Source organism: Zootoca vivipara, chromosome 3 (genome assembly GCF_965207765.1).
Source record: "Zootoca vivipara chromosome 3, rZooViv2.hap1.1, whole genome shotgun sequence".
NCBI lineage: Eukaryota > Metazoa > Chordata > Lepidosauria > Squamata > Lacertidae > Zootoca > Zootoca vivipara.
The window spans coordinates 1,452,247-1,524,335 of NC_142586.1; positions in this window are offsets into that span (position 1 = coordinate 1,452,247).

Here is a 72,089-nt window from a genome sequence, read left to right on the forward strand (position 1 = left end):
AAGCTAGATTGGCTTCATAGAGCCCAGGATTTTATTAATTTATATAAACTTCCTAAAACTTTCACTATAAAGAAAAAAAGGAGGGGGAAGGAACCTGTTCATACTTTACAGTAGGATAATGAAAATGGAACTAGAAAAGAAGTTTGAGCAAAGAGTTTTGACAACATAAGTGTACCGGCTGGGGTGACATCTTTATAAGAAGTTAACACTTGGAGTCACTTCATTAAAAAAAAAATCTCAATAGATAATTACCCTTCAACAAGGGACATGATTTTTTCAGTGAACTACTGACCAGCCACATGAGGCTACCTGATATTACTTGAGAGGAGAAGTTTGTGTACTCACCTAATTGAATCAGGGAATGGCCGAGAGCCAGGAAGGGGCAGAGTCTCTATTCTTATATAAGCTCTCAGTCTGAGCCAGAACCCTTGACTCTCCAAACTGCTGTCCATGGCAGCCAGCTATAAGGTTTGTATCTGCAGAACTGGACATGTGAATTATGGAGACTGAATGAACCCACTCTCTATTCAACACCATGTTCCCAGCCTAGCTGGATTGTTGCTTTCTGCAAATGTCTTCCATTGATGTACCTGGAAAGGAAATGGTACAGTTAATATCAGGTAAGAAGGTAGAGAGGTGGAAGCATAGAATCATAGAGTTGGAATGGACTCTGAGAAGCATCCATGACAGCAGGGCCTCCGGCGCCCCCTGCCCTGTTTCCCAGCGTGGCGGGTGGGTGGGCAGGCGCTGCGTATAGCGCAGCTGCCGCAGGCGCTGCTGCGTGATGGGCGGGCAGAGCTGCGCGACGGGCCGGCGGGCGGGTGGGTGCAGCTTCACAGCACCCCCCTGGTGGGCCGGCGCCCTGCGCCACGCAGCCTGGCCATAGGGCCGGCCCTGCATGACAGATGGCCATCCAGCCCCTGCTTGAAAACCTCCAGGGGAGAAGAGTCCACAACCCCCCGAGGGAGTCTATTCCACTGTCAAACGGTTTTTAGCATCAGAAAGTTTTTCGTGGCATTTTGTTGGAATCTCCTTTCTTGTAAATTGAATCCATTGGTTTGAGTCCTACCCGCCAGAGCAGGAGAAAACAAGCTTGTTTCCTCTTCCATGTGATATCCTCGAGATTTTTGAAGATGGCTATCATATCTCCTCTTGGTCTCATCTTTTCCTGGCTAAACATATCCAACCCTCAACCATTCCTCATAAGGCTTGGGTTCCAGACCCTTGATCAACTTTCCAGGTGTGGTCTGACCAAGGCAGAATAGAACGGATTTATTGCTTCCCTTGACCAAGACACTATACTTCTGCTGATAGAGTGATACAGCTCTACCTCTTCCTCCCCACACCCGCAGATGCCACAGCACAACTTAAAAGACATCTCTCTCTCTCTCTTTAAAAAAGTGGAAGTGTGGTGATTGTGTTGCTACTCCCTCTTTTCTCAAAATGTTGAGAAGTAGAAGCAGCATGAGAAAAACATGGTACATGGACTGTATGCTGATGATGTCATGTAGATGTTTTGTAAAAAGTGTGTGAATGATTCAAGAGTATTTCAGAGCAAACACATTTTCTGGGAACATCCTGCCCTTCTAACCCCAGAGCTCACTTTATGACATTTGGAGGAATTCTGCAGTAATTTAGCTCTCCTCCCTCAATGTATAAATGTGTAACAAGGTCATGTACAGTATTAATGAAAATTAGAGCTAAAGCTTAATGTCACCCGTTTAAATGGGAAATGTCTCGATAAGTATAGAGATAATTTGTGTTCTTTACAGCTAACATTAGTAAGATCTGAGTGCTAAGTTCCACCCCACATGGTGGTAGAGTTCAGCAAGGTACTAATCAGAACTTTTAAAACTGATTAACCAGCTTTCACGACTTTGATCTCTAAAATGCTGGAATTAGCCTTAATTAGAGGCGGGTGAGTACTGGCTAAATGGTAGCTGAATTAAAGGTGGAAACAGGTTGTTTTTTTGAACTCTTTTCTTCTCACTAATACTATTTCTTGCTCATGTTTCGATATATAATTTTCTACAATGAATTAGCAATGAGTCAGGTCAAAACAGAATGACACAATTTTTACAAATGTGTCTCAACTGCAGAAAAGTAACTACCGTGTTTCTCCAAAAATAAGACACCGTCTTATATTTATTTTTCCTCAAAAAAACCACATGGTGGCTTATTTTCAGGGGATGTCTTTTTTATTATTATTAAGTATGGTACAGTTTAACCTACAAGGTTAAACTGCCTATCACTATGGCTTATTTTTGGTGTATGGCTTATTTTTGGGGGGTATGGCTTATTTTCGGAGAAACACGTATCTAGCTACAACCTTTTCAAAATGTATGTCTCCCTCAACTATTCCAGTCTGGGTTCAGACCCAGGTTTGGGCCTGAATCTTTGGTTGCCCTCCTGGGTGATCTCTATCAGGAGTGGGATGAGGGGAGTGTGACCCTGTTGCTCTTACAAGGTAAATGGCATTTCCTTGCATCACATACACATATATTGTTTTCCAAATGCCCACCCACCATATTTTAAAGTATATGAACAAGTAAATCAAGAAGATCTTATATGAAAATTAGGAAATTTACTTGTTTTTATAGTAAATGAGCAATGGCAATAGGAAGAGGAGGAGACGACCTCTAATTGGCAACTAGAATAATAAAACACATTTTAGGATGAAGAAAAATGAAAGAAAGAGCATAGTCACATGATGCATAATAAACCTATTGAACTCATCACTATAGGATGTTGTCATGTAAACAAAGCTTAGATGGCTTTCAGATGTAGAACATTAATAGAAATGACCAGATGCTTGAGGTGGTAGGTGATTTTGTCTATCTGGGTTCCACCATAACCAGCAACCTCTATTTTGACACTGGAGTGGGCAAGCATTTTGGCAAGGCAGCTACAGGAATGGCTTGCCTATCCAAAAGGCTCTGGGAGATTGTGATGCTAATGGCCAATACCAAGATGAAGGTCTACCAGGAATGTATGCCGAGCCTGCTGCTTTATGGTAGTGGGTCATGGGTAACTTATACCTACTAGGCGGGAAGCCGATTTGTCTCAAACCCTTGGTGAGTTAGAGACTTGCCCTGCATGTGAAGACAGACTCCAGAGGATTGAGTGGATGAGACCAATAGTGGATCCAATGGTCAAGAAGGTGGTTTTTGCATGTGCTGTAGAGGGAAGTGGGGGACAGATGAGGCTCATCAACCTGACAAGGTAGCCCATCTAAGAGAAGGAAAATTATGATCCGAAACTCCCACTGCCTTGCAAGATATTGTCGGGAAAAGAAAAGGCTCAGGAGTAAACCCTACACCAGGCTTTCCCCACCTCAGCCCCCCATATGTTTTGAGACTACAATTCCTATCATCCCTGACCACTGGGTCATGCTAGCTAGGGATCATGGGAGTTGTAGGCCAAAAACATCTGGAGGGCTGAGTTTGAGGAAGCCTGCCCTTCACAAATCCAGAGGAGAGTCTCTATGGTGGTTGGATAGTGCCTTATACGCATCCTTCTGGCAACTCCTGCAGTCAAGCTGGTGCCAAACTTATTGCACTGCTTTCCTTTGGACCACCTCAGTGAGGCTGGGGGGGGGCGGTGTTTTGTTGTCTGGGCATCCCAGGACCTCCATACATACTGCCCAGGCTTCTGCTCCAGTGAAGTCACTTTGGTGCTGCAATCACATTGGTTTGACTTCATCCCTGGAGGTGACCTCCATCATCTCTCAAGACAGATGGATGCTAAGAAGTGAATGGTATAAAAGAGAGTGAAAAAACATTTAACAAGAGCAAATGGCAACAGAATATACCAGGTTCACAACAAACAGAGTTTTCCTGCACATCAAATTATGAGCACCTGAGTTTCAGCACTACATTTGATAGCATCTTGGTGACTGACGGTAGAAAGACTTTAGCTATCAGGTGTCACAAAATCCAAAAGGTTTTAGGAACCATGCGAAGCAGCAACATTTAACAGTTTAGCAAGGTGGGGGGGGGACTCTCAGTGAAAGTTTTCCTGCTGTTAATGAGACAGAGGTGACTGTAAACAATACAATGCCTTATAGCTATTTTCTAACAAGAATCAAAGCTGTAATTAAATATAAAGCACTGTCAATGATCAAGCCTTTAAAGTAACTTATCATGGCTTCACTTTCTGTATCAAATAAGCTTCACATAAGAAAGGCATGAACTTAACTGAAAAGAGAACCATAAGAAAGCTATGATGAAGACCTACTTTACACTGTGTGTGTCACACAGATCATGTAACTTCAACAATCAAAGTATTGTTACCAGATCTTGGGTCTGATCATCGCACAAACATGGATGTTAATTCGAGCAGATTTGTCCCCATTAATTTCTGTCAAACGCAGCCTTTCCTCCACGGTAGACTTATGACAATGGATTGGGGTTTTGCCTTGTCTCAACAAAGGAATCCTCTGCAGTTTACCCAACACACCTGATTACCTGTATTGTGTTTTATCAGCTTTTTGGCCAGTATAGCAGACAGGAGGATACAGGTAGCATATCTCTGGGTCCAAGTGTACTTGTTTCCTTGTCTCTCTCTGTCTGCTTTCCTCCTCCTCCTCCTCTTCTGTGCAGGTCATGGCAGCTGAGGGAGCTGGGTTTCTGCTCCGTTCAACATTACATTGCATGATGTGTGCATCTGAGGCTGGATCAGATAGTGAGCTGATGACCACAGCATCTTTGTCTCAATCTGCAATGATACATTGATGGCTGTGCCAGTACAAGCAGACCCAACCCATGCGCAGAAGTGCCTGCTAGCTTACCCAGTCCTGAGTCTCGGGACTCCATGTGCCAACACCAGTCTTCAAAAGGGAAGCTCATGTCACATCTTACCTTATGCCTAGCCATGAGCCTTAGCGCACCTTGCAACCTGATATATTTCTGGGCATCATAGCAACTTTTGGAATAAAGCCTTTGGCAATAATCATGCAAAGAGTCTGAGTGTTGTATCTACTAGTGGGAGCCAGGACATGAAATCTTGGCAGCTTCCACTTGGTGTACTCCAGGCATCCCCAAACTGCGGCCCTCCAGATGTTTTGGCCTACAACTCCCATGATCCCTAGCTAACAGGACCAGTAGTCAGGGAAGATGGGAATTGTAGTCCAAAACATCTGGAGGGCCAAAGTTTGGGGATGCCTGGTGTACTCAGTAGGTGAGCTGGGTGAGCTAGCAGTGAGCAGGTGGGCTGTCTGATGCTTGCCCTGAGCCATGCCAACCCTGATAGACCGTAGCTAATAAATTTGTGGTCTCTGCTTAAACCATACATCATGGTGTGTAGTCCACCTCCACTATGCGTCTGCCTCCACTGTCAGTGGCAGTATGCTTCAAACCATAGTAGGGGACGGATGCTTCCCCTACATCTGGTTGGCCACTGCGATAACTGGATGCTGGACTGGATGGGCCCAACTGCTCCTCAGTGATATGGCAATTACATGTGTCCATACCTGCCAAGTTGCTGTCAGAGAAATAAGGGACCGGGCCGGAAATAGCAGACCGGAAGTAGTGCTGCCGTCATTTTGGAACTGGGCGGAGCATGCTCAGAAGTGACTTTTGATGCTGCTCCGCTCAGTTCCAAAATGGCCACCGCACCAGAATAAACCGGGGAAAAAACAAAAAAATCAGTTTTTTCAGTTAGGAACAGCTGGGAAAACTGGGACTTCCCGGGGAAAATGGGAGACTTGGCAGCTATGCATGTGTCACACAACAGACCAAGTTGTGAATAAGTGTGCATAGGAATAACAATACTTTGATATTTTGCAATAGGCACCACCCTATGTGAGGCATTTCCTCACATGTGGAAGGGAAGAGGCAGTGCCTTCTTCCAAGGTGCTGCCTACCATCAAAAGTTTATCTAAATTCTGGTCCTGAAAGCAATTCTTTACATCTAATGCTGAGTGAGTTTTGGACACTGTTTCAGTTGATGGATTTTTTTAGCCAACTCAACAATATACTGGAGTCCTTTTAAAACCCTCAATTCAAACACTCTAGAGCTTTGGAAAGTAGAACAGTTATATCCCCTGACTTCAAAAAAACAAAACAAAACATCGTAACTTTCACACACCCGTGTGTTTTTTCCATTTTTTTTCCCATCTGTAAGCCACCCTGAGTCACTTCTGGGGAAAGGCGGGGGAAAGATGAATATGTAATAATAACTCTTTCCATTTAACTGAAGACCACATTAAGTTAGGATAGCTTTTGGGTTGCACTTTTAAAGTTGGCTAATTGTTGCCCAAGTGGCCAGGACCACTGTGTTGTGTAGGACTCCACAGAACAAGAGAGCTCTCCATGGAGGACATTACGCGACATGCAAATTGCATTCTATTTTGATTGATAGATTAGCCCCATTGCAGTGTATGGAGCAATGTGCTAAATGTTACATATGCCCTTAGTGAGTAATTTCAGGAAATTATTAAAACAGGCTTCTTTTAAAGGATCTGGTATTGTAAGTCAAAGAGATGCCTAGCAGACCCAATGCTGATTAGTGTGGGTGACCACAGTATACTGGAATCTTTGATAGTCCTTGGCTTTTCCTTGGTTTCCCTGAGGCCCTTTGGACCAAGCAAATTCAGATAGCTGATACACCCTTGGCGTTCTGGGAAACTCAGTGACATTTAAAGGCTGCTGGGGCCCATTCTGCTAATATCTAAACTAATTAAAATCAAATCATAATTGTAGAAGCTTGTTCACTGGAATTCTAATAAGCCTTGGAGCTGTACATGCCGAATGTTGCTGCACTAACGGCAGTTATCAGTATGTGAGAGCACCATTTCGCCAGAGAGAGAATTGTTCCTGGCATTTTCCCTCCCACTTGTTCTTACAACCATCTTTCTTATATAACAAATGTTGCTGCTAATGTGAGGTGAAGTCTCGGATTTCATGATGTCAAGGCAGAAATGTAATAAGACTTCTGTGGACAGGAAAGCTTGCCAATGAAGCCCCATTCAGAGAAGACAATAAAATCTCACGGTGGCAGCAAGCCGCTTTGTAAGGTTCGTTATGGAAGACTCTTATCACTTTGAAGGAAACGACTGTGGATGACTTAAAAGGCAATCCCATACATTTCCCACCAACTTCTAGGATGGATAAGCAATAAGCAGGGGCAGAGGCCAGAGAGGGGCAAAGAATAACATTAAAAAGTGGTTGAAATCTGCCACCAGGTAAGGAGAAAAGGCCTAATAAGAAGACAGACAGCTCCACAGTGAAGGTATTTTTGAATTGAAAAAGTGGATAAATAAAGACTCCTCACTCCATCCAGCATCACAGTGATGCAGAGAGTAGGGCTCTAGGCTCTGCTTGTTTGCACACACAGTGAAGTATTTTTGTGACCATTTCATTGAGAACCCAACAAGACCTGTTTGTTTTTGTTTTATAAAGCATACAAGTATTTTACTGGACTGTTGCTGGTTTTCTCAAAGGCCTTTGGAATGATGCAGAATAAACATACAGCCACATTCAGACATTGGATTTTGACACACAGTCAAGGATTCACCCATGGTATTCCAGCTGGTTTTCACTATCAAAGTGTGAGCCATTGCTCTGAATATTTCTTTATTGACCTATAATCCACATGTTTAGTAGATGACCTTCATAGCCATTTTCGAAATAGCCATTTACAAATATCAGGTATATCTTGATTGTGTTTTATAGTCACATCTCCTGCCAGAATGCAAGCCAAAAGGAGAAAATGGCATATTTTTAGAGGCTAGGAATGTAGTGGCTTCCAGCGGTTCTGTTTCTTTAATGTAGCTGCAGCTCCACCATTGTTCTAGATGATGTACAGCTCTGACAGAGTCAAACCTAGTATTTCTACTTTGTTCTGCAATACCGTTCACCTGACTGGTTAACTGTACTGGATGACTAGCTTAGGACACTATCCCACTTTTTCAAATAGACACACTTCTGTGGATAGAAATGCTATTGAAATAATGACTCTTGCTAACATCACATTTTTGAATTTATCTTTATTAGTCTGTATTTTAATTCCGTTCAGTGCATCCTCATTAAGCAACTGTTTGCTCCCTTGGGCATTTTTGAACTACCTTTCCATCTAAGCATTGCTTTTCAAGGTTGTAAAACTGAAAGCCTATTTGAATTTTTATATAGAATCTGCTAGTTCCTTCTTCCTCCCCTGTAGAACTTCAGGCATTTCTGAGCATGGACAGATACCTGCTTTTCCTGTATATAGTCTATTATCCTGAACCACACCGATAAATATTCCTGTGAGGAATTAAATAACACATATCTGAATGGATTTCCTATAAGCCAAATGTCTTTCTTCTTTCTTTCAGAAAACAGATTTTCTGCACTTCTGTTTTTATTGTAACTTATTGCTTGTGAAACATCATCTGGGTACTGAAGTGGATATGTTCAGACCAGGAGATGGCTAAACCAGGGAGGAGGATTAAAATGTTGATCGTGGTCTTCAAATATTTAAATGGACTCCATAAAGCAAAAAGACAAAAATTGCTTTCACGCCATGGAAGTACAGGTTAAAGGAAGCAATGGGCATCAACATGAGCACAAACACTGAAAATTGCCTTTTCCTACCAGCCATTTCTCAGCTCCATCTCTCTCACACATGCTGTCTCAGTAGCTTTCCCTCCGTTGGATACACAACACATTTATCCAAATGAATTTGGGACTGGAAGGGCTGGCCAGAGGGAATCATGTGCCTTGTTTTCCCTGAGGGAAAGACACTGACCTCCTGCCCTGAATCACCTGGGAAGGTCAGAAGACTTGGGGAACTGCCTTGGGGACTTTTCAAGGAGACCAAAGCATTTAGTTCTGCCTCCTACAAAGCGAGTGAGGAGTCAAACTCAGAAGGGGAAGTAGGTTCCATTTTTAAAGAAATGATTTAGTTTTTAGAGGTTCTAAAATTCAAATGTACCTGATGTGATTGTGATGAACTTACTTCAGCAACATTGAATGTGATAGCTTAGAGGTGTATGATCTGCCCATTAAAAAGGCAGCTGTGAAAATGTGCCAGACACATAGGCAACATCCTTCACATCCTGATCACACTGAATTCCTCACAATTTCAAAACATTCTGGAGTCCATTCTGCAAAGGGAAAGACTGATCCCGCCTCTCTCACATTCCCTGTAATTAACAGAGACTTCAGGGGAAGACAGTCAACTAACCTCACAAGTGAATTTATTGCCTACTTGTGAGACATAATTTCATTGAGTACTATATAAACAAATGGGCATAATTTCTCAATTCCCCCCTAGACTAGATGCTTGTTGGTTTACAGCAGCTATAGATCACCCTTCAACAAAAACTTTTCCAGTCATGTTACTACATAAAAAAATACAAATTGAAAGTTCAGTGACAAAAACATAAAGGTAAAGGGACCCCTGACCATTAGGTCCAGTCGTGACCGACTCGGGGGTTGCACCCTCATATCGCATTATTGGCTTCCAGGTCATGTGGCCAGCATGACAAAGCCGCTTCTGGCAAACCAGAGCAGCACATGGAAACACCATTTACCTTCCTGCTGTAGCAGTTCCTATTTATCTACTTGCATTTTGACGTGCTTTCGAACTGCTAGGTTGGCAGGAGCTGGGACCAAGCAATGGGAGCTCACCCCGTCACAGGGATTCAAACCACCGACCTTCTGATCGGCAAGCCCTAGGCTCAGTGGTTTAACCCACAGCGCCACCTGGGTCCCACAAAAACATAAAAAGCAACAATTAAAAACCCAGTCTTAAACTCAAGTATTAGATAATAAAACAACTAGGATTAAAAAAATTAAAAGTTAGCACAAATTTTAAAGGACTGAGGAAACAAAAATGGTCCTCACTTGATAGCCAAAAGGCAATAAGAAGTCACCAGCCAGCCAGGCAGGCAGGTATCTCTGGGGAAGGCATTCCACCCCCAGAGTGCTGTCACTGAAAAGGATGTTCACCAGCCGCCCACTGCACTGCACCTCACGCCACCTTCTCTTGTGGTCCTTCAAGAGATAAGACTGTCTTCTTCAAAAATCAACTTCTTGAAAAATTGGCTTCATCAAAGTTGAAGCAAAGGTCTTTTGAAAAAAAGAAAAAGTTACAATAATTTCTTAAATAAAGGGGACAAAACCCCCTTCAGGAAAATCTGGAGCCAGTTCTGAAATACTCCTTTAAAGTCTGTGTTGTTGTAGTTTACAAATCTTGCAAAAGAACTTTCTTAAAATCCAATCAATGGCATTGAAATCAAATCAAATTGCAGTAAAGCAAAATCACATATTAAAGCAGCCTTCCCCAAGCTAGTGCCCTCCAGACACTGGTGCCCAGTCAGCATGGCCTAAACGCCTGAAGGGCACCAGGTTGAGGGAGCCTTGATTAAACCATGCTGCTGTAATATATAAAAAGGTGGCTTGATGGATATCTTTTTTTACTATTATTACTGGTCAGTTACCCTACAAAACATTTAAGAATTGATAGTTGGTCTGACACTGCTGCTTCCTCTGTGATTTTTGGATCCACTTCTGCTTAAGTCAGTTTGTAAAGCAAATAATGATCAACCAGGATGCTTATGTGCATTATAAAAACCTTTCTTTTGTATTAACCTAGTAAGCATTCATATTAATATCATCATTAGGCGGGCAGGTGTGGGGGACCCCCTGGTCCTGAATGGGGTAACTGTGCCCCTGAAGGACCAGGTGCACAGCCTGGGAGTCATTTTGGACCCACAGCTGTCCATGGAGGCACAGGTTAATTTTGTGTCCAGGGCAGCTATCTATCAGCTCCATCTGGTACGCAGGCTGAGACCCCACCTGCCCGCCGACTGTCTCGCCAGAGTGGTGCATGATCTAGTTATCTCCCGCTTGGACTACTGCAATGCGCTCCACGTGGGGCTACCTTTGAAGGTGACCCGGAAACTACAACTAATCCAGAATGCGGCAGCTAGACTGGTGACTGGGAGCGGCCACCAAGACCACATAACACCGGTCTTGAAAGATCTACATTGGCTCCCAGTACGTTTCCAAGCACAATTCAAAGTGTTGGTGCTGACCTTTAAAACCCTAAATGGCCCTGGTCCAGTATACCTGAAGGAGCGTCTCCACCTCCATCATTCTGCCTGGACACTGAGGTCCAGCACCCAGGGCCTTCTGGCGGTTCCCTCATTGCGAGAAGCCAAGTTGCAGGGAACTAGGCAGAGGGCCTTCTCGGTGGTGGTGCCTGCCCTGTGGAACGCCCTCCCAACAGATGTCAAAGAGGAAAACAACTTCCAGACTTTTGGAAGACATCTGAAGGCAGCCCTGTTCAGGGAGGCTTTTAATGTTTAATAGATTACTGTGTTTTATTTCTCTGTTGGAAGCCGCCCAGAGTGGCTGCGGAAACCCAGCCAGATGGGCGGGGTATAAATAATAAATTATTATTATTATTATTAGGCTCCATGTTGTTTCCTCATATGTGAAAACAATTTTACAATCGATAAAGCGTACACAATGAAAGAATGCAAGGATGCCATCTGTGTGCTTGCTCTGCCCAGAGAGCCCCGGGCTTGTCCAAATGAGTTCTTAATCCTTCTCCACAATGGTGGAGACTCAGTACCCCACCCAGTTGCCTCAGCCTCGCAAGTTGCTGGCTGCTGCTGCAAGAGAGACATCCTGCGACCAACATCCTGCCTCAGGCTCAGTGAAGGAAGCATCTTGCTAAGGGCAGCAAAGACGGATGTCTTTCACTGTGAATGCAACACAGAAAGTGGGAGAGAGACCATTTTTAACAATAATGATAATACTAATAATAATTATGAACATTCTAGCACATGTAGATTTTAACAATAAGAGCAATGCAGCTGTGGAAAATGTCAAAGCTGGATTAGGAGCCACGTTTGAAAATGTCCCCCCCCCCCCATAAATTTAACTTCTTTATTATTTAAGCTTGAAGGCTAAGGCGGTTAAGCTTGTTGAGATGTACTACTGTATTTACTTTATAGAAGCAAGTATTTTAAATTAGTGCTGGGATGGATCTATCTGCAAATTTGAGTAAATTTGCTAACCAGTTTAAATACAAATGCATCATTGCAAGTAGCAGAATCTGAATGATCAGGCTGCCAGTCTCCAGAAAGAAGATATATTTTAAAATGTAAGATTTTTTGTGTTTGCTCCTATCTTGTTCATAAAGCTTATTCAGCCGATTACGTCTGTGGTGTTATTAATGCAGCACTAACCTGGAGACTTCAGTCATGTTCTATTACAGGAGAGTTCAATAAACACCCCTCCCCTTTGCTAAATCTCTCTCTCTCCCTCCCTCTCCCCCACCCCCTGCCCTAGGAGTAAAACATGGCCCTAGCACATGTCTAGATATGCAGAACTCTTCCTTGAAGGAGTAAAGTTTTGTCTTGCTGTGACAGATTACACGGTTCTGCAGAGGCTGTATAGGTGACTGGCCCAGCCATGGAAGGATTGGTCACTAGTGACTAGTATTAACAATTTCTGAAATCCGGGTACCAACAGCTATACAAACTTGATCTGCTCTGACAGCTACCAGGTATGCTTCAAACTGTTGTGCTAATTGTATCAAATGCACCGGGGACAATGGGACATGCGATATCATTGTATTTGTGTCACCGGTGAGAATTGCATTTCATTTGGTAAGAGTGTGACATACATGTTAATAATAAAGAAGAGATATAGGTTAGAAGGGGGAATTCTTCGGATAGCAGCTTGATTATGCTTTATGGTCAAATGGCCAAAAGAAAAAAAGGCAAGGGCTATAACTGAAATTACAATAGACCCTGGCCCACAGAAAAAAGCTAATAATGTCTTCCTTTGAGGAAGACGGGGTCTATTCGGGAAGATAAGGAATTGGGAATTAATAGTGGATAAAAGATATATAGTACAGTGGTGCCTCGCTAGATGAATTTAATTCGTTCCACAGGTCAGTTCGTATAACGAAAAATTCGTCTAGCGAATCCCATAGGAATGCATTTTGGGAGGAAAATATGTTTTTGGCCCATAGGAATGCATTAATTGAATTTCAATGCATTCCTATGGGAAACTGTGATTCGCTAGATGAATTTTTTGTAAAACGAATTTGTCTAGCGAGGCAACCTCCGCACGAAAAATCTTTTCGTTAAGCGAAAAAGTCGTCTTACAGGGCATTCGTCTAGCGAGGCACCACTGTAAATTAAATGGTTCAAAAATGCATGGATGTCCTTGGAGAGAAAAATTTAGGCAAGGGAAGAAAAGAAATGTTGATTATGCTAGAAATAAGATATAGTATGGAAATGAGTATACTAGAATTATTATTTATTAAGATGAATTGTTAAAAAGGGACGGTTGGGTGGTTCACCCCCTTCTGTCAGTCTCCCGCGTGTTGGGAGCCCTCGGTGGCAGGGGGGTTTCTGTGGCGGGGGAGATGGGGAGGGGGGAAGGATTCAATTGGAAAAGGGACCACCCCCTTCTGCCCCCTTTTCCCCTAAGGTCTCTTCGTGGCAGGGGGAGCCCTGGGGGGGAGGTGGAGGGGGCTGGAAAGGATAATAATGGATAAATTAACAAAAATAAGGATAGTATGTTAATATAAGGATGAAAAGATTAGAAAAGAATGGGGAAAATAATAAGAAAATTGCTAAATAAGATTTTAAAATGAAAATCAGAAGGGGGGGGGGAGGTAGGGGAAGCCCACAAGCAATGTTTATGAAAAATGAATTGTTGTATAATTTTTAGTGTTGTATTTGAAGTTAGTGTTTTTGAATTGTTTATGTAGTGTTTTGTTTGTTGTTAAGGACAAAATTAACAACAAATTAAGGACAGCAAATTAAGGACAGCATCTTAAAAAGCAGAGACATCACTTTGCCGACAAAGGTCCGTATAGTTAAAGCTATGGTTTTCCCAGTAGTGATGTATGGAAGTGAGAGCTGGACCATAAAGAAGGCTGATCGTCGAAGAATTGATGCTTTTGAATTATGGTGCTGGAGGAGACTCTTGAGAGTCCCATGGACTGCTAGAAGATCAAACCTATCCATTCTTAAGGAAATCAGCCCTGAGTGCTCCCTGGAAGGACAGATCGTGAAGCTGAGGCTCCAATACTTTGGCCACCTCATGAGAAGAGAAGAATCCTTGGAAAAGACCCTGATGTTGGGAAAGATGGAGGGCACAAGGAGAAGGGGACGACAGAGGACGAGATGGTTGGACAGTGTTCTCGAAGCTACGAACATGAGTTTGACCAAACTGCGGGAGGCAGTGCAAGACAGGAGTGCCTGGCGTGCTATGGTCCATGGGGTCACGAAGAGTCGGACACGACTAAACGACTAAACAACAACAAAGGACAAAATTAATAAAAATCATGTATGTTCAAGAAGCCTTTTAAGTTGAGGTCTTCCCCAGTCTGCATCAATATTGGAATTGTTTTAAAAATGTTTTGTATTGTTTTGTCACTTGTTGTTTGCTGCCTTGAGCTCCTTTGGGACGAAGTGCAGGATATAAATTTAGGAATAAACAAAGAAAAGAAAAGAATGTCAATCCACGGTATGTTGCTGGCTTACAAACCATGCCTTCCGTTAATTATGATTTGGCTCTATTTCCAAACCTAACAGACTTGCTTGTGCATTGTTTGGCCACAACACGCCAGATACCCATCAGGCATGAGGCAAGAGCAATATGTGAGACAGCAGGATTTAAACAAACTATAGCTTAACTTTATGTGTGAATGCAGCCAGGGTTGCACATGCACAGTTGGCCATAATTTTAGATTCTGTCAGTTCGTCTTTCCCTTCATTTTCATTATCTGTGTTCATGTGCACATTTGCTAAAGCACTGCCCCCCAAATAGCCTGATGCCATAATGCATGCCATTATAGGATAATGTGCTAGAAGGCTCTATTGTGGGCCATGGTTTAATTAAGAAATGGAGAAAATGTAATTTCAGAATAAAAAAAAAATATTTTCACTTTCCATGACCCATAAGACTGCATGTATGGGATTGTGGCATGTGTTTTGGGAATGGGCCCATGTGGCAAGCTTGTACTGCCCGCACCCCCCCCCCCAGATCCTTAATTCCTGCAACTGTGTCGTTCATTTTGCAGAGTGGAGTGTTGCAATTGTAGGTTGGAATGCTGTAACTAGATCAACATTTGACAGCAAACTGTGATATTTTAATGGCAAAATGTTTAAGGATATGGATATTTTTTTAAAATGAAAGTGCAGATGATAATAAGGCAGAAGGAGGTAATCTACTAAATGTTGCTTGATTCTTTATTCCTGAGCCATGTGCTCACTTATAAATAACATACATTTCATTCTAACATGTGAACCACCTGGCTCCCTAAACCATCACTGCAGAATAGAAGTGTTTTTACTATTTTTTATGATAGGTGCTATCAAAAAACCATAAGCACAGAAACTGTTGTCAATATGGGAATTGGTATCTAATTGCCTTTCTGTGCCTACTTTAAAATAAGAAAATGCCACAATCCTTCTGGAAGCAATAAAAGGTGTTAATAAAAACGGGGTTGTGCTACATATTTATTGCTAATCATATCATGCAATGATATGCATAAAAAAGCACTTGAATTGACGGTTCTAAATTTCATAAAACGTCCTCTTACTTTTGAACATGAATTTAGCACCTACTATTTACATTTGTGTGGCAATGTTCCCCCCCCCCCACGGTGGAAATAAAGGACACATGAGACATCAATTAAGGTTAATGGGCAGAAAAGGCCACAACCTTATTGGTTACAGATGTTGAGTGGTATTGGCTTAGGCATTGGCTATATCTAACCCCAACCCGTGTGTTGGTTGTCCGGGAAGGGTTAACCACCAGCCAAGGAGCCCAGTGATGCACATTGATGTGGAACTCCCCTTGGGGTCACCGATAGGGGCGTGCCTTGGGCCCTAGCCTCCCTAGGCTTCGACCAGGGCCATGCCCCCGGGAATCCTTTAACGGAATGCCCCTCCATTTTTCGGGGCAGGTGATGGCACTACCTCCCCTCCTCCTGACTTCAACATTAATATTCCAATGCCTAACTGCCAAACCAATAGTTGTGACGCATTGCTATGAGGTAGGCGAAAAACCAAGTGGCTGGTGCCAATTTGCCAACTGGGAAAAATTCCTACCAGGCCCCTCAATGGCGACCAACCGAGGTCCATACCAAGGTCAAGAGAGAAGACCTAAAGGATGGGTGGGCGGGGGAAACTGATGCAGCTGGTGAGCGGGACAAAGAGAGGGATTTCCTGCCTGTGCCCCTGCTTAAAAATTGCAGGACACGCCTCCAGGCCGGCCGGATTGGCCATCCTGCAGGCAGGGCAGGCGAGAAATCCACCTATCGCTCAGGGGCTGGGTCGTGCCATGCCCGCAACCCCACCTCCTCTTCAGGGCGGAAGTGGCTTTATTGGATGGAGAGTGATGGGTGTGGTAAATGTAAAAAGGTAAAGGCCAGTCAAATTTGACTATGGGGTGCGGCACTCACCTCCGCTTTCAGGCCGAGGAAGCTGGTGTTTATACACAGACAGATTTTCCAGCTCATGTGGCCAGCATGACAACCATCTCTGGCACAATGGGACCCTGTGACGAGTGCCAGCACACACGGAAACCCCATTTACCACCCCACCGCAGTGGTACCTATTTATCTACTCACGCTGTTATGCTTTTGAACTGCTAGGTTGACAGGAGCTGGGACAGAGCAACAAGAGCTCACCCCGTCACATGGATTTGAACTGCCGACCTGGAAATTGGCAAGCCCAAGAGGCTCGGTGGTTTAGACCACAGCGCTACCCGCGCCCCCTGGAGAGTGATAGAGACTACTTGGAGAAATTGAACAATATCTAGTATCTGAATAGGATATGTGAGACGTAATCAGTTGATCTCACCTATTCTCATCAGATACTAGGTAACATTTGATTTCAACTTTTAATCATTGGGTCTAATAAGTTCCTATTTTGACCCTGGAAAGTCCAGCCTTAGTCTTGAGAGCATTTGGTAGAGTGACAGATGCTAGGATCTACCGGTATGATAAGGGCAGCAACACTTGTTTTTCTAGAGAACCTGCCTGTTTCCCTCTGTTGGAGGACACAGCTGTGAGTGAGCCACACAGTGGAGGGTATTGTCCTGTCTCCAGCTCTGAAGCAGGATTTAGCTGCTGCTCCAGGCATCCTCTATATGAGGAATGGGAGAGCATCTTCTTGACCTTTGTTCCAGGCAGCAAAATGTCTTGGGCCAACCTTGCTAGTGAAGCAGAGTTAGTTGGATTTGATCAAAGTAAGTATCATAGATTTTAGTGGGGGAAAGTATCATAAACAGTGGCTTGAGCATTGTCCGTGGTCCTTCCATACCATATATCTCAATCTATTTTCCTGTGCTTTGCAGCATCAGGATTTTGTTGTTGTTTAGTTGTTTAGTCGTGTCCGACTCTTCGTGACCCCATGGACCAGAGCATGCCAGACACTCCTGTCTTCCACTGCCTCCCGCAGTTTGGTCAAGCTCATGTTCATAGCTTCAAGAACACTGTCCAACCATCTCATCCTCTGTCATCCCCTTCTCCTTGTGCCCTCAATCTTTCCCAGCATCAGGGTCTTTTCCAGGGAGTCTTCTCTTCTCATGAGGTGGCCAAAGTATTGGAGCCTCAGCTTCAGGATCTGTCCTTCCAGTGAGCACTCAGGGCTGATTTCCTTCAGAATGGATAGGTTTGATCTTCTTGCAGTCCATGGGACTTTACAGTCCATGGGATTTTACTTGATTTACTTTACAGTCCATGGGATTTTACTTGATGTGAATTACCTGTTGTGCAGGGGAACCTTAATGAAGGACTGTTGCCTCTGAGGAAAGATGATCCATGCCCAATGAGATGTTTGAACAATCCCTCAGAAGGTGGAGGTTCACTGGAGGTTTCTAAGGCGAAGTTGGATGGTTGCCTGTCCTGGATGCTTTAATTAAGACTCCTGCATTGCAGGGGGTTGGACTAGATGCCCATCTGGGACCCCTCCAACTCTACAGTTCTATGATTCTGTGCATGGATGTGTGTCAGACACAATCTCCCATGCACAACATTTTAAACTCATTTTGAAAAACTTCACAATTTTGCATTTGGCAAATTCAAGTTGTGTTCCTTTGGTATTCATGAGGACACACTGCAACTACTGTAGTGAAATGATTAGTTAAAAAGCCAAGCAGTGTTAGAGGTAGTCACTTTGTAAGAGCAGGGCATCTATGGCAACATAAAACCTGGTCATATAAAATGCTGCCAAAAAAGAAATGCTGGTTCTTTAAAGCATTTCCATACTGCGAGCCTGTTATAGCTGCAAATAGATTAAAGGCATGTTTAAAGGTATACTTTTAAATGAGTACAAATAACTGTTTTACGTGAGTTGCCTGGGGTACATCTGTAGCCCCCTAAATGATCAAAAGCAATAGCTGCAGGCAAGGTCCAAAACCACCTGCTTATACAAAGGATGTATATGAAGCAGCTGATATTCTACATTTACATTGATCTTCTGTTAAACACAGTAATGGAATCAGTATCCAAATGAGGTTAAAAATAATATTTGGTCTCCCTTAAAGATGGCAGAGCAGAGAATTCAGGACTGATATATTATTTCATGTACATCCCACTTTCTTTGCACACTGTTTTGGATTCCCGCCCTCTAATTTACAACTGCTTCCCCCCCACCATCCCTTTCTAGTTATGGATGATTTCATCTTCTAGATAAGGGGGCATAAAAAGGGGTCAGATATTTCAAGGACATACATGGACACTCCTGCTTAGGCCTCCAGAACCCTTCTGATCATTTCACAATAGTGTGCCCTGAGTACAGGGAGTGGGGGTGGGGCAAATCCTCATTATCTGGTGACACGGAAATCCTGTGCCTTCTGTTGTGATATGAGATGTGCCTTATTGGGTTAATTCCCCAGCTCCCAAAAAGAACAGGAGCCTTTTCTCAGCGGAACCCCAGTCCCTCCTTTGCATGTTCAGACCCAGAGACCTCCCCCCTAATTAAATTCACACTTGACTCAAATTTTAGTTTTGTTTTTGGCAGAATTTAGGCCACAACTTTATTGATTACAGAAAGTGGGTGGTTGCATAGGCTCTGGTTTGACTAACTCCCTGCACCCTTGCAGGTAGCGCTGACCCAGGGACCAGCATAGGTCAACTAAGGGTGAATACCTGGATAGGCAAAAAGCCTGGAAATCCAACTCAGTGGTGTAACATTGGAAAACGTTGATCACTTCTCCTACCTAGGCAGTTACCTTTCCACAAGGGCCAACATTGATGCCAAAATCCAGCATCGGCTGAGCTCTGCGAGTGCGGCTTTCTCCCGATTGAAGTGCAGAGTGTTTGAGGACCGGGACATTCTCAGGGAAACCAAAGTCCTTGTTTACAAAGCTGTGGTACTACCAACCTTACTATATGCTTGTGAAACATGGACCACTTATAAACGCCATCTTCAACTCCTCGAAAGATTCCATCAACGGTGTCTCCGAAAAATTGCACACATCACTTGGGAAGACAGGCGAACTAATATCAGTGTACTGGAAGAAGCAAAGATCACCAGTGTTGAAGCAATGATTCTTCAACATCAACTTCGTTGGACTGGTCATGTTGTGCGGATGCCTGATGATCGTCTTCCAAAGCAACTACTCTATTCCAAACTTGTATACCTGAAGGAGCGTCTCCACCCCCATCATTTAGCCCGGACACTGAGATCCAGCGCCGAGGGCCTTCTGGCGGTTCCCTCACTGCGAGAAGCAAAGCTACAGGGAACCAGGCAGAGGGCCTTTTCGGTAGTGGCGCCCGCCCTGTGGAACACCCTCCCATCGGAGGTCAAGGAGATAAACAACTACCTGACATTTAGAAAACACCTAAAGGCAGCCCTTTTAAGGGAATTTTTAAATCTGTGATATTTTAATGTATTTTGCTATTTGTTGGAATCCACCCAGAGTGGTGGGGAAACCCAGCCAGATGGGCAGGGTATAAATAAATAAATAAAAATGGAAAGTGTAATGCTAGTGGTCAACAAAAGAGGTTTAAGACTGTCTCAAGGCAAATCTTTTAAAAAACGTAGTATAAACCCTGACAACTGGGAAACACTGGCCTGCGAGTGCTTCAGTTGGAGAACAGCCTTTACCAAAGGTGTCATGGTGTTGAAGAATCTAGATCTCAGGACACAAGGGAGAAACGTGCTAAGAGGAAGGCATGCTTGGCAAATCCACACCGTGATCAACTCCTGCCTGGAAACCAATGTCCCCACTGTGGAAGGACGTGTGGATCCAGAATTGGCCTCCACAGTCACTTACGGACCCATTGTTAAAACCGTGTTTATGGAAGACAATCTTACTTTGCTACATGTGATCGCCAAAGATAAAGAAGGCGAAAAGCTGGGAACAGACTATGTCCGCCACCCAGATGTCCCCCTGGACTCAGGCACGGGCCCTCTCAACACGTCGCTGCAACAGCTGCGACCAAAAAAAAAATGAGTCCAGGAAGAGCTGCCTTCAACTCTTCAAAGTTCTCCTACATGCGGGTCCGCAGTCTCAAGCTGGGAGCTTCCGGCAAATCATTCTCGCCCTGCTGCACCCCCATTGTTGCAGGCGTGCTTTCCACAGACACCTTCGCACACACCATTGAGAGAAGCTCCTCCCAATGCATTCATTGTCTGGACACCCAGGAGATGCTCATGTGGTCGGGGAGCCCAAGCCTGCGTCCGAATCCAGACTCCGCCGCCCTCCTGCTGGCCCAGTGGACAATGCTGTGCCCGACTATCCAGACGTGTAGGGTAGGCGGACCTAGGAATGAACGAAACATCATTGGATCCTGCAAAAGCTGGCCTGAAGGCCAGAGACCCTTTCTTCTGCCTCCCCAAAGCTGTTGCACCATCAGATAATTGACAGGCTGCTTGCAGATGCACACGGAGTGCTTTCCAAATAAGCAGACTTCTTTTTAAAAATGCCCCCGGATAGGGAACTGTGAGAAAGCAAAATTGATAATTTTGTCTGCCCCTCTACCGGATCCTGGCCATGAGGAAGCTTCAAATCCTCAACTACTTTTCTCCCAACAACTGCCACATGCCTCTTCCTTCACATTGCCTCATCTGCATATATTCATTATACATTCAGCAAGTTAAAGCTTTTCCAGGATTGTGGGCCATGTGGGGAACCCCACCCCCACCCCCGCAGCCACAAATGGCACATGGCAGGAAAAGGCTCACCACTTTGTAGACTGATCTGGAGTGAAGCCAAAACTAGTTTTTATCATTACCCCTAGTGGGGTTGGGTTTTGGAGGGGATGTTCATTTGTGAACAGTGCAGGGAAACACATCTTTCCCTCTCTTTTTACACATCTACAGATTGTGCTCCTTCACTTAAAGTCTGAAGCAAGTCTGCACAACTTATTAAATGTTCCATAATGTTCACGCAGAGGCAGGCAGCTCCATATTCATCTATAGACAGGACACTCCGGCTGTTTCTCTCTCTCTCTCTCTCTCTCTCTCTCTCTCTCTCTCTCTCTCTCTCTCTCGCACACACAATCTTACACACCTGCTAAAAAGCCTTTTGGTTCACTTAGAGCATAGAACTCCTGGAAAAATCCTAAAGGAGAAACCTGAAACAGAAATTGATCATTTTTTCTTCTCCCCTGCGACCACGTACACAATAGAAACCTTTTAGAGTGACCTTATTGTCAAAGAAATTTACCCTTTTATAGGAAAAAAAATGACATTCTTGTGTTCCTCATTTATTCCTCGTTCGTAACTTCCAGGGCAAAAAAAGTTCTTACATTTGAAATAGATAGAAGGTATTTCTTATAAAATGATAGGAAGTTCCCACAATTATGTCTGTTGCTCATAGGCAGAAAAAAATGTTTACAATGTCTGGGGAAGGGAAAAAAAATCCACAGTCAACCTCAGGGTTTGAAAGCCCTTTTAAAGATGTCATCTTTCTCTCCAAGGTGCTGAGCCAAAGTCGATAAAAGACCTCTCTTTGAGGCTAAAATGCAAAAAGTCAAAACAGTTTTTTCATTCCAGTTTAGAGAGCTTTTCATTGTGTTTGCCTATTGCCCCTTATTTCAATGTCTTTTGTTCCTCTATACGCTGTCAGCATGGAGGCATTATATTAATGAAAAGAAAATTGCTGGAAGCATAATACCCATGAGCTTTTGGAGAAAAAAAATTAAATGACAATATTCATAAAAATATACACATGATCTCTTTTTGGGACAGGACAATCTAATAATTCTCCAGCTTAGAACTCTGATCCCTGGGGATTTAGGACAACTTCATTCCTCACTTCCCTCCCATTGGCCAAACACAAACAGGGAAATGGGCAAGCTAAGAAACAGTGGGCATTTCTCAGCTCCACACTGCGCTCGCTGGGGCCTCTTTCCACCTTGTTTTTGGCTCCAAATATTTAGTGCCTATGGTCTGCTCTCCCTTCCATTCCAGCTGCAGAAACATTGGCAGTTTGCTCTGTAGAGTTCTAACCAAACTTTCCATCTTGGATCTCTTGCTTCAGTGATTAAGAGAACTCCCTACCAGGAGCAACAGGCTGGTGAGTTTTATTGCTGTGGAATAATTTGCCCGCTTGCTTATAGAGGACTTGAAAATGTGGTCTAGCAGATCAACATCTGAGATATGAGCTCAAATTTCTGTTCAGTAGCAAACCAGCGACTCAGCTTCAGTTCCCTGCAAGGAAGATAAAAATATTAATGACCCCACTGAAAAATGAAAAATGCTCCGTTAGCAACATGCAGGCCAATTTTAAAAAGAACAGTGTTTATAAAGGATCTAAGAAACATTCACCTTGTTACATTAGATATTTTATGTTTGATCCTTCTTAGCTGGTGTAAACTGGCACCCTTTAACTAAAGTAAGTTTCCACAGTTCCAGTCTATAGGGCCCAATCTCTGTGGCTGAGCACCTGCACTGCATGCAGAAGGACCCACTTTCAATCCTTGGCATGTCCAGGGACATCTGGGAGAGACCCTTGTCTCAAAGCAGGGAGAGCTGCTGCCAATCAGTGTCAACCATATTACTGTTATATTTATTTATATACCGCCTTTCTCCCAGAATAGGGCTTAAGGCAAATTACAGATAAAATAGAAAAACAATCCTGAGCTAAATGGGCTGGTGGTCTGACTTGGACTGCTAAACAATTATTCCATAGCAATACCTGGGTGTGGTTGCTCTAGGATGGTTCAGAAAGCTGAGCAAACAAGAGTGGGGGTTTGGAGTTGAGGACCCTTGTCCTTTCCAATTCTGATTCTATTGCTAAATACCTCATTTGCTTATGTGGTTATATATAAAGGAAGCCCCATTAAGTTTTCGACGAGACTTACTCCCAGGTAAGCATATATGGCATTTCAGCCTTAATTATCTAAAGCTTTGAGTTATGGGCCACACTCCTTTTATATGGAGCAGGAGGAAGAAGCAAATAAACCCAAAATATTACCTTTGTGCTTTATAGATATAAAACCTGAGGTGCTTCAAGAAAGTATGGCATGATCAGACATCCCATTGAATACTAAATTTCTGCAGTCAGTGGATCAGACAATACCCTCCTTAAAACAAATAATAACGAAGGAACAGAAGGTGGTCTTGAAGGGATCATGTAGTTTCCTGCAAAAGGCTGCTCTATCCAATATATCTGTCTGCCACCTGCCTTTTGTAGTATAGAATATGGGAGACTAAAGTAAATGCCTCTTGTCAACACCTGGAAGTAAAAAGGCCCCCTGCAGCTTTTGATTGGCAGGGCTCACCTTTAACAAGAGCTCCCTCACAAGACAACAGGACAGAGACAGGCAAGCAGAGTTCAGAAGGCAACTAAACAGCACCCATATACTTCCCAAGACAGATTTTATATATATATATATATATATATATATATATATACACACACACACACACACACACACACACACACACACACACACACACACCCTCTCAAATGTACCATCTCCGCAGCTTCTAATTTTCAATTTATTGATGCCTTTAATAAGTGAGAAAGCAAAAGCATGACAACGAGAAAATTCTAAAAGGGGTTTCCGCACCAATCGACTATTTCACATTAGCTTGTTAAAATTATAAAGGGCAACATGAAAAGCTATCATCCTACTGTGTTGTGCAAACATCCAAAGGGTCTTTGAGATCTTGGTAACATAGAAATACTTATGAAAAATGTGTCATCTAAGGTTGTGTACAGTGCCACTACATTATCTGTAAGGACACCAAAACACAACAGAGAAACAATGGTTGTTGTCCATTTATTAATCACCTCCTATACAACCATCTTAACATGATGTACAATAAATACAATGACCAGTAAAGCCATTTTTTTTAAAAAAAACTGTGAATAAAGAAACTGTGAATACATTTAAAACAAAACTGACACCATACATACAAATTAGGTGCTCATGGCTTAGACCCATTTATCTAGCTGAGAAATACAGATTATTGTGAGTTATCTGAACCTTAACATTGAAAGCATCATGATTTTGGAAGTTTGAGACAAACAGACCAGAACAAAACAAAAAAGTGTTCATATCTACATTTTCCAAACCTTCAGCCAAGGGCTAACAATGTTTTGCTGTCCCGTCAAAATACAGTTACTTTCCTTGTTTTCCTTTTAATGCCTTTTCTTGGACGGCAAGGCATTGTTTATGAGATGCACTTAAAAGCAGTTGCTGGAAATTAACGCAGAGCTGCATTTACAGCTAATTAACCTATTCTCAAAGAAAGCAACTGGGAAATGGCTGATTAATGTTTAAGGCTCGAGATGCGTACACGTACGCTCACTCACAAAATGCAGGCAAAACTTCATCACGGAGCCCAGGAGACCCGTGTGTGACACAATCTAGAGTCTGAGTGCAGCTTGCTCTCCACAGGAACTAATTTTGAAGCACCAGAATGCTGTGGATTGTCTGTGAAAACACTGTAGAAGAAACTCAACACAGAACAGAAGGCACGCTTTCCTTCGGAAGAATGCTGGTAAAATTTTAATGAAGTAACATGTTGCCATGGGAATTTGTTGCTATTCATTAATTCATTGTGCTTCAGCCTCTATAGTTTTGCTGAAGTTGAGTGACAAATTGTCAAGAAGCAGTTTTTGGAGACTTAAAGTTTTCTCATTGATAGGCTAACTTTCCCGCAAATTGTATAGAGGATGCTGTTTGGGGGCATAAATACTGAAATCACATAGTGCATGTGTGTACATACATACACAATTGTGCGTGTAAGTCATGAGGGGGAAACCATAAATGCATTTATTTTGCCTTATCTGACTGTCCCAACAATAGTCTATTAATCTGTCATTTCTTGCCCAGGTAGTATGAGTGTGGTTGGGTGGAGACCGGAAACAGGAAGTACATAATAATATTTTATTTTTATTTTTTATTTATAAAAGCATTTCTAACCCACTTAGCATTTACAAGTTCCAGGATACAAAAATGCAAAATACAAACAATTAAGATAGTATCATAAAAGCAGCAAGACAATTAAAAAACAGGAATTCAGCAATAACAGGGCACAATCTTATGGGTCAGAGAAAGCCAGGGCAAAAAGGTCTGTTTTTGCAGACCCTCTGAGTGTCCCTATTTTCCAGGGACGTCCCTGATTTAAAGAAGCCGTCCCAGTTTCTGATTTGATCCTGGAATGTCCCGCGTTTCCTTAGGACGCCCCTATTTTCATTGGAGAAATGTTGGAGGCTGTGGAGTTATCCAATGCCCGAGCCATCTGAAGGCAATCCTGTATAGGGAAGTTTTTTTAATGTTTAATGTTTATATATATATATATATATATATATATATATATATATATATATATGTCTGTCTGTCTGTCTGTCTGTCTGTCTGTCTCTCTCTCTCTCTCTCTCTCTCTCTCTCTCTCTCTCTCTCTCTCTGTGTGTGTGTGTGTGTGTGTGTGTGTGTTGGAAACCACCCAGAATGGCTGGGACAACCCAGTAAGATGTGTGGGGTATAAATAGTCACATTATCATTATGGAATGGGACGTCCCTATTTTCATCAGAGATATGCTGGAGGGAATGTTTTTGCAATAGGTCCAAAGCAATTGAGAGATGCTGCGTCACATATAGTAAAGAGAGGGACAATGCCTGTTTGCAGGTCACCATCCTCTGATATTCTGTAGGGAGTGGTGCCATGAGTAAGGATTTCTGCAGATGGTCTAAATCAGGCATCCCCAAACTGCGGCCCTCCAGATGTTACAACTCCCATGATCCATACCTAACAGGACCAGTGGTCAGGGATGATGGGAATTGTAGTCCAAAACATCTGGAGGGCCAAAGTTTGGGGATGCCTGGTCTAAATGATCTTACAGGTCCATGCAGGGCCAGGCAGTCCTCCAGGCAACCTGGTCCCAACTTGTTTGGGGTTTTTAGGCTAGTAACAAGAACCTTGAAAATGGTAATAGCTCCTTGGCAGCCAGTGCAGTTCCCTCAGTGTGTCTTGTGTGTGTCCAAGTGCTCTGGCTAAAAGCAAGAACAACCATTCCAAACCTCCTTCTGTTGCTTCAGGAAGCCCCCACATTAGTGAGAGGAAAACAAAGCATAAACCAGAGACTAGTGTTTCGTCCTTCAGTAATCTAAAATGCATTCACAGTTCTCAGTCTCCATCTGTCTGAGCACAGCACAGCATTCAATACATTGACCTGAATACTAGTTTCTTCTACTGATCACCTGGGGGAGGAAGCTGCTGCACATGCTCTGCTTGTGAGCTTTCCATTGGGGCATTTGACTGGTCACTGTGGGAAACAGGATATTGGACTGGCTCACTGGGCTTTCTTCTGAGACAGCAGGGCTCTGACCACTGTGCATGTGTGCCAAGAGGCTCACTTTGTTTGTTTCAAGAATGTCTGTATACTGGAATTTCTAAGTGATATACAAAAAGGGATATAAGAGGCATAAAATCTGTTGAGCTTAAAATCAGTGGGGGGAGTATTTAAATATCAGCTGCAACAACAACAAGAAGTCTTTCCCAATTTCTGGAAGCTCAACAGAGAGAGTGACCTGACGGATCTCACCTTGGATGGAGTTCCACAGAACTGGGCCCACAAAACAGAATGTGCACCAGGGCTGTATCTGAAATCCCCCTCCTCTTAATTTCCTGCAAGGTTTTGGAATTCTGCATTATTATCAATAATAATAGTGTTCTCGAAGCTACGAACATGAGTCTGACCAAACTGCGGGAGGCAGTGGAAGACAGGAATGCCTGGCGTGCTATGGTCCATGGGGTCACGAAGAGTCGGACATGACTAAACAACAACAACTATTATTATTATTGTCACGGGGTTTCTGGTGACTACTCTCGAGTAACGACGCTCCTCAGGTTACTTTTCCATAACGTGTTTATTGGTGCTGATATGTACAGTGAAGCAGGTGCAGAAACATGTCTCCTCAGTCCGATGCAGAATCCGGAAGTGCCCCTCGGCGTGAACGCCCCCAACATAAAAGGCGCGAGACACTGAATCTCTTTCCTTTTCTCCTCCTTCGTAATTCCAGAACCGGCGGAAAGGGTCTGCGTTCCATCTTTTCCCTCTCCCACTGTTCCCCTTCTCTCTCCTCCCGTCTGTGGAGGCTGGGCTCTTTCATCCTGCCTGAGTCCGGGCACTCTCTCTCCGTGTCCTGACTTCCCTCCCCGGAGTCTGTGTTTCCTTCGTTACTCTGTGAGGAGCTACTCTTGATGATGGGGGGGGGGGTACTCTGTACTCCCTCCCCCTTACAATTATCAAAGCCTGCTATGTACCTCACATGTGTGAAGGGACAAAGTCTTCAAGGCCGTGCCTGATTCCCATGTTGCAAAGCTGTTTCATGACCTGAAGAAAGCAATGGACAAAGAAATCTACAGATGAGGCATCCTATGAGCCTGCCTATGCACAAATGTATAGACTGATGCAGCAGTGCAAAAAACCAAAAGGTGATCTTCGTATGATTTTAAGGAGTATCCTTTCAATATTATTTTGCATAGTGTTTTACATGTGTGTCAATAAAACACTGCACAAAAACAGATATTGATGCAATCAGATGCACAATCACACAAAGACTGATTTTTTGCCAGGTGTTTACAATGCAGTGGTGCATATCAGTAATACAGAGGAAGGAAAGATGCCTATGAAAAGGAAATCCATCATGCTGTGGCAAGCTGAGAATGCTCCACTTCTGGAAGTAATATTAGAAATGTTCCTGTGGAACAATAAAGCAGTGAACTGGGGGAAGTCCTCTCATCCCCAATGGGCACAATAGACCAAGACAGAGAATTCCTAGAGGGGAAAATTACATGGAGGAGCAAAGGGAGAATGATGAGTATACTATCTAGAATGGAGAGCTCTATTACTAAATGAGGTGTCACTCAATTTTAAGCCATAATCCCAATAAATGGTATTGTTTTTGCTTTGAAATGGGTGGCTATTGGAACTGGGTGGGGTTGCACACTATTATGAGCTGGTCTAGAATTTAGGAGACATTGGGCCGGGTTCATTATGGGGTGCAGATGTCACTTCCAGACTCCTCTAATTCTGAGTTGGCCCCATCACTGTTTGCCATCCAACTTATTCTGCATCTCTAGTGAGTGAAAGAGCAGAAGGCACAAAGAGAAATATTCAGTGGCATGCAGACAGTGGACTAGGGGGACTAGCCTAGTCCCCTAAATGTTCCCAGTAAATTGGATTATTAAAGTATTAAAACCTGGTGCTTAGCTCGAGGAGGGAGGCGCAAGGCACACAGACAATGTTGGTGCCTCCCTGCCACCCTCACAAGCTGGCGCCTCTAAGCCTAACTGTTCCCCTACGAGAAATTTCACCACACACCACTGGAAATATTTGAGGTGTGTGTTCTTCACCTGCTTCTCTTCCTAGATCAGCTCCTCTGCTTTTTCCCTGCCCAGGCTTGGCCCAACCCATTCTGCTGCCTGAGGTGAAGGGCAGAATGGCACCTCTCCCCATTCCACATACAGAAGAAGCCAGCTGGACCACGAGTTGAAAGTTGATTCAGCCCTGGTGATGGGACAGTGTCATCCGGCACACCTGAGATAGCAGGTTAGTTGGGGTTGGGAAGGACATAGCATTCAGCATACGCAGTTCTGTCCTCCAAATGGCAACAAATTAATCCTGAGTGAACAGGTATGCCTTCACTTGGCACCCAGATCACCACAGTGTTGTGCTTGATGAGACAGGGAGGGAATTCCACAAACAGTACGGAGAAAGCTCTTTCCTGTGTCACGACCAAATGACCAAATGAACCTCCCTTAAAAGTGGAGGGCAAAGAAGATTTTCCCCATCCTGCCTGCTGATCTTGCAAGGGCAGTTTGCCACAAAAAGAGGCCCTCCTTTCAGTTCCAAGCCTATGAATTGCTCACACATTGTCTATCCGAAATGATTCTCCAAACTTTAATTTTCATCTAACTTTAAAAGCAAAAAATTCATCTGATCCACAGCAATTTTTCATCTGATCCAAAGCAAAAACAAGAAAAACCAAAACCCTGGAAAATTTGTTCCTTTAAATGCATTTGCTGGATTTTTTTCTCCCCCTACTTAAATCATTTTACTGTTGGCTGTTCTTAGCCTCTTGCAAGCTCACTGCAATTGAACTCTGAAGGGCAGGAGGAATTTGGCTAAAGGAAGCTCTTATTCAGCCTTACACCCCCCCCCCCCCTACTCTAATGTACTGATAAAACATCAAAACACATTTAAAAAAGAAAAGTGTCACATTCTTATGTGCTGTTAAATACTTTATGTTGGAAAAATGTGGGGGGGGGTGTAGATTTGTGTGTGGAGGAGAAAGGTTGTGAGCTCAGCTCTAATAATGAAAACCCGGTTTAAACATGTGTTCAGATGCAACAAGCTTCTGTTGTTTAGGTGGGTGGGAAGGCAGAGGAGATTGAACTTATTCAGTGGTGATGGGAATGCACTCTTCACATGTTCAGAGATACTATCCTCATACTCAAGGGCTTAATCCCGATACCAAAAACTGACTCCTAGGCTGCATGCTGGTGAAGTCTTGACACAAATACCCCTAGCCCAGCACACAACTGCACAAGAGTTTCCATATTTTAATCTGTGACAGCCTCATTTCTTTGTTGTGTGTGTGTGTGTGTGTGTGTGTGTGTGTGTGTGTGTGTGTCAGCAAACGATGTGAGGAAACAACCTTGAATGCTCAAAACACACCACCAGTATGTATTGGAGGCCTCTTGGGCAAGACTACAGTCATACCTCGGTTTAAGTACGCCTCGGTTGGAGTATTTTCAGTTTAAGTACTCCGCGGACCCGTCTGGAACGGATTAATCCACTTTCCATTACTTTCAATGGGAAAGTTCGCTTCAGGTTAAGTTCGCTTCAGGTTAAGTACAGACTTCCGGAACCAATTGTGTTTGTAAACCGAGGTACCACTGTACCTCCTCTCTGTAAGACAGGCTCCAGGAGGGTCTTGCTAGTGGGCCCTTTGCTTGGGTGTAGCCCCTCATCAGCTGCCCAACCATGAAGACCCCTGACCCCAGGCCTGCCAGCAACTTGTGACTTGATTTCTTTTCATACAGAGTGTCTTGTGCCAGGACCAGTAAATTGTAATGAAGCTTCCCCCCCTCCCTCCCTCTCTCTCTCTCTCTGTGTGTGTGTGTGTGTGTACAAGTGTGGAGGTGAACATAGTTGCAAATGTTAACAAATAAAATAAAATAATCCAGGCTGCTGGAATCCATCCATCTTCTGCGTAGCCTGGTTCCCCACTCACAAGCTGCTGACATTATTTTTCTGTGATTGGCTGACACTTTTGTGCCTTGAGTGTTCCTCTCGCTCTAGGGTTAGTAGGATAATTGACAAACCACAGGGACCGGATCCCTGGATTAGGTTGGCCGGACTGTCAAAACAGCCATGACAAACTCTCACGTCAACTTCTACAGCAAGTCAAGTCTATGAGGGAAAAATACACCTTGGCAGGTCCGGGAGGAAAGTCTTTAGCTGAAATCTTTTCCCACCACAGTGAATGCTTCAGCTGGGAGGGGTAGGGGAGAAAAAGGCATGTTTCTGTTTAATTCATAGAAAACCCTGCTCCCTGAAGTCACCATTAATTAGCGTATTTATATAAACATTTGGAGGGTCTCATTTGTGTGCAGCACAATATGTGACACATGTCATTTCTCTTTCTTATTAGAGGAGTGACATTTTACAGTATATTCCGGGTGCAGACCTATGTGAGAGCATAATGCCAATCATAGATAAAGTTGCTTATGCTTGCCCCCCCACCCACCCTGTATGGTTTGCCTGTACTGTATCTGTCTTGTATATTGCTGTGAGGGTTTTTTGTGGGGTGGAGTGGGGAGGCTGTATGTCTAAGTCCCTTCTAATTCCCAGATCCAGCAAGCGTTACAACGTTACAATCAGGGCTGTCTTAAGTATATTTGGCACCCTGGCGCCGTGGTGCGACGGATCCCTCTGGCGCCCCCGCCCCGTTTTCCAGCGAGGGCGGCTGGAGCTGCGCGGCCAGGCCGGCAAGCGGGCGGGCGGAGCTGCCAGGGGTGCAGCTCCGCGGCGGATGGGCGGGTGCAGCTCCGCAGCGGGCGGGGGGGGTGCCCTGGTGCCCTGCGCCACCCAGCCTGGCCGTAGGGCCGGCCCTGGTTACAATCTACCAGCTTCTTGGCTGTGGCCCTAAGCAAGGGGTCCTTCATATAAGAAATGAAATTGTTCTGTGCCACAGGGCAAATGGGTAGCCCCCCCCTCACCTGACTGGTAGTGAGAAAGACAATAACTAGAGTTGTAGGTGAGAAGTAGAGAGGGAGAGCCATGCTTGATTTCTGCTTGAATCCAAGGCTATAATTTTTCTTTGGTATGTAATTTTTGCAACAGAAATTCTTGAAGTTCTATATTTTAATGTGCTGGAGCAGGCACTGAAAAAAAAAAGGATTTGCATGTTACCAGTGTGAAAAACCAAATCTAGTAGTGGCATCATCACCAACATGCCCCCCCCCAATTCATGGAACAGTATTGTAGCTTTTTTAAAAGGGGGGGCACAGGTGGTTTGTTTGTTTGCTTTTGCAAAGTGACGGAGCACCTGAGAGATGTTTTTATAACCTTCCCTAAAGCACAAAGGGAAGGACTAGACTGAGAACCAGCCATCCATATGCATGTGAGAAAGGGGCAAAGTGCATATTGTAAGCAAATAAAGATGATCCTGTGTCCTTTACAGAGGACAGTCGTCTACTTGAAGGAGTCCTCTCTCTGAAGGGCAACTGTTTAAAGGGAGAGAACCATGAGCATGTGGGGCCGGGGCCTCGTAGCTGCTCTTAGAAGTCAGCTCCTGGCCAGCAGATTGAACAGACACACACAGGGCATCTGTTCGCAGTCTTCCCCACAATGGTGAGTTGCATAGTATTGCTGTTTAAATTAGAGACATTCTTTCTAAATTTGCATCCAAACATATATTTCACTCTGTACTCTCTTGCCATTCTTTTGAGTAACACAGTTCCTCTTTTTGGGGGGAGGGGAGGGGATAGCTCAGTGGCATCCTATTGCAAATACATTTTTTTAAAAAAATGTAATTGAAAGGAGACTTCAGGATGATGCAGATCTGAGTGGAAAAAGTACTGGAAGAACTTAATCTTTCCCCTACCTGCTTTGAGGGAGCAATTCTGAGCAAAAATTACCTGGCAACAGAAAAGTTAAGCACTTTTCTCCTCCCTCTGCCTTATTCCCTCCACTCATAATTGCCGCCTCCTAAGGTTCCTTGTCATTTCTTTTCATTTTCTTCTTAAATGTTAATGACTCACTTAAATTTATCCCCAGTCTACCGTGTTTCTCATATTTTAAGACATGTCTTATATTCATTTTTACTCAAGAAAATAAGCCTATGGCTTATTTTCGGGGGTGTCTTATTTTTTGCCGAGCCCCGACTGAGCGGGAACCAGCAAAGGCAGCAGCCCACCGCCGACTTGGAGCTCGAGCCGGCAAAGGCAGCAGCCCGCCGCCAGCTTGGAGCTCGATGCAAAGCCGTTTGCTCTCCATGCACTGAGCAGTGGCCCTCTCCCTATCTTCCTTCCACCTCAGTCTCTTTAACTTCTCTTTGTTTCCTTCTCGATTTTCCCCCCTCTTCCCGCTCCCGTCCTTCCCTCCCGGCAGCGAACTCAGGCCGCCGCCAGAGCTAGAAAAGGGTGTGTGTGCGCCTTCCCCGCCACGCGGAACTACATCCCCCATCAGCCCCCGGGCCTCCCTCTTCCTGAGTGTCAGTTTCACGCTGCAGCCAGGGAATTTAAAACAAAAGAGACTTCTCTCGCTCTTCCTCCGCCCCTCTCCTGCTGTTGCCGCGATCGACTCGTCCTGCTCCTTGCCGGGACTCAGGCGCTCCCTTCACTGTGCTTTTTGCTGGCTTCTTCGCACACTCACGCGCGCGCGGGGGTGACTTGGGGGCTTTTCCATCCCGCCGGATTTCCCCCCCGCTCCTGCTTTTTTTTTTTTTTGCTGTCGGCTCCCCCCCTCCCCCCGACTAGCTCTCTCTTTCTTTCTCTCCATCTCCACACCCACTTCGGCGGCCAGGCGGGGTCTGCGCGACAGCACAGCAAGAGCATTTTAAAAAGAAAAAGGGGAAAGAGAAGGGGATCTTTGTGTGCCCAAGAGCCACACTGGGCAGAAGGGATCAGGTTACAGCCAAGGAACAGAGCCAAGGAACCTTTGCCGGCTCCCGCGCGCTTTGCCGAGCTCCAACGGAGCGGGAACCAGCAAAGGCAGCAGCCCACCGCCGGCTTGGAGCTCGGCAAAGCGCGCACTGCTGCCTTTGCCGGCTCGAGCTCCAAGCCGGCGGCGGGCTGCTGCCTTTGCTGGTTCCCGCTCAGTCGGGGCTCGGCAAAGTGTGCGCTGCTCCCCTTGCCGGGTCCCGCTGGGTCGGGACTTGGCGCGGAGTGCCCTGCCATACCAGCATGTCTTATTTTGGGGGGATGCCTTATATTTTTTTGCCTTCTGAAAATCGTGCCATGGCTTATTTTATAGGGACGTCTTAAAATATGAGAAACACGGTACTTTTTGCATGTGTAAAACTGGGGTGCTGATACTCATATTCAATAAAAAATGCTATGGGTGCCAGCACAATATGGCTGCCATGGGTGGGGGGAAAAAGTAACCCTGTACAGGTGAGTAAAGGTACCCCTGACTGTTAGGTCCAGTCACAGACGACTCTGGTGTTGTGGCACTCATCTCGCTCTATAGGCTGAGGGAGCCGGCGTTTGTCATGTGGCCAGCATGACTAAGTCGCTTCTGGCGAACAAGAGCAGCACACGGAAACGCTGTTTACCTTCCTGCTGGAGCGGTATCTATTTATCTACTTGCACTTTGACATGCTTTTGAACCTTGGTGGGCAGGTGCTGGGACAGAGCAACGGGAGCTCACCCCTTGGCAGGGATTTAAACTGCCGACCTTCTGATCGGCAAGCCCTAGGCTCTGTGGTTTAACCCACAGCGCCACCCATGTCACAAAAAATGATTGTCCCCGTGTTAGCTTTTGAACCTGGGTTCATGCCATGGGTAAAGAAGCTGCTGCCACAGCTGTTATTTAAAAAATCTGTCATTATCCTGAGTATACTGCTTATGCATAAATAAATATCCTTTATCAAATATAATTAGCATCTAGAATATATTAATATTTTCAAGCACTTTGGAGGTTTAGATTTGCATTTGCAGTCCTTTTTGCTTACTGCTTTCCTTAATTTTCACTCATTTAAATGTCAAACAATAGCCTTCATTTGCTTCACTTTGTGACATTTTTAGCATTTCTTCTAGATTTTCAGAAATTCACTCATCCTGGATCTTTGAAACGACAGCTTGAGTGACATCTATTTATACAAATGTAAGAAGGAAGTGTTCCCTGTATGAACACTTATATTAAAGAAAATTAAAATGCAAATGCCAAAGAGAGTTATTTACTTAGTTCTGCCAGCTAGCACATGGGAGAGGCTCACATAGGACTGAAGAAATCTAATTATTACTTTTTAATATAAAAAAATATTGAAGATTGTTCTTTGTGCCTCACTTGGGTTTTGGAATATGATCAAAAAGCTTTTAGAATAATCAGTGTTTCCATCTCCGTCTTCCTTTTTAATGAAAAGTTGGAAGAAAACAAATCCATGAATCTTTTACTTCATGTTAACATCTGCATAGTGTTGTAGAAGGTATGTCTAAATAAAAAAAGCATCACAGGATTCAATTCTGGTTGAGAAAACTGAGGTTTTGGGCTGCTGCATATCTGTCATAAAATATTTTATCCCCAGCATTTTGGAAGATCATGTTCACTATGGTGAAAAAACTATTTAATGTTTGAGAAAGTGATTATCCATTTTCAGAAATAAATCGTGTCCTCGCTTAAAGAGGGCATGTGTTGCGGTGAGACCTGGCAACCAAACCCTTGTGTTATGGGTGGGAAGGATTGGACAGTCACAACATCCTATTGGTAGGTCCCTTGATGCTGGGTTCAATCAGGCCAATGGGACACGAGCTTAACAGTTCAAGGAACCTGTATATGCCCAGAGCTTCCTCTTTTGGTGTGTGCGTCGGAACACCAACAACATGTCCACTGTGAGCCAAGAGAGTGAGTGATCTTTCAACGATTACAGTGATCTGTTTCCATTACTCCCTTCTTTTCCTTAATGAGATGATCAGGCACTCCCATTTCTTTAGTCGTTTACCTTCCCATTAATTCCCATCCTTGCCTTGCCTTTCCCTCCCCCCCCCCCCGGGGCTTCGGCCCCTTGAGCCTTTGAAGCAGCTGCACTTAACTGGCCAGACCACCTCGCACAGTGGCTTGCTCCTTCTCCGGCTGTGTCTGCAAGGTCAGGTCTTCTAAATTCCTGAAGCTGTTTGCCTTAAATACGGAGAAGTCCCTCTCATAGCAGCTGCTTTAAGTTTTGTTCAGGGGTCTGTGGGGAATTTCGCCGGGCTGGGAAACTCCGCCCCCCCCCCACCTTGCTGGTGAACGTGACCACCATTTTGGTTCCTTCTCCTGTAGAGGTCGTCGCCTGAAATAGCGGGAGCACCCTCTTAGTTTTGGCGGGAGCGTCATTTTAACTCTGTGGTGCACATCGCAATTTATCTGGTATTTTCCTGACTTCATCCGCTTGATTGTAAATTAGGATGCCTATTAAGAGGAATCCTAGTCCTGCTCTCCCTTCCAAAAGGGCGATCAGAGGCCCTTCTCAAGCTCTGTGTTCAGCATCTTCCCCAGCTGTTCCCCAGCATACAATGGACTGTCTGGGTGCAATTATGACTGACATTGGATCAAATCCTACAACAATGGCGAGATTTAAAACGGAGCTGGAATCTTTGGCGCAGCAGTTTGGAAGGCAGCCTATATCTCAACCTGGCCCTTCCACGTCCTCCACTGTTTTTGAGGCACACGTCCCTTCCAATATGAGCAAAAGGAGTGAGGCTTTTGATTCCTCTGGTGCCATATTTTCTCAATTCCAACAATCCAGGATCCCAGTCCCAGCCAGTCCCAGGGGCCGGCCTAGGACCATGGATGCCATGATGCAGCAGGCTTTCCAGTCTGGACTGCCCCATTTTCAGTCAGCACCCCTGGGGCTTGGGACTTCAGGGGCTCAGCTTGTTCGAATGCATTGATGGCGCACGGGTCAAAGACGTTAAAGTTTCGACCAACACTGTTAGGGATATCATCCCTGGTGCGCATTTGCCTTCTAGACTTTGCAATAGGATACTCAATGGATGCTATGCCAAGATTTTTAAAGTCCTTCCCCCTAACGAATGCCCAGACAGGGATAAGGCCAGCTCCAGTAAAGAAGAAAAGACATTTGAGAGGTGGCTGGATGCCTTTCAAGTATTTGCTGGGGTTCTGTGGCTTATCCCAAAATAAGTTTGCATCTGTGGATTTATTTATCCCTGGTGCGTAAAGGCTTTACGTTGCCCGGTGAGGCAGCAGCCATAAACTACGATGAGAATGTTCATTGTCGGGCCGCCAAGATCCCTTCCGCTCGATGGGATCGAAAAGATCTTGACATGTGGACTACAGTACTTATGTTTCTTCACATTTTGAGAGCAAGTCCACCCAGCACCACAAATCCAAGCAAGAGACTAAGAAGCCAGCAAGGTGTCTTATTTACTGGGTCTTGCCAGCGCCAGGGTTGTAGATGTCCCCATGTTTGTGACAAGTGTTCTGGGAGTCATCCTGCCACATCTTGTCAGATTAAGCGGCCCTTTCGTGGGGTGAGGAGGGGCTCTCAGCAAGAGCAAAAAGCAGCCTCTCCTCAAGCAGCCCGAGATGTTAAGTGAGGTCTTAATGACCCTAGCACGTACTCCCATTAAGTTGCCTGCCTTGAGGGTGTGGTTTAGCAGGTACCCTGACCCAGTTGCTGCATCATATTTATGGCTTGGATTTTCTGAAAGCTTCATATCCCAGTGGCGTGCCTGCCCAAGGGCTTTGAAAGTAGAAAAATCAGAAATCAGTTAGAGAAATGCCTGAGGTTGCAAGGCATAAGATCAGGAAAGAATTGTCACTGGGTAGGATTGCTGGTCCATTTGACAGCCTTCCTTACCCTGATTTGCACCTTTCCCCTCTGGGCGTGGTGCCTAAAAAGGCCCCTGGTGAATTTCGCCTAATTCATAATTTATCTTATCCTCAGGGTTCATCAGTCAATGATGCTATCCTTTCTGGGCCACGTGGCCAGCAGGACTAAACTGCTTCTGGTGCAACAAAACACCATGACAGAAACCAGAGCGCACCGAAACGCTGTTTACTTCCCCGCCGCAGTGTACCTATTTATCTACTTGCACTGGCATGCTTTTGAACTGTTTGGTTGGCAGAAGCTGGAACAGAGCAACGGGAGCTCACTCCGTTGTGAGGATTTGAACCTCCGACCTTCCGATCAGCAAGCCCAAGAGGCTCAGTGGTTTAGACTACAGTGCCACCCGTGTCCCCTGGGGAGAGGTGATCCTCCAGGGACCCTGGGCCCAAGCTATGAATGGCCTTACAGATTAACATTAGCAGTTTGAATTGGACCTAGAAAGGACTTGGAGCTGGTCTTACACTGTAATGAGTTGCACAGCAATATTCTTAACAGCCCTGGGTGTTGTCCTGGTTGTTGCTGAGCAGCAGGAGCTCCAGTGGACCTAGCTAGCACTCTGCAGGGATTGAGTGGGCACTCTGGGGCACTCTCCATAGTCCTTTGCAATGCACAGTGGTTCCATCACACCCTCTGTCTTTCTGTACTACACTCTGTACTACACATGCACTCATGTAGTAGTAACATACTTAGGGGAAAATAATAAGAACAGCCTTGACTCTCATTCCAGTGCCTTTGGGTTCTTCTTCTTCTAATAATAATAATAATAAAACCTGATTTCCAGAAAATGTGTTTTAAAGAAGACAGACCACTTTTATCCAAACAGGTCAAGAGAGGACAGAAGTCTTCTGACACACACACAAAGAGGTTGTAGCGTTTAGTGAGGGTATAACCTTACCTGATGAATTCCGATTACATCCTCATTTGACTCACTTAAATGGCCACAGAATGTCTCTTAACACCCAGTGAACTAAACACACGGAAGGAGAACTTAATATAAAAGCTATTATCATATTCATTTCTTTTACACTTCTGAGAACATTGCTTATGGCACCTTACAAATTCCTGTGAATTTCCTTTTTAGTACCTTCGATAGAGGGTGTGAAAGAGAATATGATCAAAATTGATGCTAAAACATCTCCATAGGCAAAGAAAAAAAAAAGAGGGGGGGGAGCCTGCCTGGAAAATCAGGCCTTAAGGAGAAGTAGCAGAACAGCTTTTTAGCCTCAGCTTTTGCAGCAGAGTGTCTTTGTAAGTATTTTATGCGGAAAGGAGTATAGAATATAACCTTAGCTCATTTCATTAACATGCCGAAGTATCTGGCTAATTTTATTCAGATGAAAGCTTACAGTTATAAAGGCCCAATCTAATAACTGATTAGATACAGTGGCGGAGGAACCCTCTCCGGCACCCAGGGCAGGACGGTGAGGGGCGGGGTGAACCGCCCGGTGACGCATGCGCGACGTCCGTATGGACTGCAATGTGCGGCATCCTGTGCGGAGTGCACATGTGCAGCAGCCTGTACGGTCGCCATGCGAGAGGCAGCCCATATGGACGCCGTGCAAGAGCAAGCAGCCCGTATGGACGCTGTGTGAATGCATGCAAGGCACAGCTCTACAGCTGGGGGGAGGCGTGGCCATCTTGTCACCCCCACCAAGAGTGGCACCCAGGTCAATCTGCCCCCTCCGCCCCTGATTAGATACTCACTTAAGAAACAACAACTGTCTTTTTATTCATTTATTGGCAAAATGCCCATTGAGCACTAGGTGGAAATCTGGATGTAAAATAGATTGCATCTCATGGGTGGGTGAGCATTGGTTGTTTCCCACCTCTGGTGCATTCTTGACCTGCGGCTCCCATTCAGGGCATCCTTGGGTTGCTTGTCATGCAAATAAGGCTAATAGGATTGGTGAACTGGTGTTGACGTGGTCCTGGCTCTTGTTTATTGACATGTCTGGATATTTGCACGTTGAGGTCCCCAAGACACCCTCAAATAAATTCACACTTCACACAGAATTTTTGTTGAAGGTTTTTGGCATAATTTTGGCCACAACTTTATTAAAATACAAAATGTGAGTGGTTGCTTAAGCATTGGTTGTGACTATCTGTCCCTGCCCAGGGACAGAACTGACATCCGTAAGCCTGCAAAGTCAGTAAGGGAAAACATTTTTGGGGAGAGAATAGAGCTGGGTGCCAGCCCCTCACCTCTCCCCAAATGCTCCCAGGGGCTCTTGCATGGCCCTAGCCCCTTGATGGGTTCAGACAAGAGCATGGCGAGCCCCTGGATTCCTTTAATGGAATACCCTTGCAGCAGCAGCATTGGAGGGGCAGGCACAGCCAATCCATACCCCCTCCACCAACCAATTTTTTAAACCAATGCCTAACTGCAACCTTACAAGTTGTGACGATTTGCTACGCAATAGGCAAAAACCAAATGGCACCAGCCAATCATCCAAATGGACAAAATTCTTACCAGGCCCCTGCCCCCAAAGCAGACGACCCCATAACAGGCATAGCAAGGTCAAACGCAAAAAAAACCCTAAAATTAGGAAGGGTGGGTGGGTGATATGATGCACACAGCGAAAAGAGGAAGCTCAACACTGCGCAGGGAATGTATAACATCAAGGCTGTCAATCAAAATTGGCAACATCATAATCTCCCCAACGACCAAGAGGAGCCCCATCACATCCATGGCCATCCAAACGAACCTGCCCAGCAACAGAGAGGTGTCTTGCTAAACCCCACTGCAACACATGCTCTCCATGAAGGAGAACACGCTTAGCCACACAGCCTACAATGGAACATAAGCTGCCTTATGTGTACCCGGAGCAGTTTTGCGTCTTGCAAAGTTTTAGCTACATTGACTGTCAGTGACTCTCTAGGGTTTTAAATAGGGGTTTGCCCAGCTCTATTCGTAGATGCCAGGGACTAAATATTGGCATGTGCTGTACCACTGAGCTATGACCCTTTCCCATCATGCATCACATTATTATCACATCACTTCCCTCTTCTGAAGTAGTAAGTGCATGGCCATTAAAAAGAGTAACAAAACAATATGAAGGTGGGTTTGAAACTGCATGGTATCTTTGCATTTTAAATGTTCACTTCATATGCAAGGAAATGAATTTCTTTGCTCCCTGAAAATTTACATTTTGTGTTGAAAACAGCTCATCTTATCGTCATTAATTACATATGTTTACAATGTGCATATGTTTTTTTGCTGTCCTAGTGCTGTTGGTTGCAGCGTATTTAAAAGACAGATGAAAGAAAAATGCAAGCAAACAGAGTTCCCCCCCAATGCTTTGATGTCTCTAATGCTCCATCAACTAGCTTATTAAACCTTACACTCTTCGTACTCTAAGCAAAAGCTTGAGTGCTTTACAAGGTGTCTAAAAATATACTGTGATCCTTAAAAATATGATCATATTTATCGGACAAGACAATAAATAATAGATGGTGCTCAAGACCTCTTTTATATTTTATTCACCTCTGCATATAAGTTTAATCAGGGAAGCAGCAGCCTATGGAGTTGGCAGCTGAGCAAAAATAAATAAATAGCCAAGTGGAAGATGTCCCTTTATTCTGCCTGCATCACAAGTCAGTTAACACAATATCATTCAACTAATATTTGGCTACAGTTCAGTTTTGAATCAGTAATGTTCAAATGAAGAGGGAGATTAATTTCTTTCTTTTTAACATAAATTTGATAAGGATTCAATATTTTGTAAGGGGGGTGGTTAGCCAAGAAGAAGCTTTTGGTGTGCAAATATTTGGCCTAGAAGGAGTGCAAGAGCTGGTACTCGTGTGCATTCCCATTGATTACTGAATTTTATATTTATTAAATTTTATATTTATTAAACTTATTAAAATTTGAATGCTACCTTTTTGGAGCCAAAAAGGATCTACAGAATAACTAACGACAATGAAATAGACAAAAGAGCAAATTAATACATAATACACAACAAATGATCAGCCAGCAGTTAACTAATGGTAGTGGTTCAGTAGGTCAGAGTGTAATCCCTTTAACAAAGTGTCCCTAATTCTCAAACCCCAGAGCATATTAAATTAAGATATGAGGAAATCAGCCCTGAGTGCTCACTGGAAGGACAGATCCTGAAGCTGAGGCTCCAATACTTTGGCCACTTCATGAGAAGGGAAGACTCCCTGGAAAATACCCTGATGTTGGGAAAGATGGAGGGCACAAGGAGAAGGGGACGACTGAGGACGAGATGGTTGGACAGTGTTCTCGAAGCCACCAACATGAGTCTGACCAAACTGCGGGAGGCAGTGGAAGACAGGAGTGCCTGGCATGCTCTGGTCCATGGAGTCACAAAGAATCGGACACAACTAAACAACAACAACAACAAATGATCATCTGAAGACCACCATAGAGAGCACCGATGGGGATTAAGGGGTCATCCACACTACTTTTTTGTTCTGTGCTTTCTCAGCACAGGTTCGAGAGCTTTATCGTTTGTTCCTCTTATTGTTGAGTGTATCACCTCAGCTCAAACATAATGCTTTTCCTTGGAGACAGTTCATACATTTGGCCGAGGTTCATACACATGGCAGTCAATATGAGGCTGTTGCTGAATACGGCTGTCCTATATTGTGTCCCCCTTGTAATGTTTAATGAGAGTCACCCCCACATTTCCCTGTGCTTTCTTGCCGCAATCAATGACAGCTAACAATGTGAAGCATGGGTGGAGTAAATCAGACAAAATGTTTCAGAGAAAGGAGAGAGAATTTGACATGGGACCTGCCGTTCTTGGTGGCAGCTGCATTTCACCCTATGGGAGACTTCCAATGTTGAGAAGACAAGTGATGAGAGAATAAGTGTTTGTACCTGCAAGTATGAACCAGCCCTGAGGCATAGTTTTGTCTTCAGCGATTTGATCTATGATGCTAGGAGGAATCACTGTGCCATCTACCAGGAAGGAATGGTGATAGAGTAGCCAGATACCATCAATGATCATAGGCAAAATTGTTGAAAACAAATCTAGAACAGAAATTTCATAGAAAAGGGATGGCGGTTGTTAACTACTATGGAAAATCCATACTCAAAGAATACCACGATACTCAATTGAGAAAGATGGGCCTTTAAAAGGAAGAGGTTTTGTTAATGAGGATGCATGTTTGTCCTTCAACCCTCCATCTCTTTAATGTGTTAATAAGATTCTTGGTTCTATACTATGATCACCAGAAATCAATTGCTCTTTTCCAATAAAAGTAGAACGAACCATAGCATGTTGAAAGAGTGAAATATGAAGTATAAGTTGCAGTTTCTTGTTAGCACTGAAGGTATGACCATACTAATCATTATTCTGCTTTGATACACACACCCCGTTCTAACAAATTATTAAAGAGAAAATTATACTTGTGAAAATTACTAATCGTAGACTTTTATATTCCAGATTCACCAAATTTTTCAACAGATGTTTATAAACACATAGCCTGGCTTATGTAAATGTAATGAACTCTGGTCCATCACATGCATGTAGATCACTTGATAATGTGTTGCTTGATAACTGGTAAGTGGAATGTGCAAATAGACTCCCTTAGGAAATGTTGCATTTGAAACAGCATTGGCTAATTTTAAATTAGTTAGGTGTGTAATGGCTGATTCACATTTTATGATGCTATACACATGTGAACCAGCTCTTAACCAATAGTTTTGGTGTGTGTTCTATGGACCTAGGAGTTGAAAGCATAGAAGTGCAATAGATGCATGTTTCATCCTTTTAAAATGAAGCAATTAGAAATATTGGCAACCCACAACTCTAAGAGCCCCCCCCCAACCCAAATATCTAATATAAGAACAGTACTATAGGCTTGTTAATAGATGTTGTCCTGTTCTATAGAGCATGAATTAACTGTACTCTATAATTAGATAATACTGTATATTTTAATACAGGAAAGCACACAGAGCTTGAGATAAGTGCTTTCAACATCCATATAAATAAATAAAGTGTCTAAATATTTCAGTTATTTCTGTCACTGGTTTCCCACATACAACATATTGCCCTCATAGCTAAATGTAGGCCTAAGGAGAAAGAAAGAAAGGACAGTACTACTTCCTCTATCACTGTTTCCCTTTCTTAGGATTGTTTCCCTTGTTCAGGGCCATAGCTGTTCTCTTAGGAGCTGCAACTATATCTGAAGAAACATAGAAATGACCCAATAAAATTCATTCTGGATAGCATAGCAATAATATCTACATTCGCCTGGGCAAGCGGGTTGAGATGTTTCTTTTTGACACATGCCAATCTCGCAACAGAAATTGTGGTAGCTATGCTGACCAGCCAATCTATCACCCCAAGATTTCTCTGGAGTTTGGGTTGCCACAGAAATGCTATGAGGCACTATTCTTCTGGGCCTGAGCACAAGATGTGTCTTTACATGTATGGCAGTGTGATATGCTAAGGTATAAGGGTAAATACATCTTCAAACTGATTTCAGCTCAGTTACATTGCACATCCGGTTCCACATAATTTCTGCTGCCGATTTTCTCCTCCTGCCCCCAATAAGGTAAAGGGACCCTGACCATTAGGTCCAGTCATGACCGACCCTGGGGTTGCGGCGCTCATCTCACATTATTGGCTGAGGGAGCCAGCATACAGCTTCCGGGTCATGCGGCCAGCATGACAAAGCCGCTTCTGGTGAACCAGAGCAGCACACGGAAACGCCATTTACCTTCCCGCTGTAGCGGTCCCTATTTATCTACTTGCACTTTGACGTGCTTTCGAACTGCTAGGTTGGCAAGAGCTGGGGCCGAGCAACGGGAGCTCACCCCGTCGCGGGGATTCAAACCGCCAACCTTCTGAACGGCAAGCCCTAGGCTCTGTGGTTTAACCCACAGCGCCACCCACGTCCCTCCTGCCCCCAATACTAGTCCTCAAATATATAACCAAGATGTTCAAGGGTCTGGAAACCAAGCCTTATGAGGAACAGTTGAGGGAGTTGGGTATGCATAGCCTGGTAATGAGGTGACTAAGAGGATATATGATAGCCATCTTCGAATAACTAAAGGGCTGTCACATGGAGGATGAAGCAAGCGTCTTTTCTCCTGCTCTGGAAGGTAGGACTCAAACCAATGCCTTCAAGTTACAAGAAAGGAGATTCTGACTAAATATCAGGGAAAACTTTCTGATGGTAAGAACCATTTGACAGTGGAACAGACTCCCTTGGAAGGTGGTGGACTCTCCTTCCTTAGAGGTTTTAAAGCAGAGATTGGATGGCCATCTGTCAGGGATGTTTTAGTCAAGATTCCTTTATTCCAGACAGTTAGACTAGATAACTCTTGGGGTCCCTTCCAACTCTACAGTTCTAAGATTCTATGAATTAGGGACTGTGGCGTGATAAACCGGCAAAGGGCCCCCGGACGTTTCACGGTCTATTGACCCAGAGCCTCCCATGCCTTTATACTCATTTGCTGCCACCAACCAGTAATGTACTGGTACACATATATTGAATCCCAGTCAAATGAAAGGTAAACCAAACCATTAAGTTTAGTTAAGATGATCTCACGAGCAAATAAATTATTCACAGTTTCTCAGGTACATTTGCTTATACTTATTCTTTCCTACTAGTTCCCCCAACGTCCTCCTGACTCTGAAATTCCCTTCTTAATTCTCTCTCAGACTCAGCACAATAGCTCACCTCTCTAGCTCTATTCTAACCCTCTCTCCTCAACTCCCTGACTCTCTCCCTTATATCCTCCCTGCTTCTGCCTGCTGGGCTCCTATTGGCTCCTCACTCTCCCTTACTAATTAACCCTTGCTGGTCCCCTAGAGGTAAAACGCCACAGGGACCAAGTACCAAAAGTATGTGAGCAGTTGGTATAGAGGTTCAGTGATTTCCATAATTTCTCCCTTTTCTGCAGCCACATATCCCCCACATGCAATCAATTGTTGTGGTGTATGGTGTCCATGCAACCATTGACATGAACATTTCTGAGGACAATAGCACAAAGGAAAATAGAGCAATAAAAATGATAGCATGTGCCAATCTTGGGTACTTGTCTAATTGGGGGTGGGGGTGGGGAGATGATCAGAGGATACAATGATTTATCTGCCTGCTAGCAAAATGTCTTAAAACCAAACTATAAAAACCAAACTATAAAACCAAACTTGCAAAAAAAGAGCAGCCTCAAGCTGGTTTTTGATGTAACTGAAACAGTTTGGAAAACTCTCACCGTGCACAGAAACAGGGACCAAGGAATCCTTACTATGTCGTGCCACTGCACCAAGACCCTCACACAAGCCTGCCATCCTGCTGTGGATTGCGGCCTAAAATAAACCTTAAAAGTGGTTCAAACTTTAAATCCCTTATTTTCTTTTCAAACTAAAGTGATAGCTTCTTCTCCCTCTAGGCATAATCCAACTGCAAGTCTTTCATTCTCCTTGAATGATGCTCCCAAACAAAACTGGCTCACTGGAGTAACAAGGAGCTGGTTTAGAGGATGCCAGCTACTGCTCACCCCTCCTTCTCTTCCTATGGCAGTGTAAGGATGTGCAGAGCTTTTAATCCCATATCTCTGGATAGGCTTCAGCAGGCTTAGCCTGACTTTTCAAGCAACACTAAACACCACTTCAAGTGCAGCATTCTTGCAAGGGCTGTAACATTCACCTGTTTTGTATGTATTTTCCCCATTTGAAATATCAACAGGTTTGTCAACAATTGTTGATTATTATTTTTTAGTAGTTGTTAAGGATGATTATATAATGTTATTAAGGATGGTCACATTCTGCAGTCTTTTAGTAAATCCATGCAGTCATCTCAGATGGCGGGGGGGGGGGGAGCTGCATTTATAACTCCAAAGGCAGCCTCTGGGTCAATGCATGAAAACTCTGAGGTCAAGATGTTGTCAGTAATGAGATCAAAAGTTCACATAGCCCTTTGTACAACACAGGAGAATTCTTCTGTTTCCTCTGGTGCTGTATAATGCTAATTTTCCTAGCAGAAAGCTGTTGCAGGGCATTTCAAATAAAACATCAGTCCAACGCGGATTCACATTTATTGCTTGAGTGGAATGTTTGAGGGTTGATGTGGCTGAATTACTAAAGACATTACAAGCACCAATGGTTATATTTCATTCAAGAGGAAAGAGTTAATTGCACATTTTTTTCTTTCAAAAATGAGATTTTGAGTTTAATCCTTCCCAGACTATTGGAATGCTGTTATCAGTATTACTAACCATAAAGCTTGCCCAAACAAGCAAAAGTGAGTGAAATATTCTCTCTCATTTAGGAAGGGGCAAATGCATTAATTGAGGCAAAGCAAACATTTGTGTGTGCATTTGACCCTTGCAAGTCCAGAGACCTGAATTTCCCATTTCATTGTTGCCAATAAGGATTAGAAATTACTGTCAAGAACCTAACTGGGATTGTGGGTTCGAGAGCAGGGATCAAAAGAACCAATTCTGAGAAAGTTAAACTCACACACAGAGGATAACCTTTTTTGACCTCCCCAATGCAAAATTTGATAGAAACCATTGATTCCTCCACCATTACCACTTAGCACCTCTGGGGATGGTTCTGAACGATCAGGAATCAATGCTACTGCTTATAATAAGGTATCACTCCTGCATAAGTTAAACATGCTTAGCTAGTTTTAATGAAACCATGCTTTCATGGGATGACTAGGAAAAACATTGGATAAGCGCTAATTATCACTGCCATTGGGGAAAGACCAGGGTGTTGGATGCTAAGGAAACTGCTTCATGGCGTAAGAAGTCAAAGCTTGAATCTTGTACCATGCCAGGAAGCAAATTATCAGGAGCAAAAGCTATTCTGTCAGGCCAGAGCAGAGAGAGAGGGTGGCCTGCAGAGCCCCCTCTGTCAGCTCAGCTGAGTGACCACCTCCTCTCTCAGCTGTTGTCTAGCAGCAATTCTTCTGTAGCTGAGCAGAGGTAGAGGCAGGTCCTCTCCATTTGCTCAGGTGAGATGCCGCAGGCTTACCAGCAAGTCTCCTCCTTTCTTTGAACACTTCCCATTCCACCAGGTCAGTGCTTGAGTTTGTTCCCCCTCCCCTTCCATGTCAAGACTTTTAGAGTAGAAAGCTCAGGGCAGGGACTGTCTTGTTGAGAATTCTAAGCTGCTCATGCAACCTTTTTAGATTTTAAAAAGCCATGGTAATTGAGAGTGCAACTGCTTTGCATACAAAAGGTCCCAGTTTCAATCTCTGCCATCTCCAGGTAGGGCTGAGAGAGACCCCAGTCTAAAACATCGGAGAGCTGCTGCCAGCCAGTGCAGACAATACTGTGTTAGTTGCACTGTGTTAGTGACTCAATATAACACACTTTCCCATGTTCTACTATTTCTAATAAGTCCGTGAACCAGGCAGGTGAGCCAAATCAAGGGCAGGTTGACTTCTTGCCTGTTCTGTACTGGATCCTGCCTATCTGTTGCTACAATAGGTATTTGCATTTTTTTAAATCATGCACATTAAATGCGAAAAAAATGCATTTAACATTTAGTTTGTTCTTTAAAATATTAAACAAGGCAGGGTCCCCTCCAAAGAGAAAACACCCATGACTCTTTCTTAGGGTTACACTACCCACACCTCTCTACATTAAACCCGTATCTGTTATATTTTTATTTCTTCAATAGTGGCATACTGTTAAAATATTGTGTCCTCTTTTCTTTTCTCTTTTCTTTTCTTTTAAATCAAACTCGACTCCTTGTTAAAATAAACCCAGAAGGGCACACATCTGATAGAGATTGAGGATTAAGCTATAATTAAAGTCAATATCATTGCCCATCCCTGCTTTGCCAAGTAATATATATTTCAGTCAGGGCACATTGGGGATTTCTCTCCGTGAGGCCTGCTCCTGCCCAAATCAGTGTGTCTTTCCCTTTGATATTCCCACAGTGTTCACATATACCCTCAAACACACACAGCTCAGGGTAATATGTCTCTAATGCGATGAAATCAATGGGAACACAGCCTTTTTTGCCTGACAGTATTGTCAGGCTGTATTATCTGGTTTAGGCTGTGGCTTCAGTTCATAGCAGTCGTCAGTTAAATTTCCCTTTCTGAAGCTGAGCAAAGTGTGGTAATGTCACAGCCACAGGCGACTGCTGCTCATAGGATGGTTTACTGGTAGAGTTTAGCCTCCTGGCTTGTCACAGTGTATATATCTCAGGGTCTTCTTTTCCTTCGTAGTCAGAGGTTTCCAAGAATGTTGCCTGGAGCAGTCATGGGATGCAAAAAAAGAGAGATTTTTGTTCTGCACTTAGCAACATTACCACACTTCACACTCACTTTCTGATAAGGGGAAATTTAACTGACTGCTCTGAACTAGATACACCAGATAATATGCTCTGACAGTGCTGTGGATAAAGGCTGGCAAACCTACTAATTTATATTTCATTATCCTTGCACTCAGCTTAATCTGTTATCTTTTGCTAAACATTACAAAGATCACAACGAGGGCTGAACCCAAAAGGGAGAAAACAGGACCACAGTTACCTCAGAAGACGGGGTTTCAAGGAGCTTGATGGCAGAGCTTGGATCCTAGCCCTTCGAAATGAAAGCGTGTGACAACATAGACCTATAAAGGCATTAAAGTAAGGAATGAGCTCCACCTCCCCAGACACCCTTTTTGTAGCCTTCCAACTTGTGGAAGGTTGCTGCTGGAAGTTCGAGGCCCCCTGGATCTGTGGAAGCGCCCCATGTCTTTGAGAACCCCAATTATGCAGAGTTCCCATGGATACAAAATGCTCCCTGCTTCAGAATGCCACCTTCACAAGGCAACAGAAATAATGATGAAGGAAGGTGGGACTGATGCACTCACCTGCGCTGCCTCCCTCACACGTTGACTCCTGAAGAGGACTAGTAAGTTTGACAAACAAGCACGATTCGGGATTATCCCCTCATCTAGGTGGAATCAGGTGTATTTTACTAGTTTACATTAAGCATGGAATGGAAGGACAGATCACTGGAAGGACAGATCGTGAAGCTGAGGCTCCAATACTTTGGCCACATCATGAGAAGAGAAGACTCCCTGGAAAAGACCCTGATGTTGGGAAAGATTGAGGGCACAAGGAGAAGGGGACGACAGAGGACGAGATGGTTGGACAGTGTTCTCGAAGCTACCAACATGAGTCTGACCAAACTGCGGGAGGCGGTGCAAGACAGGAGTGCCTGGCGTGCTATGGTCCATGGGGGTCACGAAGAGTCGGACAGGACTAAACAACAACACATTAAGCATACCTTTATATAGGCCCAGGATAGTTTATATGGGGTTTCAGGAAGAAATGGCCAGTGAGCCAGTCTGTTGCTGAAAATGCTTGTAAGCATTCCTAATGCCAGCTTAGGCCTTCTCTTGTCCCACTGCTTTTGTCTGGGGGAGACTGCTCTTTGCTCCGATTTAGCACTAAAGAGTGGCTTTTCCTTGGTAAAGGAATGGGGTAAGGGGCAAAGCACTCAGACCCATGCTTTCTAGACACAGGAAAAGTGGAAGTGTGGATGAACCCTCTGCTTTAGCAATGTAACAACATCATGTGGCCTCAGGCCATTAGCAGGTAGAAGTGGCATCACCTGTAATTTCAAAGGCAGACTTTAGAAAGTGTTAGCTAATGTATCTGGATCAGTACCACAGGTCAGTTTCCAGAATCTTGTAGTTGGGTTGTCACTAGGCTGCAAATGCCGGGTAATGGGGACTATGGGGCACAACAGAGAGGAAGGAAGAGTAGGACTTCTCGGTGAAGGGTTGGGGCAGTAGATGTGTCATAAGGCAGAGGGCCTTCTCGGTGGTGGCGCCTGCCCTGTGGAACGCCCTCCCATCAGATGTCAAAGAGAAAAACAGCTACCAGATTTTTAGAAGACATCTGAAGGTAGCCCTGTTTAGGGAGGCTTTTAATGTTTAATTGTTTTATTTCATTTTTCTCTTGTAAGCCGCCCAGAGTGGCTGGGGAAACCCAGCCAGATGGGCGGGGTATAAATAATAAATTATTATTATAAATTATTATAAAAAACATTACCTAGACTCCTTTATGCGCCTAATAAATACACATCCATGAAGCCCCAAAGCTCAAGCATAAGAACTAGAATACGAACATGATAATTGTTGAGTCGTGGGTGCAGATTTCAGCTCTTGTGTGATCAGCTCTGTGTAGTGATTCAGCATGCTAGCAAGGATATGCTAGGAGTCAAGTCTAACAAGAACAATCTTAATAAAAAAAAATCCCTTCCAGCAGCAGCTTAAAGACCAACTAAGTTTTTTATTTTGGTATGAGCTTATTTTGTTTCGACTACGTCAGACCAACACGGCTACCTACCTGTAACAAGAACAATCTTCTTTATTCCAATAGGAACTTAACTGGGATGGAGGGAAAGGACGAGCTCCTTTTATAATCTCAGGAACAGGAGTTGGGGAAAGGATACATTTAGTTTTTTGCGGGACCCAATCATAGTAAGGATCCAAATTGTACTAACAAGTTAACCAACAGCAACAGTCCCCACACCCGTTTGAATCCTCCTGGAGCGGGAAAGGTAGTTACAGAACTTAACAGTGAGATTCATGTACACAATTTAAACCAATACATAACAATAATATTTGGTGGGAGGCAGTGGGAGCCATCGTTACAAATGAAAAGCACTAGTTAATAGCCATAACTACCGGTAAGTCTTTTTCAGTTTATGGAAAATACTTGTAGCTCTTTGAACATAAATCTGCCATTTTGACCTTCAAGAACCCGTCTTAGCTCTTTAGTGGCTAATAATTAACAACCCTTCTTTTCTTGCCTTGATTTCTAATTTATTTACATTGACGGACCCTCATACAACATCAGTCCTTGTTTCTGAAAAAGATCAAAATATGATTGACTGCAATTGTCTTGGCTTCAGATCAGATTACCCTACAAAGACTGGCCTGGCTTAGGTTTTCAGTGATTTATCGATTGCCAGATCTCAAGGTTTGTTTCCACGGTTGGAATATTGCTTTCTTGAATTCCCTGTTTAAAAGAGTGTTCTCCCACTATGGGAAACTCAAATTTATCCTTCCTCTGTCATAGTAAAGGTCCCTTACTCAGTTATGGGCCACAGCTCTAGACATCCACGGCATGGAGGCGAAGAACGAAAGCATACATAATAGGAGACCTTTTTGAAGATTTGTATTAAACCAGTCACCCAGAAGAAGTCCATGTCAGATGGCAGGGTGCCTGGCTGCAGTTTAAATACAACATATACAGATTTATACACAATTATCTGGCACACAAGGTATTGTCTAGAATTGTAGATATAGTTTCATGTGGAATCTGGAATAAATTGCTCAAGGTTAAAAGTGTACTTACACCCACATCCTAAGACTTTGTATCAACATATCTGCAACGTCAGAGTCCCATTCCTGTAATACCTACACTCTGACATGGTTTGAACCATTTCATTGGTGCTGTAACAGCCACACGCTTATCCCATCTTAGGACAAGGTAGCCAGTCATAGGCTGTGTACATACTAACCTGTTTCTAGCACAGAAATGTAGTTTCCCCCACTCTGGAATCATTAATGCCTGTTGTCAGGGAATTGTTGTGACTACTCCTGAGTAATGACCTTCCACATGCTTGTCTTTCAAAAGTCTTTATTAGTGCACATTATTTACAGTGTAGCGAGCTGATGGTTTCATGTCTCCTCATTCCGAGTCAGAATCCGGCACTGCCCCCTTCCGCGATTTGGACCAACATAAGAGCCTTGGGACAGTGAATCTCCTCCCTCTTCTCCTCCTCCTCCTCAATTCCGGTGTCGGAGGGGAAGGGTCTGCGGTCTGCCTTATTCCTCTCCTCTCTCTCCCTCTCCCTCTCTTCCTGCCTGTGAAGCAGGGGCTCTTGGATGTTGCCAGAGCCTGGGCACTCCCTTTCCGTCTCCTGACTTTCCTCATCTGCCCCTTCGCTTTCCTGACTGCTTGGAGATGGGCTGCTTCTGATGGGGGGGGCTGTTCTCTATAATCCCTTCCCCTTACACCTGTCAACATGCTGCTTTCAATCTAGATTGAATGCGGACCCTGCCTTCCTCAAGGCTGAGTGTGGGTCCTTGATACACATGTGAAAACCCTCCTCTCAGTCAGGTTATCCTTTAGGTTTTCCTCCTCATACATGCCCCCAGGTGAATGAAGAAGGAAATGGTGATTGTGATCTTGGTATACATCCACCTACCTCACCATTGGGCAGGTGTGGATACACCTCTCATTGCTGAGACCACCTACATTTGTTTTCATCTGGCCACAATGTGGAGTAATGCAGAATCATTCTGAATTGAGCTTTTATTTTCAGAATGAAACTGGTTTCACAAGAAGCACTTTTCAGTGGCAAAAATATATATAATGTACAGTAGATTTAGATTATGTGTGGCCTATAGAAAAAACAAGCACTTTCCCCTTTTTCTTTTCTAAATTTGGCTGCTGAAATTAAGAAAGTTTAGAGTGGGGAGTGTGGTGCAGGAATATGCTTTATTTATACATGGAAGTGCTTTTATCTTATGCTGGTCTATGACCATAATAAAGATTTGGATTGGATTGACTTTGGGGGAGTTTCTGCTGTGAAGATAAAAATGGAGGGGTCCTCATGGAAGAAGATATTAATAGGAATTAAAAAGATTACTGGTATAATATTGTTTTAAAGGGGAGGATGAGCTATTCTTCGGGACTTTTGTGTTCCTATTTAATAAACTGGATATGATATACCATCTTTGCTGTGAAATGTTTGTGTACTAGTTCCTGAATTTTTATTTCACTGCATAACTTTCAGTCTCCATTATGATACGTTAATGGAATGGAATGTGACATTATAGTCTGCTACAACAGGGAAGGGGAACTTTTGGCTTTCTAGAAGTTGAACTATGACTCCCATTGTCCTTGAACATTGGCCATACTGGTGGGGGCTGATGCTCAAATGGCTAGTATGGTCCAAGAGCATCTCAAGGGCCATAGGATCCCTGTATGAGGTGGCCATTTAGCTACCTCTCAACTTCCACTGTTCAAAGGTCCTCCAGACACAAAATGTTTATTTACAGTTTAACAAATGTTAACTATTTAAGCAGTTTACAAGAAATATTAAAAAATTATCTGTTAAAGCAGTTAAAACAATTACAAACATTTAAAGATAATTAAAAATTAACACTAAAACTGATTAAGACACATCAATATCCAAGTGTCTAGATAGGCTTGCATAAACAAAGTTTTAAGGAGGTGCCAAAAAGAGTATAACAAAAATATGGTACTAAAATTATTATTTTTTACGCTCTAATGACACACTGCCAACATCTATCATAAATATATTTCATCAGACTAAACAGGAAAAATTTGGCAAATTGAGTGTTTAAATTGCCCTAAGATTAAAAAAAAAATCCCCTCTTGGCAAGCTGATGCTATTGCCTTCAGCCTCAACAGATATTTTAATGAAAAAAAACGAGGGGTGTCTTAATTTGCTTTTAACTGTTCATAAAAAGCAAAAGGTTAAATAATGCTAAATCAAGAAATGTTACATGAAATTACCAAAGAGGAACTAAAATGAAAGAAAATGAAATCTAATTTTGCAACTGCCAAAGGAGGGAAGAAAAATAGTATTTTATTTAAGTCTTCCAGTAAGAATATGTGTTTTTAGAATGATGAACATATTTTGACATGTGTAGTAAAATTTAACTTTGACACCAAGATTTGCCGTCCAGGTTAAATAGAAAGTGATTAAAACAACTCTGGCACCCTTCTGCACCTGGTTTGTGGCAAATTCTCTCTACTGTTAGTGAGGATGATGCAGAACACCAAGATATCTCAAAATGAGAGAGTTTATCCTAGTTTATTCTTTTGAAGATCTGTTGAGGCTCACAGAGCATCCAACTATAACCATATTATCAGTGCCAACTCAACATTTTTAGTCATATCAGAACTTGATTCTACCCATTCCTTTATTGTCGCTACACTTATTTTGTTAATTTCATCAGGACTCTATTTACATAAATTCACAGGCTCCATATTGTTCAGAACAGAAGAAGCCCGCAATAAGGGCCTGAGAGCAACACCACTCTCTTCTTCATCCCAACTATCCCTAATGTAGAATTTGCTTCTTATTTCCCCCACAGCTGCCACACTTTACACTGTTTTACATTTGCCCATCCACCCACTTTGGAGAGGTACTTTTGGGAGTACCTCACAAGCCAGTGCGGTGTAGTGGTTAAGAGCGGTAGACTCCTAATCTGGGGAACCGGGTTCGCGTCTCCGCTCCTCCACATGCAGCTGCTGGGTGACCTTGGGCTAGTCACACTTCTTTGAAGTCTCTCAGCCCCGCCCACCTCACAGGGTGTTTGTTGTGGGGGAGAAGGGGAAAGGAGATTGTTAGCCGCTTTGAGACTCCTTCGGGTAGTGATAAAGCGGGATATCAAATCCAAACTCTTTTTGCTTTAGCCATCTTGAACAATTTGGACAGCTATTTTGCACAGAAGTGCTAATGCAGATGACTCTAAATCCTCACCTGGCTTGGAGCAAGTCACATATTTCCTTGTTTTCTGCCGTTTTGTGCAAATCAGGTGTATATAAAAAACTTGAGTTTCAGAAATTAAATGAAAATAAAAGAAGATGTCTGTGCACAAATAAACAAATACCTGTGTGCATGCCCACATCGGGCCCCAGGTTTTCAGAACTTATGGGATTTGTGGTGGTGCTAATTGAGAGAAGGGGATAACAGATTGGGCAGCACCAGCCACTAGCGTGGATGGGAAACATAAGCATAGATTTCATAGGCATAAAACTGAAAATGCATGTGTGTGGGTACAAATGCACACATAGAAATGGTGACCCATGCACACATGAATGCTTAGTGTGGAGACAGCCTCTGTTAAACTAGCAAGCTGGTAGTTACACCCTCCTTTTTTCAAAAGGAAGAGTTTGTTTGCTTGTTCTTTTGGAAGGGGTAAGGAGGTGACAGGGAAAGAGTACACACTTTATCCTTTGAGGTTGTGATGCGCTTTCCTTGAGAATTTTTTTTCTATTAAAAAAACCTCAATTGTTCTTGAGTATACACAAGAAAAGCTCAACAAAACCTGGGGGGGGGGGTTTTACACCAGTTGAGGAGAGTTTACTTATCAGGATTTTTAAGATCACCCAGTTGGGTTTCAGTGCTGGGAACAGCATCCTCTCTCCATGAGTAGCAGAAAAAGAATAAATTATGCAAAATAAGCATGCAAATTCTTAGGATATGCATGATTTATGCAAACCATGGAATTCAGATCCTGCTGGTGCAGAATTTTGAATTATTTATTTTTGTAGGTAGAGAGCACACGGCGCCCTTCCCAACCCAGTTTGCTCAGCTCATGAAGGTCCCACAGTTATGATGGCAGCATTAGGGACTGCTGGGGGACAGGTGTGGAACACCTTGGTTGAACACATACAATCCAAAATCATCAGTGCACTTGAAACAATTCTGAACAGCCCAGGTATATTATTCCTTAGTTTCTGAAAACAAAAATGACCTGACAGTTCCAAAAGTGTGAAGTCTTAGTTTCAGTTATAGCATTTCTATCCCATCTTTTTCTTCAAGGAGCTCTAGGTGGATATGGGAAGTGACAAAGCCTGTTCTGGGCCCATCATCCCTTCTGTACTGTGCTTGGCTATAGTTATTTTTTGTGCAAAATGGCCTGGCATTCCACTGGCAGATGGAGATGAAAGGAAACATGCTCCCCAACATCCAGATACCAGGATACTGGTAGAGTGCTAGGGAATATCCTGAGCTGCTGCCGCCCACCTTTGTTGTCACACAGCTACATACAAGCCGGAACAATGCCAGTTTTTCCAGTTCGGGGCTATGCAGACTTATAAGAAAAAAAACTAAAATGCACTGACACTTTAAATGCATTTAACATACTGTATATGTTGATGGTTGGAGTTCCTGACATTCGTTCTTAGAATTTGCTTTGTCTTATTATCATGGAGATGTCTCTCTCCTTCAGGTGTTATTCATGCCTTCAAACATGCTCAGCCCGGGTTGGTTCTATGACCATTTGCACTGGTGAAATCGTTGTGTTAAGAGCTCAGGTTCCATGCCAGCCACAGCAATAGCGGTGTAGGAATTTCAGATGGCATTTTTATCACACAAATAAAACCTTGCACTCCTGCTTCTAGTAAAACCTACGTGGGGAAAGCACTACCAAGTGCTGGTGAAACCAGACCTAACATTGTTTTTCTCCCATGCAGGAGAAGCAGGAAACAAGCTCTGCATAATGGCTTCTCCACGTGTTTCTCTTGTGTAATGCCTCATATCACTACACATGCTGCCATGTCTCATGGAGCACTGGCCTCCCAGCACCAACCACTGCCAAGAATGGGCAGCAATGGCATGGGCAACCTCTACAGAAGGATGACTCTGTGCATCACTGTATGTTACAGCAATAACCTGGAAAACCATGACAAATGGGCCATTTCAAGCATGGGCGTACCCAGCGAGGGGCAGGGGGGCAGCTCCCCCCCCCGAAGCAAAAAAATATATTAATGGTTATAAAGTGATGAAACGAAACAAAATTAGGTAGGGCGATGGCAAATAATCAGTTGTTTACCACACTGAAATGGTGTAAAAACCGAGAAGTATCTAGAGCCACCTAGCGACTGGTAGAGGAATCTATGTCAGCCAGCCATTGGGATTCAAGGGAGGGAGAGGTCTCTAGCGGGCTCTAGCAAAGAGAATAGGGAATCTTCTAGAGGGGTCTAGTGAGTTCCGCGTCACTAAACTGAGCCACCTGCTGCTAAACTGAGCTGCCCGCTATTAGTTTACCTTATTATTTACATTTAGAAGACATTGAGGCTGCCTAAATGGATATAAGAAACTGGTTCCAAAAAGGTAAGTTAAGTAATTTCTGTAGAAAATTAAATTTTAAAGGGTAAAGACCTGTCTCAGAAGTACAATGGGAGAGGACAGACTGCCTGGGTTGTGTTTGATGAGCGTCCATTGGAAATTCTGGATTGAAACGAAAGTTTTGAACAAGTTTTCTTCAAACCCCCCAAAAATGATATTAGTATAAGATATGTAACTAGAATAAAAATTAAAAAAAAAATTCAAGCAAATAATTGTAATAACTACAGTAATAAAGCACTGCTATAATTATATATAATTTTCTTAAAATTTTGGTTTCATTCGCCTTTTCCGTGCTGATATGTCACAACCTGAACGACCATGGCTTGCCCCCCCCCCTAGTTTTGATCCTGGGTATGCCCCTGATTTCAAGCTTCCTCCTTGTAAGGTTAATTGTCTAAATTAAACCTTAACGTTTTCCCCACAGAATTTGTCTGTTATGTTCCCTTGAATGTCTTCCTTCCATCCTTCCCTTGCTTACTCCATTTATTTATTCACATTAACTATATGCTGACTCCTTTACCCAAAGCAGTTCACATAAACCACAAAACCATCAAAACACATTATTAAACCATCAATTAAGTTAGATCATCTTAATTCTTCCTCTAAGGAGTAGACTTGCATCCACCAGACTGATTTATGTATGACTACACTAGGCACCTTACAGAAGCAGTGGGTTTGCTTAGCTTTTGTAGTACAACTATATTATGAGCCATAGTTTAGATTAGATTAGATTACGGTAGATTAGATTAGAATGTGGTGCCTTGCAGATATTCTGGACTACAACTCCCATCAAGCCCAACATGCATGACCAAACATCAGGGATGATGTGAGTTGTAGTTTACATCACCAGTAAGGCTATATGTTGGTTTACACCAGGCATGTCAAACCTGCGGCCCTCCAGATGTTTTGGCCTACAACTCCCATGATCCCTAGCTAGCAGGACCAGTGGTTGGGGAAGATGGGAATTGTAGTCCAAAACATCTGGAGGGCCGCAGGTTTGACATGCCTGGTTTACACCATGCCTTGGACATAACTTTCCCATTCAACTTTGCCACATTCTCACCATCCCATTCAACTTTGCCACATTCTCACCATTCCAAAAAAAAAAAAAACATCTCCATGTATTTGTCAGAATAAATACATTGGTACCTTGGTTTACAACCATAATCCGTTCCAGAGGTCCGGTTGTAAACCAAAACAGGTTGTAACCCAAGGCACGCTTTTGCCAATGGTTGTAATTGGTTGTAATTTGTAAAAAAAAAAAAATGAGTTGTAATCCAAAAAAGGAACACACAATTCCAGGTTTGACGTGATTGCAATCCAAAACGGTTGTAATCCAAAGTGGTTGCAAACCAAGGTACCACTGTATTACAATGCTTTCTTCAGAAGAGGACGTTGCAGAGTAAGGGGAAGCTGGTTTGGACCTGGCATTTTTGGAATGGGAAAAGAAGGAAGCTGATGCTCAAAAGGGACTGTGGGGTGAGATGTAGTCAGCCCCTAAACCATGTACTGCTTTCTCTGCATAAAAGCATGTTTTCCACCCTTTTAATGCACAGAAGAAAAAAGAACAAGTCATTCACATGGAAATGGAATAGATCCCTGTGGTGATTAAAAACTCCTGTAGAATGATACATATTTAATGACTAGATAAAGGGGGAGGATGCACTTACAGTGGAAATGAGCTAAATAACAGATTATATTTGGGATTTACGTACAGGGAGAGAGAACTTGTATTTAAAAACAGAGGGTTATTAAATTGCTAAATACAAAGACAAGAATGATGGAAGAGCTAGAGGCATGTCTGCATAAGGAAACCTGTGAAATTATAGACATAACTAAAACCTGCCTGGAAAACCACAATTAAGGAATATTCATGTCTTAAAAGGAATAGTTTAAAATAGGAATGCTAAAAAAGGAGGCCACTAGTTTATGAATTTTGGATCTTCAAGTCATTAAATTTCTATCTGCTGGTACACTTGACTTGCAAGATGTGAAACAATGGCTGTGTGTAGATACAGTCCAAAAGAGGGCTCAACTGGAAAGAACCATGCCCAGTTTTGAGAGGGCAAAATTCAGGTTGCAATGATTAAATCGAAACCCTAAGCATGTCTGCTCAAAAGTAAATCCTACTGAATTCAATGGAGCTTACTCCCAGGTACAGGGTTCGAATTACAGCCTCAATTTATTTATATAACAGGATTTATATACTGCTTAGCCATCAACAGCGAAAAATGTTCACATGTTACGTCAAGATGTCCAATTCATACATCTCCTAGCTGAAAGGAGACAAACATATGGCTGAATGCCACAAAAGGTTCATACACCCCATTTATTCATCAAGTTAAATTGAGTCTTTACGATGCATAACACAAACATTAGAGAATTGACTGTGTTAGTCTGTTGCAGCAAAAACAAGAGTCTTGTGATATTATGAAAATGAATGAATGTATTGTGGCATAAGCTTTCATGGGCTAAATGAACAATTCATATTGTATAATCATTTGTCAGACCATTTGCACAGCTCAGCGAACAAACCCTTAGACATAACAAATTATTAGTGTCATCCCGAGGTGAAGCCCTAAACCAGGCCTTATTATGTGTGAACCACAAGTTAACTGCCAAGTAGTCTCACACTGGATTTGCCATCACACCTCTTGCCCTAGACAAAACAGCATAAACTGAACTCCTACTATCAGAAGAGCATAGAATCATAGAGCTGGAAGAGACCACAAGGGCCATCCAGTCCAACCCCCTGCCAAGCAGGAAACACCATCAAAGCATTCCTGACAGATGGCTGTCAAGCCTCTGCTTAAAGACCTCCAAAGAAGGAGACTCCATCACACTGCTTGGCAGCAAATTCCACTGTCGAACAGCTCTTACTGTCAGGAAGTTCTTCCTAATGTTTAGGTGGAATCTTCTCTCTTGTAGTTTGAATCCATTGCTCCGTGTCCACTTCTCTGGAGCAGCAGAAAACAACCTTTCTCCCTCCTCTATATGGCATCCTTTAATATATTTGAACATGGCTATCATATCACCCCTTAACCTTCTCTTCTCCAGGCTAAACATGCCCAGCTCCCTAAGCCGTTCCTCAATAGAATCATAGAATAAATATGTACATGAAACAGCGGATATAGGAGGTTACGTCAAGATGTCCAATTCATACATCTCCTAGCTGAAAGGAGACAAACATATGGCTGAATGCCACAAAAGGTTCATACACCCCATTTATTCATCAAGTTAAATTGAGTTAAATTGATGCACCATCTTGTATTCCCCTTTGCGTGCCGGTAATAAAGCCAAATAATTAAAGGTCCAGGTGGTGAGATCTGGCTAAGACATATTCAGATGAGACCCACTGAAATCAATGGGCTTGATTTCAATAGGTCTACTCTGAGTATGACTTGGTTCCCTGGGCTGTGTGCCAGATCCAGCTGGATCCCAAACTGAATCAGGCCAGGTCAACCTGTCATTTGACCAGATAAGGTGGAGTAAACCTTGGATTATCCTGGGTCAGATCAAAAGACACTCAGGGCATTCCGGGGTTGTCAAAAGTGTGAGGACTGTGAAGCTCCAAAATTTCCACTGCTCTATTGGATATGATTCTTAAAAAGCTGTGCATTCTGGAATGCAGCTTTTACAGGGAGATAGTAGAGTCAAGAAGTGCATAACAATGAAAGCTAGTATAGCAGGGGTGGGGAACTTCAGGTTTGGGGGCCAAATGCAGCCCTCTATGTGGGATTCTTCTGTCAGCCCCATCTATTCAAACGAGCACATGCAAGGACAGCATTTATTTTCATTTAGTGTTTACAGAAATGTGTGTGCGTGTGTGTGTGTACACCTATTTCTATTTTAATCACCTTAGCAAGTCTTTTTACAATGAGTAGGAAACATGAAATTAAAATCCAAGGAAGTGTTTCTAAATAATAGATGTGTTCACATTTGGGGATTGTTTCAGTTTTATTATAAAACTCCAGAAAACAGTAAAAGTAAAACCTGAAGTTGGAATTAGCTAGTTATAATTAGCCCCCAATAGCTTTTAAGATAGAAAGTTCCTGCTCCAGGGGGGTCAGTGAGAGAGAGGTGAGGAGGGAATATCAGGAAAGATAGCTGAAGGATTTTTTTAAAAAGCAAGCTGGGTTATTAAAAACCTACGCAAGATTTGTTGAACTGCTTACTGCTTCCAGTTAGCAGTCTCGGAGCTATAATTTAGTGAGAGGAAACTAGCATTTCCCGTCATTTATGGTGGCTCAGATGTTCTTTTAAAATAAAGAGGCATTCTTTAAAAGAAAGGAAATCTGATTTTAAAACTCCGTGTTTTAAAATAACCACCACTGTGGTTTTTATTTTTACTTATTTAGTCTCTTATATTTTCATTCTTCAGAATCACATTTTGAAGTTTAGGGTGTGTTTAGGGATGAAGAAATGATGTGTTCCATCCCCTCTCAGTGTTCAGCAAATTAAATAGATTACCTTTCACATACTGATCAATAAAGCATGCTGGAAATATGTTTTCACCTCAGCTAACACCCCTCATTTTGAGTACAAGAGAGCAGAACCAGGCAGTTCTGTTGGTGAGGAGTGCAGTGGCGGACTCTGGGGGCTCAAATTTCAGTGGTGCTCTGTACAATGTCAAAGTTCAGCATCCTTCATTCTAAATCCCAGTTGCAGCATCCACAGTGGCGCCACTTGGTCTCTGCACCACTACACCAGCCCGTTACCTGGCAGATATCCACTACGTGGAATACCGCAGACTAATTACTGCGGCTAGACTGAATGTCCTTGATTCGGCGGTTTTGAGGGGAAGATTTGGAGGAGTCCCATACGGTCAGAGAATGTGCCATTGTGCCTTGGGTGAGGTAGAATCCACAGAACACATTCTACTGAGTTGTCCCTTTTATAATGATTTAAGGCAATACCTTATAAACCCGTATTTATCTCAGTTTAGTTCCCAACCAAGAGAACGGCAGGCAGCATATTTGCTAAACAAGCCCACTGGGAAAATAACCTCCTCGGTGGCTAAATTCCTCTTCCTGGCGCTCAAGTGTCGGAAACGTATAATCGAATGTCTTGATGTGGGTTATCTGTAGGAGGTTTAGTAGCGCGGTCATGCCCCATTTATGTATCCCTCTGATGCCTTCAGTTTTATATTTTTACATTTTTATGTATCCCTCTGATGCCTTCAGTTTTATATGTTTATCTTTGTATTGAGAAATTTTTTTTTGTTTCTGACTATCGGTCGAATAAAGTATATTGAATTGAAAATTGGTCTCTGCGCCCAGTTTGACTGAACTGGATGCACTTTCCTAAATCTGCCTCCGAAGAATGGAACGAAACTCTCCTCCATCGAGACTCTAGAACAGATTGCAGAAACAGATATGGCTTCTGTTATTCTCTCTTGGTGGGCACAGTCATGCCTATCATCCGTATGCCTCTCTCCACAAGTCTGAAGGCCTTTGAAACAGCAAGGAGTTGGTGTTTTGTTTTTGTTTTTTAACTGAACTTTCACTGCATCTGATAACTTTCACTGGTACTTTTAACGCCAGGGGCCACAGTCTGGATATGTCCCCAAGATGCATTAGATTTTCACCTGAAAGCCAAAACAAGAATGGGGAACCATTCCTCCTTATGTGGAAGGCCTCCATTTTTTCCTGGAGTGGGACCAGAACCCGCTGGAAACCACGAAGTCCTAGATCCGCTCTATAAATATTTCTGCCTCTGCTGGAAGGTGTTAGTGCTGTACCAAAATATTGCCCCACATTTCCCCCCATCCATTCATCATCTATTAATCAGAAAACAAATTGCATTTGAATATTATCAAAAGAAATCTCTATGTGGGACAAGAAGCTACAGTTAGAACTGGATATGGAACAATTGATTGGTTCAAAATTGGGAAAGGAGTACGACAAGGTTGTATATTGTCTCCCTGCTTATTTAACTTATATGCAGAATTCATCATGCGAAAGGCTGGACTAGATGAATCCCAAGCCGGAATTAAGATTGCTGGAAGAAATATCAACAACCTCAGGTATGCTGATGACACAACCTTGATGGCAGAAAGTGAGGAGGAATTATAGAACCTTTTAATGAGGGTGAAAGAGGAGAGCGCAAAATATGGTCTGAAGCTCAACATCAAAAAAAACAAGATCATGGCCACTTGTCCCATCACCTCCTGGCAAGTAGAAGGGGAAGAAATGGAGGCAGTGAGAGATTTTACTTTCTTGGGCTCCTTGATCACTGCAGATGGTAACAGCAGTCACGAAATTAAAAGACGCCTGCTTCTTGGGAGAAAAGCAATGCCAAACCTAGGCAGCATCTTAAAAAGAAGAGACATCACCTTGCCAACAAAGGTCCGTATAGTTAAAGCTATGGTTTTCCCAGTAGTGATGTATGGAAGTGAGAGCTGGACCATAAAGAAGGCTGATTGCTGAAGAATTGATGCTTTTGAATTATGGTGCTGGAGGAGACTCTTGAGAGTCCCGTGGACTGCAAGAAGATCAAACCTATCCATTCTGAAGAAAATCAGCCCTGAGTGCTCACTGGAAGGACAGATCCTGAAGCTGAGGCTCCAATACTTTGGCCAACTCATGAGAAGAGAAGACTCCCTGGAAAAGACCCTGATGTTGGGAAAGAGTGAGGGCACAAGGAGAAGGGGACGACAGAGGATGAGATGGTGGGACAGTGTTCTCGAAGCTACGAACATGAGTTTGACCAAACTGTGGGAAGCAGTGGAAGACAGGAGTGCCTGGAGTGCTCTGGTCCATGGGGTCACGAAGAGTCGGACACGACTAAACGACTAAACGACTAAACAACAACAATTATCAAAAGGGAGAGAAAATGTCAGTAAAATTCTCATGGGTAGGCCGCAGGGGGTTGGCAGGCTTAATTTAATTATTTAATTTGTTGCTACATTTATATCTCACCTTTTCCTCAAGGAGCTCAAGGTGGCATACTATGGTTCTTCTCCATTTTTGATCCTCACAACAACCCTGGGAGGTGGGTTACTGGCCTAAGGTCACTCAATGAGCTCCATAGCTTCATTTTCTTTCTTTCTTTCTTTCTTTCTTTCTTTCTTTCTTTCTTTCTTTCTTTCTTTCTTTCTTTCTACAAATTATCACACGTAACTGGCAGAAACTTTGTTCCTTTTGACCACTCAGAAGATGTCAAATTTAGCTTGCTTTATATTGTCTATTTGTCTTTTGAAATTTCCTTATAGCCACAGGTCTACCTTAGTGGATAGTGACAATACACAATGGCAATAAAAAACAGATTCTATCCCTTAATCACCTCACTCCTGTGAAAATCTCAAGTGACAGATAAGGATGGGCTAATTACTTGCAAAAGCTTCCTATCACTTTGCTGGATGGCATGGTGTTAAAAGCTCTCTCTCTCTCTCTCTCTCTCTCTCTCTCTCTCTCTCTCTCTCCTGGCCCCCACCACTCAATATGTTAGCATTGCTTTTCTTAGGCACCATATATATTATAGCTTTGTTACTTCAGGGAAGCCATGCTCTCTAAAATGCCTTTCCCTGTGGCTTAAAGTAAAGATTTTTTAAATAAATAAATACAGTTTAGGTTGGGCATCTACCACTTGAAGGGCTAATGATTATTGACTACCCTCCAGCAGACTTCAGGGAGGCTAGCCTGAGGCCCTTCCAACTTTCCCCCCCAAACATGCCAATGTTAACACATGTTTCCAGATTCTGGCTGGGATTGGACACAAAACAAGGCAGTCAGAATGGACCATTTAGTGTACAAGTCAAGATGACAGATCTCTGCTTAATATAAGGGAGACAAAAAAAAATCGTATCTTATTGAAAAAGGCAGAAGAGCCCCGGGTGCTTTCGCTTTGTGATTCTGCAGCAAAAAGGGGCTTGTGTCAATATAAGTCTATGTCACCCGTTCACAGCTGCCACACTGAATTGACCCTGCTAGCTGCAGACAGAAAGTCCTTCCATTTCCAAAATTATTTCTCAAGCTCATTTGAGAGGCAAGGCATGCAATAGATATTGAGTACAGAGGATCTGGTGGGTGGGTGGGGGGGGCCATGACAGAGAATAAATGAGAATTGCCTTCATGTCTTCAGATTTCCCCACCCCAGTATGCTGGGGTGGGGGTGGGGTGGGGAGGTTTCCCTATTATCAGAAGTTATCTGAGAGGCTTCCTGCACTGGATCCACTCAATCGACTTCTTGTAATTCCATTGTGAAGTCTCCACATCTGTCTTTGAGATAGCTTCATGGCATTAAATATTCTCTCAGTTCTCCCACCAAAGTTTAATTACTAGAAGCTGAACCATCTTTCTTTAAACTCTACACTCTTCTTTCCTTTGGGGATGCCCAGGAAGAAAAGAGTGGAGGGGAAAGCCAAGCAGGGCTCAGGAGCTCTGAATCGGGATTCAGTTTCTAAGAATGAACAGTTCAAAGACTTCTGCAGTGTGCTTCTCGTAATACTTCACTTTAAGGGGGGGGGAACCTGACTAGCTAATGGCCCATCCTATGTCTTGAGTGGGGTAGCTCATGGACAAGGATGGAAACAGGATGAGGATGTTAGGGGGAGGGATAATATTCCTGATACACCTGATAATATTCTCTATTGAGAAAGAAAAAGTGCTTGAACAGAGCTATCGTTTACTTCGTTTTCCTCCACAGTTCACTATCATGTCCTTCTCAATGAAAGCTGGGGCCATGCTGAGGATAGGAGAGTGCCATGGGCGCCACCAAGATTTTTTTTGGGGGGGGGGGAGGACCGATGTGATTGGTCAGTTAGTTAAATATTTCTACTGTTTTACTTGATATGGGGGGCAGTCTATGCCCATGGAGAGTGCCTATCTCTTCATGTATTCACAGATCTGGGTGTGATTTTGTCATTGCCATAGCTCACCAGTATTTAATGTAATGAATAAATTAGATTTCTTACCTTATTGTTTTACAATAATAACATATAAAATTATCCAATAAATAAACAGGTACAACCCTAAAACAAGAAAAGTGTAAAAACAAAAACAATACAAACACTTGAAAACAATTCCACTTCTCAGTAGCGGCACCCGCCCTGTGGAATACCCTCCCATCCAGATGTCAAGGAAATAAACAACTATTTGACTTTTAAAAGATATCTGAAGGCAGCCCTGTTTAGGAAAGTTTTTAATGTCTGATGTTTTATTGCTTTCTTATGATTATTGTTATCTTTAATTCTGTTGGGAGCTGCCCAGAGTGGCTGGGAAAACCCAGCCAAATGGGCGGGGTAGAAATAAATATAATAATAATAATAATAATAATAATAATAATAATAATAATAATAATTTAAAAACCATTCCACTGCAGATGCAGACTGAGAAAAGAAACAGAACTCCTGTACCAATCCTAGTGAACAAGTGTCCCAATTGCCAAAGTGAATTTGAAGATAAATGTTTCAAAATATGCTAATCTGAATCATCATTGAATTATACATTTTGACTCACAACTTTGCAAAGCACAATGGCTCGCTTCTCAAATTTTAATTACTGCAAATTCCATGGTTAAAGGATATTGTATTCTAGTATCGATTAGAAGCTAAACAAGCTAAATGCGCGAAAAGTGCATTTGAAGTCTATTGGTCTTGCAATGGCTAAATGATTTCATTTCTGCTGCAACTGCTGCTTTGAATAAACATACCATAAATATAGTGCATGTGTCTTGGCTGACAGCATGCCCTGTCGCAGAAATAAATTAGGTTCAGCTATGTGCATTAACTCGAACACAAAACCATTGGTCTCCATCTCCTTGCTAATGTCTTTTCTCAGATGTAAATTGGTTTCTATACCAACTGCTTAAGTTAAAGCCATTGAAGTGTAGGAAAATATTGCTGCAGTCAAAAGGAAACTAATATGAATAGAAAGTCATCCAAAGCTTCTCTATATGCTACATAGTGACAGAAATATCCTACAACAAATGGTGGTTCTTAGAGTTCATCTCCTAAATGTGCAACGCAGGTTCAGAGAATGGTTCCCAGTTGGTGTGGTCATTGCCAGGGCCGGCCCTACGGCCAGGCTGGGTGACCCGGCCATGCAGCTCCGCGCTGGGAAACGGGGCAGGGCGGGGGCGCCGCAGGGATCCGTCACACCATGGCGCCAAATATACTTAAGACGGCCCTGGTATATATTATTTTACTTACTGTAAATGAAGCGATGGAAGTCAAGATCTCTCTTCTTTTCATTTTTCTCTATTCTCTCTTTCTTCTTTTCATTTGCTTTTTTTATTTCTATTTTCACCTTTCCTTTCTTTTTCTCTTCTTTTCTAAGTACATCTCTGCAAATTGTTTATATGCTTTGTTTAGAGATTTTTCTTCTTTTTTGCCATGAACGTTGTGAAATACGACTTGTAATCATTTTGTTTATGGATACGTGTGTGCAAATTGTACATATGTAATTTTATCTGAAATATTCAATAAAGAATATATTTTAAAAAGGGGGGGGGAGACGGCCCTGGTCATTGCTGTAACTGTTATAATTTACATAGCACTTTAGAGTGTTAATGTGGAGTATCTCAGTAATGTTTGCAACAACCTTGTAAAGCAGGATGGGGTTATTATTCCATATTTTAGATAAGCAGGACCCACACACCTGATGACTCTTAATAACCAAGCACCATTTGTTCTCATCACAGCCCTGGCCCCACCTGGGAGAGAGTGGTGGATTCTTATCTGACATCACACCGGCTGAACTTAAGGTCCTGCATCACTGTGGAGGGGGACTTCGTAGCTTCCTCCCAACAAATGAGCTGAGATGATGGTGGGGCGTCCTTCTCACACGGAGCTTCACATACACCCAGAAAGCAGCAAGAAGTTTTCTAAATAACCTCTAAGGCTCAATATCAGGAGAAGTATCCACACCTCCCAACAGCTTGACTTTGGAGAAACACGAATGTAAGGAGCATTCTTATTGCTTTCCAAGCATCAGTGAAGCCAGCTGAGTATGTGTGAGACTTCCTGCCCTTCGGCGGAGCCTAGAGATGTCCCTTTGTGTTCACTGGTTAACTGCCACATAGTGAGTTCAGAACGGAGATACTGTTGGAACTAGGGGCTTCCAAGTTTCTTCATCAGTCTTTTGACTGCTAGTCGGCACGAAATTTCATGGCCATTTATATTTTTGGGAAAGCGTGGCTCACTCCCAACCTTGCCCATGATAGGAACCTAGCAGGGTCAAAGGCAAACTGGCAAGAATCCAAAGGGCCAGAGCCAGGTGATGTGGCCTGCGCCAGAATTCCTTCCCACTCCTTATTGCTTCACCCCAGGAGAGACCTGAGAAGTACTACAAGGCTCCTGTTCTAAGCTGGCTGGAGTTCAAAGGAAGTTGGGAATACACTGCAACATATTGTTGCTGGTCTCCTTGTTGGGTGATATTTAAAATGAAGCATTTATGGAACCTTCACGTTCATAGGTATTATAGTAATGAATACTGTACCTGTTGCTGGGGCTAGGTATTATGACACTGTGACAGCATTGCTCTCTTCACACCTGGCTTCCCGCCCTCTTAGATATCCTCAGACCCAAAACATGTTTAAAAGAAATGGCAGATGTGATTTCAGAACCACTGGCAGTAATCTTTGAGAATTCCTGGAGAACAGGCGAAAGTCCCAGCAGACTGGAGGAGGGCGAATGTTGTCCCTATTTTCAAAAAGGGGGGAAGAGAGGACCCAAACAATTACCGCCCAGTCAGCCTGACATCAATACCAGGAAAGATTCTAGAGCAGATCATTAAGCAAACGGTCTGTGAGCACCTAGAAAGGAACGCTGTGATCACTAAAAGTCAGCATGGGTTTCTGAAAAATAAGTCATGTCAGACTACTCGGATCTCATTTTCTGACAGAATTAAAAGCCTGGAGGATGAAGGGAACGCTGTGGATGTAGCCTATCTTGATTTCAGCAAGGCCTTTGATAAGGTGCCCCATGATATTCTTGCATAGAAGCTAGTAAAATGCAGGCTAGACAATGCTACCATTCAGTGGATTTGTAACTGGCTGACTGACCGTACCCAAAGGGTGCTCATCAATGGCTCCTCTTCATCCTGGAGAGAAGTGACTAGTGGGGTGCCACAGGGTTCTGTCTTGGGCCCAGTCTTATTCAACATCTTTATCAATGACTTAGATGATGGGCTTGAGGGCATCTTGATCAAGTTTGCAAATGACACCAAATTGGGAGGGGTGGCTAATACCCCAGAGGACAGGATAACACTTCAAAATGACCTTAACAGATTAGAATACTGGGCCAAAGCAAACAAGATGAATTTTAACAGGGAGAAAAGAAATGAAAGGCACAAATACAGGATGGGTGACACCTGGCTTGAGAGCAGTACATGTGAAAAGGATCTAGGAGTCTTGGTAGACCACAAACTTGACATGAGTCAACATTGTGATGCAGCAGCTTAAAAAGCCAATGCAATTCTTGGTTGCATCAATAGGAGTATAGCATCTAGATCAAGGGAAGTAATAGTATCACTGTATTCCACTCTGGTCAGACCTCACCTGGAGTACTGTGTCCAGTTCTGGGCACCACAGTTCAAGAAGGATACTGACAAGCTGGAACGGGTCCAGAGGAGGGCAACCAAAATGGTCAAAGGCCTGGAAATGATGCCTTATGAGGAACGGCTTAGAGAGCTGGGTATGTTTAGCCTGGAGAAGAGAAGGTTAAGGGGTGATATGATAGCCATGTTCAAATATATAAAAGGATGCCATATAGAGGAGGGAGAAAGGTTGTTTTCTGCTGCTCCAGAGAAGCGGACACGGAACAATGGATTCAAACTACAAGAAAGAAGATTCCACCTAAACATTAGCAAGAACTTCCTTACAGTAAGAGCTGTTCGACAGTGGAATTTGCTGCCAAGGAGTGTGGTGGAGTCTCCTTCTTTGGAGGTCTTTAAGCAGAGGCTTAACAGCCATAGGTGAGGAATGCTTTGATGGTGTTTCTTGCTTGGCAGGGGGTTGGACTGGATGGCCCTTGTGGTCTCTTCCAACTCTACGATTCTATGTTAATGCCAGCCACCAGCCCTTTTGCCAGGTCAGCATAAAACAAAGTAGGGGCCAACAGTTCATAGTACTTTTGAAAATGACATTTTTACACTGCCTGAAAGGTATTATTGTGCTGCATTATTTATCCACTAAGATTCCTTTGCTAGTGCACTTATATTTAACAGTTTGGAACAGAAGCAAATAGACTTTGAAGATGCTGCTGATGGGTCTATTGTAGCAGTAAAAGCTGTGTAAATCCTGAACAAAAACTTAACTCAAGAGAGCAAATAAATAGCCTGTGCAAAACTCTTGCTAAATCTGTGTGATGCTACTTAATATATGCAAATATTTCATTCCAAGTGTATCTGTGAGCTAACAGCCATTGTGAAATCTGACGGACTTCACATTTCACAAGTGGAAAAATTCACATGTGGAGGCAAGCAACTCCCTACACACTCTCCTGGGAGAGGAGAAGGAAGAACCAGATGCTGAAGAATTCACCCCTGCAATCTCAGGAAAGGGCCAGAAGAGTGTCATGCTCAAGGGAGAGGCAAGGGGTAGAGAGACTCACCTCCTTTCTTCACATCCCAAGGGGTGTGGTGGGAGCTCTAGTGAGTATCGCAATGTCCTCAATGGGGTGAAGGGTGGTATCAATACTAGTGCTGCACTAAAACACACCAGGAATATACCATTGAATGAACAGATATGAGAAACATCCATCCACGCACAGAGGTATTCTGTGTATCAGGGTCGTGTGACATGTGGCCTTCCAGATGTTGTTGGACTTCTGCCCCCATAATTGGCTGTGTTGGTTTGGGCTGATGGGAACAAGGGTCCAACGATATCTGGAGAGCCTCAGGTTTCTCATTTTCTCTCTATATAGTGATAGATATGGGGAAAGATGGAGAAGAGATGGGGAAAGAATTTCCAATGCCCTTATCGTAATGACCAACCTATCATAATGACCAAATTTCCTATTGCTTTCTATAGTCTCTCAATTATTATATGCATAATAACTATACCACAGGGTATTGTGCTAACTTATATTTTAAAAAAGCACTGTACAATAAATGCAGGAACAATGTATGAGACTGTTAATATGCAACCCTTATGAACACAGGAGAAATGGGGAGCCTTTTTCAGACTGAGGGCCACATTCCCATCTGGGCAACCTTCCAGGGGCCACAGGCCAATGTAAGGCAGGGACAGAGATAAAAGTGGTGGAGCAATTATCTAAATTGTAGCATTGTTCAGTAGGCTGGCTTCTTCCCAGACTCAACACTCCATTCTCTATCATGGGTGGCCTGTTCTGTTTTGCCACCTGAAGCAAAATGGGAAGCTGCCACTCACACACCAACTGACATCTTGTTTTTTGAGGTCGCACAGAAGTGGCTTCTGATGAGATCTCACCAGAAGTTGCCACCACCTCTCCTAGCTTCTCCAGCAGCAGTAGCAATGGGCAGAGGCGCTGCCCCATAGGATTCTGCCGCCCAAGGCAGTTGTCTCAGTCCGCCTCATGTGTGGGCTGGCCCTGTTCTCTGTCCTCCAGCCATACAATAAAGACATATTCCAGTGAGGCAAAAACACTCAGGGTGTGAAGCAGGGTTTGTGAGGGGTGCGGCCTAGGTGTGTGTGACCTGTGGCACACAGCGCATCCTGCAACAGACGTTTCTCACTCACCTCTGATATACAGAGTCAGATCATTGTCCACTAGCCCTGAATTACCTGTTCTAAGGGGCAAGGCCTTGGGCAGGGGTCTTTCCATAGCTGCCAAGTTATCCCTT